This window comes from Sceloporus occidentalis, unplaced genomic scaffold (genome assembly GCF_023333645.1).
Source record: "Sceloporus occidentalis isolate IW3139 unplaced genomic scaffold, rSceOcc1.0.p SCAF_5, whole genome shotgun sequence".
Lineage (NCBI taxonomy): Eukaryota > Metazoa > Chordata > Lepidosauria > Squamata > Phrynosomatidae > Sceloporus > Sceloporus occidentalis.
The window spans coordinates 129,561,356-129,622,303 of NW_028316985.1; the positions used below are offsets into that span (position 1 = coordinate 129,561,356).

Consider the following 60,948-nt stretch of genomic DNA (forward strand, 5'->3'; position numbering starts at 1 on the left):
GATTGGGCTGTAACACATATCCAGAATGCTAGTTACTGGCAAAAAACATTGCTTCATGAGATATAAAATATAAAATATATAGTTGGCCCTTCATATCTGTGGGAGTTCCATTCCAGACCTCTCCCCACACCTCTGCAGATAGCAAAATCCAAAGGACTTCAAGTCCTGTTGTTCCCAATGGCAGTGTGACACGTGCTTGGCCACACTGGTGCATCCACATGCACAAGCCACAATGGGAAGAACAGGGTGAGGCCATCCATGGATGCTGCAGTCCATGGATGCTCCAATTTGTGGAAGAAGAGCCGATTGTACATGTCTGTGGCTGTGTCTTCACAGACCAAATAACATGTCCTCCCCCATCTTCATGGTAATCAGTGCTGCCAACTCCCTTTTTCAAACTTTCCTGGTCTGTATATGCTTAAAGGGATTTTCTGAATTACAGCTGGTTTCAAGTTCAACACAAATGGAAACAGGGAAGGATAAAACAATGGTTTGCAGAGCTGCATATTGATATCACGTAGTATTTTCCCATTTAATAGAAACCGAAAGCAAGACACTCTTTTATGTTACAGTTTAAATTTGTATTCTTGGTCTCTCATCACAGAGGGTAGTTGCTTGGTTTTGATCTCTGAAATTCACACCGTCCTGAAATACCTCCTCTCAGGGTGGAGCTGAACATCACATCTGGGAACCCAGGTTCCAATGTCTAATGACCAGGGTAAATGCAGTGACCAAAAGTACAGATGGTTTGGGGGCAGAATAGCTGTGTGGGAATGCACAGCCCTTCCTCTATGTGCCACTCTGCCCATGTGCGATCTCTCCACTGTTTGTTTTTTCCTAACTAGGCTACACAGCTAAGCAAAATAGTTTGGGGAATAGGTTTCAGCCAAAGGTTTAAGCATCTCTTAAGTTTCTATTGCTTCCTCCTGGAAACACTTTTCTCCTTTCCACCCACCCTATTCCTGATGTTTATCACACTATGCTCTTAAAGAGCTACTATTCCAGTGTGACTCCTCTAGCTGCCTCCTGTTGCATGCTGGGATTGGCAGTTTTAAGGAGCTGAACTTCTCTGCCTGAGAATTCTAAATACCCCTCCTTAAAACTGCCAATCCCAGCATGCAACAGGAGGCAGCTAGAGGAGTCACACTGGAATAGTACCTCTTTAAGAGCATAGTGTGATAAACATCAATGTTTTACAGCAAACAACTGATGAACTGGGTTGCTTCACTTTCTACTTTCAGAAAATAAGATTTAGTCAGAGTTTTATGTTATTGTGAAAATCTCAAATCTCATTGAGCACTGATGTATGTTTTCAGTCAAAAGCAACTTTTCAAAACCCACTTTTAAGAAGGAAGGAAGGTAACATAAAGTAAAATAAGGTAAGTGGAAGCTGCGATGGTTCTTTGAAAGAAACTGCATTCTGCAGATTCTAGGCTGCTGTTCCCACAGCCCAAAACACTTGGCCAGGCTGCTAACAAGCACATTTTATAGAACACTTGTGCCTTTAAAACTGGAAAGTCAACAAAGCAGTCAAAAAGGGTCAATACTTTTTATGGGAACTATGCTAACCCAGACTGCCTTGAGAGGATTTTCTAAAGCACAGGGAATTTTTGGTCATTTTCACACTGTTTTAGAGTTTCAACTAGAGGGCAGTGCCAACAATGCTAGGGATTTGGAGAAGGCACACTGCGAGCAGCTGCAGGTCTACTAATAATAGATTATTAAACACAGTATTACCTATAGGTATGCCTGAAGTCCCCTTCTATTAGGCAGTACATTGCATATAGCTGCTGAGGTGAAATGACAGACAATAACTTTTTATTGCAATGTCAGTAAAACTCTCTGTGTGTGTGTGTGTGTGTGTGTGTGTGTTCAAGTTAGCTGTCAACTTATGGCAACTCCATGAATTTCATAAGGTTTTCCTAGGCAAGGAATTCTCAAAGATGGTTTACCAATTCCCTCCTCTGAAATATAGCCTACAGCACCTGGTATGCATTGACAATCTCCCATCCAAGTACATAGTAATCAAAAAGAAAAGAAAAATGAGTTATTCACAGACTCGGTTCTATGTATCAAAACACGTTGCATATATTTCAGCATGCTTCTAATGGAATGTTGAAGTATAAATACAAATATTTTTTTTGAAAAAAACATAAAAGAGGGAGTACGGTATATATGGACATAGGGTAGTTACATACATTAACAAAAACTGACTATATGTCCAAAAATATTTTTTCTTGAAACTGATATCACCAAGAGAAATGACAAAGAACAACAGCAAGGATCTTCTCATGTCTCTAGCAGGGATACATGAACAGATATGGTTCCACCAAAAAACCAAACCAAAACAAAAGCATGCTTACACCACCAGGATAATATAAGTAATCGAGCCTTGGTTGTGTGTGTGTGTTTGGTTTTTAATTCTCCTCCAATTCCTTAAGTCACTTTAGAGTAGTTGGTTGGCTAAGCATATTGTCTCATGTACTCTATTTTTCAGACCTATATGAAGCTGCTGCTGCATGTGCTTCTGCCCCTCTCTAGATATGAAAACATCTGTGACTAAGAAAGGAATGCACTCTTTAACCTCACAGAAGTACACTTTTGCACAATTGTATTTTCAGACCCTTCAAAACACAAAGTGAATCAAGTTCATCTGACTTCTGCTCTTCTTGTTGGAAGCAAAGAGGCATCAACACTTGTAAAGTGATTAGTGGGAGAGGTAACTCGAGGAAGGATGCCTGCCCTTTTGTTTTACCTCCCTGGTTCCTTCTTTGATCAATGTACTCAAGCCTTTTTCTTCCTTCCTGTCTGCAGAGGTCATTTCTTCCTTCTTTCAAAAATTAGTCTTTTGCCTCTGTCAGCATCCATGAGGTTCCTGCCTCCGGAGGGACATTAGCCAATATCTATACATGACAGCCAGCCATAGGTATCTTCTACTGAGGTTTAAGTAGTCATTAAGAGAGCCATTGTGGTGCAGTGGCTTCAGTGTTGGACTATGCTTCTGAAGACAATAGCAATTTTCTTTTGCTTATCTCTAATGTGATCCTAAGAGTGATAGATGGATTTCCTGAAATAATAAATGTAAGTTGTTGGGGGCTTTGCCTTACAAAAGCATCCTGGTTGTTTTCTTCTGTTTCCTAGCTCTGTTTCCCTCCCTTAGACCCCCCCCCCATTATCCGCTTGCTCCCTTATGCAGAGATTTCACACACTCCTCTCCCCACACATACACTGCAGATCTCTGCATGAGGAAGAGACTGAGGAGGGGAGTCATGGGAAGAATGTGTGTGAAATCTCTGCACAATGATCTGCGAATGATCGGAGGGGGAGACAGTGGAGTCACTGGGGAGTGTAGTGGTGCAGCCCACACTGGGTGACACCCCAGAAGAGAGGTGACACCCAATTGGGGGCCCTCCAGTGCTGTCATGTCATATTCTCTGGGAGGCCATGCATGCTCCCTTCCTCCATGTCACCCCATCCTTCTCCTCTTGAGGAGAAGGACAGGGCAGGTGGCACGGGGGAGGGAACTTGTGCTGCTCCAGGAAGCCCCACCCCCAGAGTCTCCCCCCACTGGGTGACACCTGCTGTGGGGATGTCACTGAGAAAGAGGGAATGCACATGATCCATGTACTGAAATATAAACAAAGATGGAACAATGCTGATCATGTGGGGGAAAGGATCAGAGGGGGGCAGAGTAAAAACAAATATGACACTTGGGTGAGGGGGAGAGGTGGCCTAATCTAGCTTCCCACCACTGATCTCATGGCTGAATATGCACTGAAGTAGAAACACATGTCATTGCACACTGCACCTATCAGACCCATCCACAAATAACTCCTGTCACTGGCTCCACACTGAATCAGACTTGGAGCATTGGCCACACTCTGGAAAATCTGGGTTATACAAAACAGTTAGGAGTAAAAGGTGAGGTTTTTGAAGAATCTTTTTGAAATTATTTGAACTTCACCCCCTGCAAATTCACAGCGACCTCCCTGCAAATCATGAAAAACATTGCGTGCCAAACTTGTGGCCACTGCAAGGTGATGCCAATTTTTTTAGTCAATGTAGACAAATCCCATGACAGGGGGACTCAGAAGGAATGACTGGGGATGTGCTGGATATGAGCAAGTTTCTGCCACCTGAGAGAGTTGTCTTATGCTCAATAAAATGTTACAGCTACTCCTGCACTTTGGGAAAGATCAGGGAGTAATATTGATCTTTTGCAAGTGCTGCCACATATGATTTTTGAGACCTTCAGACCTTGATAACTGTTGTTCAACAACACATAGCTGGCTTTTTCCTCTAGTCATATATTGCTTTCTTCATGTCTGACAATCTAGCAGCTGTTCTTATCGGTGTGCTTATAAATATTATCTTTTTACATGGTATCCTGTTGCTCCTATGGACTGCAGAAAAGGAACTTGCAAATTCTTTATTAGGGAGTACCATGCCAGGCTTTTAAACAGCCCTACTCCACTAGTGAAAAAAAGAGGCATCAGATAACATTTCATTAAATATGTACTGACGGCTTGATCGGCTGGTGAGCAAAAGCAAAGTTAAACAACAACTCACTTCAGTCCTGACCTGAAGTCAATGACAGGTCTGACATTCTACATCTCTGCTGGCAAAGTGCATTCCAAAACAGTGTGGGAAACAATTGGGTACACTGATTTATAATCATAGCCCTGCACAAATGAAAGCCCACCACTTTTACACTTGAGTAAAAATTGGGCCTCAGCCATAGGGAACCAAAAACTCATTTCGATACATGTGGAGTTTTAAAACATGTCCCCTGGATCTTAGAATCGATCTTGTATCTAAGTGGCAACCAGTGCAAAAATCTCTGTGCGGAAAAATAAAATGGCCAGTTATTATGCATGTTTAAAATCACAGTGGTGGAATTATTGTAGATATTATTGTTTCCTGAGGACAGAGCTGAATGTAAGATGTACACAGACAATAACAGTAATCTATCCAGGGTGTTAAAAAACACACACCACAAATTAAAATTTTGATATCTCTGCAAGATGCAAGTCTCAAACTTGCTATATTTCTAAGCTAATAATAATAGTTTTGTTCCCCTCCAATGGACATGACCCCCAAGAAGAGCCCTCCATTAAAGCTTTCCCTTATATTATGCCTCTTGTCCAGGAGTAGAATATAGGATATATCTGAAATATGGAGAAAACACCCACCACCACCACTGAAATAAACAACCTTTCAGGGAGTTAACAGCATAATTAACTATGGAGACTCTGCTTTCCTATGGCTGAGACAATCTTCAGATATCAAGAGCTAGTCTGTGCAACATAAAGGAATATCAGATGTTGTTATTGTTTCTGTAGTGAAATCATTTTAAGTATCATTTCTAATATTTGTGCCAGCTTTCCAGTTGTACTATCTTTATTGCTTCTTGCTTATCTGTTTTGTCCAAAGTGCAAAGTCAAATATATAGCAATTTGAGATTCTAGGAAGCCTGCATTGAAGGCTTTATTGGCTACAGTTTTACACAAAAATGCTGCAGCAACTAAATTACCTAATCAAGTCTAGACAGCAGCATCACTGTGAATGTTCTTCTGGTCTAAATGGTGAAGTCAGAATTCGTAATCTTCCTAAGGTAAATCACACAGACACACAAAATATATGCAGAAACACAAGAGAGAGACACGTACACCGCAGAGAAGGGGAAAATATGATATTTGAGCAAGAAAAACAGACATTAAAATTTCAATGATTTCATGCTAAAAACATAAAGACGGGGACAACCTGAAAAGCAGTTTTATTTGGCCACATGGGAAGTTCTCTTACAATTTAATCAAGGTGCATTAAACAATTTCTGGCATTTTGATTAATCAGCAAAAGAAATCATTCTGGAAAAGGGGTATTTAAACCTCACTGTTACATCAATTCTTTCCATACTTTCCTTTATTTCCTGACAATGTTCCCTAAGCATGAACCCTAAGGAATGCCTACTTTATCACACATGATGCTGTGTGGTAGATATGCTGTTGGTAGGGATGGATGAGAATTTTGCTTGTATTTCCAAAAAATCTACACATTTCTTTATAAATTTAATTAAGACAGCTTGAGATTTTTTTTAAAAACAGCACAACTCTCAAATTCAGCACTCCAGACAGAGGTTTTTGAGTGCTCAGCTCTTAAAGATGTAGTTCTGGGTCCTGTGCTTTCAACCATGTTTATGGTACTGAACCAAACCCCAAAGTAGGAGCCCTGGTGGCACAATGTTTAAATGCTGGTACTGTAGCCACTCACTCACAAACCACAAGGTTGTGAGTTCAATCCCAGCCAGGGGCTCGGAGTCAACTCAGCCTGGCATCCTTCCAAGGTCACTAAAATGAGTACCCAACTTGTTGGGGGCCATTAGCTTACAATTGTAAACTGTTTAGAGACTTCTTAGTGTGGTATGAAGCAGTATATAAATGAACCAGCTATGCTAAGCTGCTAAAATAGGCAGTACCACGTCTTCTTTCTCACTTTGTCTCCCCACACTACCCTATTTTCTAGTACTTCCTTTATGTCTTCCTTCATATTCAACAGGCTACCAAGACAGGGATAGATTGCTCTTGCCAGAGGTCAAAACTGATTGCTTGCAGAAGGCTTTTTAAATGTGCTTTTGAGAAAATCTAGTCCATTGAAATATGCATCAACAATAATCTTGAGCAGGCATAAAATGTGCTTGCTGCTCGCTTAGACAGATGGACAGATAATAGCTTTAGAGATTCTGCATTTATAATATTATTCTTCAACCACATAGATTTACAATGAGCATGTGCTCATTTTTATGGTGGCAAGAGAAGACAACCCCTTCGGAGTTTCTGGAAATCAATTAGGATAGTGAAAGTTTGCACTCTAGAGGAATAGATGAGATGGCTTTTATTCTCTTTTTTCTTCTTCTTAGCAATCCAGGTTTTTAAAACAACCTTGTTTCCATATGGAGGAGAAAGAGAACTCTCAAATGAATCCGTACAGGAGGGATAACCAAGTTCAATCAATATTAAATTCCCAATCAAATAAATCAACAATATATGCCTGTCCAGAAAAAGAGAATAGCTACCACCTCATTATGCATCATTCATTTAGTATAATTTTCTACCCAGATTCTTTTACAGACTTTTAATTTAGAGAAATGTGTTAAGGCATCAATGTCATTCAATAAATATTGATCAAAGTGCAAAGAAGAACAAGCTATAGTGAGTGCTTGTTATTACCACTTACATGCACCATCAGCTATTTTTCAGTACCCAGAAGCATAACCAAAAGCCGTCTTTATCACTTTCACTGCCAATTAGGAACAGCAAACGAAGTTTCACTGCTACAAGCTTAAGGTTGCTTGTGTTCAGATTGTCTATGAAATGGCATGCCCTGAAGATGGGGTGGGAGCCCAGTTTAATGCCACATGTGATAAAGTCCTTAATGTGCAAGAGCAGTTGAGGGGAGGTTCTAGATATAGGTCCATTCTTCCTGGCACAACTGAAGAAGGAGGAGTAGGCTTGAGGCTGCTGCATCCTCTCTGGATAAGCCAGAATGTATCTAGGCACTAGGGTTGCCAGAATGGATATGGGGCAGGGTTCCTGTAACTTTATTCCTTAACAGATAATGGAACAGAATGAGATACTGTAATGCTCTGACACATGGGACTAAGGTATTTGTCCTCCTTTACCTTCTAAACCTGAACTTTCAGCAATTGCTATCTTGTAGCATCAGAAGAACAAATCTGGGTGTCCCTCTGCACTCCTTTCCCTGCTTTCCACTGGAAAAGCTGAAAGTCTGAGTTTGGACGGTAACAGGGGGCAGGTAATGTCATCCCATTTGACAACCTGCTCCATTTATCTGTTAAGGGTTAAAGTAACAGGAGCTTCATCCCATATCTAACCTGGCAACTCTATTGGGCACAGGCCTGCATCTGATCAATGGACAGGAGCCAAGAACCACACATGGAAGCTCTCAGTTACTTTAATACACGGGGGGAAAGTGCGGTCAAAGGAGCAGTCTTCAGTACCTCTGATGATAGTGTAAATACCTTGGTAAATACTTATTCTCCACTAGTAAACTATGTACTTGCAGGATATGAATATCAATATGTGTGCAGCTCTAAGAAATCTTTGAAAAGTTGGTTTTACAACATTTTATAGCCAACTGTACAGAATATCCTGTTGTGCACAACTGAAAAGAAAAGCCAGAAGCCTCAGCAATTGCGCAGCCTTTAAAATATATTATGCACAGGTGGCTTTAAATCTTTCTATTTCCAAAAGAGCTAATCAATAAACCCCAGAAACCTGAAAATGTGCCACCTCACCTAAATGTAATTATTTTTGCAGATACACCAGGAACACCAAGGAACTGAGTTTGTTTGACAGTTTCAGTAGGGGTTCAATTTATCAACATAATATAGTAGTAATGGAAACAATTTGACAAACTGTTCATTCCACACCAATACAGGATTGAGTTGGATGGAAATTCAATATTATAAAGTTCCAAAAAATAACTTCTAAACATAAACTCCATCAATTGTCTTGGAATTAGAAGATGCACATTTTAAAAACATAAACAGTTAAGCAACTATGACATTCATAAAAACAGAAAAGTGGCAACTGGAGTGTGAGCATAATCATTGTGCAAGACTGATTTAAAATACACACACACACAACAGAATAAAATATTACATTTATTGTACCCTAAGAGTTTTACATGGTACATAATATTAGAAAGACCTATGCACAGTAAATCAGTACCTAACACTGCAATATATTAAAGCATACCCACACACAGGCAAAATACAAGTAGAAAGTGACATTGTATTGACTACTGCCCCAATAAAATTATGTGAATTAAATGGGGCAATCATGGGATTACAGAATTGTCTCGAAGCTTTTTCTCATATAACAGAGGGCCGTTATAGTGCAATTATCCCACTTTAACTGCCGTGATCAGGTACTTGGGCCTCAGGGTGATCCTTATATGGACCAGTGGTTTTTTTGTTTTGTGGGTTCACAATGGGAAGCATGATCAGACTCTCTATCAAAACTTAATAGGAACAGCCAGACACTGTTGTAAAAAAGAATAAGCAAGCAGAAGTTTATTAATATACAATGAGATCATACATTAACCCCTGAACTATTTAATTGTTCACAGCTCCCCAAAACCCTATTCATTTCTTTCCCCTGGAAAATTGTCCTATTTATTACAGCTTTCCCTATCCCTAGGCCATCTTCCCCATATCTGCCTTCTGTCAGGGGCAAGCCTCAGTTTTCCACCCTTTCTCCCCATTTTCTCCCCATAAGGCAATTTTCACAGCATTGCCTGAGTTGTGATTTACTGGCACCAACAAGGCTTGCCCAATTCTTCTCTTCACAGTGCCATACCAGCTATTCCACCAATTTCTATGATTGCAACTTACTGTATAAACTCAAAAAATTGACCCCAAAAACCTGATTTGACTTATCCACAGGTCAATGTAAGTACTGTACCTTAATTAATTTTAAAAAGGAGCCACCCCCTGGTAAAAGGCAAGCACTGAGTTCCTTCTACTCTATCATCCACCCAGCCTTTAGGAAGAGCACAAAGAGTCATGCCTGCTGGAATTTTGTAAGTTCTTTGACATAGGCCCGGGACAGACCTCTGAGAAACGGTGGCCTTCTGGAGCCCATTTTTCTCTGCAGGGACGGCAGAGCCCCTAAACGGCACGTCACTGCAGAGCAAAAACAACCCAGTATTTCTGGGTTCTTTCTGCTGTGCTGCAGTGATGTCGCAAGTGCACCATTAGCGCACTTGTGATGAAAGTGACACAGAGCCATGTGGACGCTGCACAGCACTTATGTCACAATGACGGTGCCTGTGTACACAGGGCACCACCATTGTAACGCCGCCACTACGTACTAGGGTTAGGGACCGTGCGATTGTGCCATTTGGCATTGTTGCCACCATGGCGGGTCACTTTGCTCTGAGCTCAGAACAAGGTGCCCAGCCATGTGATCAAGGCTGGTGCCACTAGGTACAGTGGAACCCATGTCCAAACTGCCACCTGGCATCAGAATAGAGGGCTCTGGATCTTCCAGAAGCAAGTGATTCACTGCCAGTACTTCAGCGAATGGCATAGCAGGATATGCATGCAAACAGACATTTTCTTTTTGCATGAGGAACCAGTAGGGGAAGGTATCACCTGTGGAAATTTGACCAATAGCATTAATCTGGCGTTCTCCAGCCAATTTCTTGTGGATTCATCCAACTGACTTCAGAGAATCTATAATAAAGAACCTATAATAATAAAATATATTTTTGTCTGTCTGTCTGTCCATGATAGCAATAACTGACTGAGACAGTGTATAAGATGCCCCAACATAACAGTTTTTGGTTATCATTCAAATTGTAGGGTGGAATTACAAACAGAGCCTCCGTGGACTATGTTAAACTGGATCAGTTTGAGTTGGTGAGTACCGAGGATGTGGACAAGATCCTCGGAAGTGTTCGGAAGACAACTTGCTCTCTTGATCCCTGTCCCTCATGGTTAGCGGCCCAGGGGGGACCGGCGGTAACATCATTGTTGCACCGGATAATTAATTCATCTTTGAGGGACGGGCAATTTCCATCGGATCTCAAATTGGCCATTGTAAAACCGATCCTAAAAAAGCCCTCCCTCGACCCCCTGGTACATAATAATTATCGGCCAGTTTCGCTGCTACCATTTTTGGGAAAGGTGATCGAGAGGGCGGTTGCTATCCAGCTTCAGGCGGTCTTGGATGAAACGGATTATCTGGACCCATTTCAAACTGGCTTCCGGGCGGGCTACGGGGTTGAGACGGCCATGGTCGCCTTGGTCGATGATCTCCGTCTGGGCATCGACAGGGGAAGCGTGTCCCTGTTGGTGCTCTTGGACATCTCAGCGGCTTTCGATACCATAGACCATGGTATCCTTCTGGGACGCCTGGTAGAGGTGGGAGTTGGGGGCACTGCGCTCCAGTGGTTCCGCTCCTACCTCACTGGGAGGTCCCAGATGGTGCAGCTGGGAGACGTATGCTCCGATGAGAGGCCCCTCAAAACCGGGGTCCCTCAAGGAGCCATTCTGTCTCCCATGCTATTTAACATTTACATGAAACCGCTGGGAGAGATCATCCGGAGACATGGGGCGCGGGGTTATCAGTACGCTGATGACACCCAAATCATTTTCTCTATGTCTCCGACTGATGCAGTGACTGGGGATGGCGTCTCTCCTCTCGTGGCCTGTCTGGAGTCAGTAATGGGCTGGATGAGGGAAAACCGACTCAAGCTGAATCCAGAGAAAACGGAGGTACTAGTAATAGGTTCTCCTGGTCCAGGAATGACGGTGGTTCCACCTGTCCTGAAAGGGGTCACGCTCCCTGTGAAGGACTCCGTGCGCAGTCTGGGGGTGCTTCTTGATTCGTCGCTTCACCTGACGGCTCAGGTGAATGCAACGGTCAAGAGCACCTGTTATCAGCTTCGGCTGATTCGCCAGCTGCGCCCATACCTGGCCCAGAGGGACCTAGAAACTGTTGTACATGCTCTGGTAACTTCGAGACTGGATTTCTGCAACGCACTCTACATGGGGCAACCCTTATACCAAACTCGGAAGCTTCAAATGGTGCAGAACATGGCGGCCCGGCTGGTCACTGGTGCTCCCAGGACCAGCCACATAACACCGGTTTTAAGAGGTCTCCATTGGCTGCCCATCTGTTTCCGAGCTCAATATAAGGCGTTGGTAATTACCTATAAAGCCCTAAATGGCTTGGGCCCAGGATACCTAAAGGACCGCCTCTCCCCGTACATTCCGCCTCGCACCCTCAGAACGTCTGGGCAGCAGCTACTGAAGGTGCCTGGGGCTAGGTTAGCCTCCACTTCGCGGAGGACGTTTTCCATAGCTGCCCCAGCCCTTTGGAATGCGCTGCCCATAGAGCTCCGCTCGTCTACCACCCTGGCCCAATTTAGGAAGGACCTGAAAACCTTCCTATTCCAACAGGCATTCCCCGAATAAATATCCTGCGGGCCTCCCTCCTCTTTCGTGGCCAAGAGGTTGGGCCATGGGGCTTTTTACTGTTGGGTTTGAGTTTCTGTAATTTTGGATTTTGTGTGTTTTTATTATATTTTTTATTGAATTGTGTCTTGAATTGTCTGTTTTTATGCTGTAAGCCGCCCTGATCGAAGGAAGGGCGGCATATAAATAAAATTTTTATTATTATTATTATTATTAAAAGAGGAAAAAGAGGGAGGGCAGCCATAACTCATCAGGATATTGCTGTAGATATATCAAAATTTGAGATTGGTCTATTTTCCTTATTTCCTTTTCTCTTCTTCTGCATTTTTGCCTTGAAATGTTCCTACAACAATGTGGTATGGAACAGGGCTTCATTTCCAATATTAAACTAGTCAGCCAAACCTAGGGTGGGATCCCGGTTTAAGAAAGATATATTACAATTCATATCTGATAAGTGAAGCAACTCATGTCACACAGAATACTACTATGCTGGTTGGTGCATACCACTCAGCTATCAAAACTGTATATGTTGCATTCAAGTGCTTCTAAATATTTTATCTATAACTGAGCTATAGATAGGCTTTTGAAAACTGCTAGTTATGGTATGTCATCAGTTTTAGTTTTGTGATGCTTCAGGCTTATTTTGATTTAATTGCCACTGAATTTTAAAATGCTTTGGCTGTTGTCTATCTTAGATTCATTCCTAAAACATTGAAGTCAACAAAATGGATGATATTTGCTCCTGTGAGCACAATTTCAAGAGCCATTTTCATTACCAAACTTTTTTTTATTCCTGTTGGCTTACTAAGAATCAATGGGGGGAAATCACCCACAAAGAGATGAACTTCGTCTTCATATTAAAGTGCCTCTGAATGGAGGGGGGAACCCAACACAATGATTCAAGTAAAATAATATGCACCCCTCTATTTCAGTTGTCGGGGGAAACATGAATTTAAAATCTCCAGCTGGAATTCAATCAAACAGAGCCAGGCACCAGATGGTTATCTGTGCAATAGCCCAACAGATGTGTCCCTGGTTACACAGCTGTTCTTTAAATTTGAATGGCAATATTAAAATAGAGTAAATATATAATATTAAACATGTAACTGGAGAGGAGTAGCAGGAGCGGCTGTCCTGTTTAGTCATCCTCAATAATAAATACAAACTCTAATTCGCAGATTCAAAACACTGTTTATTGGATCTAGCTGGAAGGCTGTTTTCTGTGCAAGCATAACCAAGTGTCTGTCATATGCTACAGCTTCCTGTTTCTAGTGGTCCTTTTGGGTAATCATCATGCAGTGTTTTTCTCCATAGAAAAATAAGACAAGCACAGTTTCTATTTTAGAGCTGGAGTGTTCTGAAAATGAGTCATAATGAATAGATTTTGTAGCAGACCAGCAGGAAATGAGGAGCTATTTGGAAAGAAGTGTAGAGGATATCTTCAACAGTTCCAGTAAGATAATAGTAGTTTCTTTCCTTACTCCCCTGGCTGAGTCTCACCCACTGTTACTTTTAACAAACAGTGTTTAATGAGTACCTTTCTTTATCCCAACATCTAAGACATAAAAAGATATTCCTGTAAGGTAAAATCGGTCTTTATTTTCCTTCAGACACAGATAAAATGCACTGTATTCCTACCAACAGATGGTTAGTTGTGTTGTGTGAAGCACCATAACTAGTAAAGGAGTAAATAAGCATATATTTTCTATACTTTTATAAAGGGAACAAACCTTTCTATACATGCTTTAAAAACTATGGAAACTAAAGTACTCAAGGCACACTATTTTGGATGTAGTTACCGTGAAAGAAATTTCACAGAACCCAGTGATAGTAGATAGGAATAATTAGCCATAGGCTTGAACTCCATCATTTGTGTAATGTAGATTAATATAATCTTCAAATAAGATAAGCAAGGATGGTAGGATACACACACACGAGCTTCTCCACCTGTGATTCTTCATCCCTCATGCCCTCAGAGAGGAATCAGTTTCCAAATCAATGCAGCCTCTTTGTTTCATCTCCTTTGTAGAACCATGGGGTTTATCACATGCGGAAAATTGGAAGTTTAAAAGGTGAAGAACCCGTGATTATCCAGTGCATTAGGCGCAATTATGCAATTGGTTTTCAGATGACATTGTGTGCAAACTTTTAAGAATCCAACCAGAAAGAGACACGAACCAGCAATTAGTCATTTTCAGAAAAATATTGTGAATTCATTCCATTTCATTCACGATATCACTTTTTTTGCATAATTGCTCTAGTGTGAAGGTAATTTGCTGTTTATTCTCACAGTTTTTGTACTTGTTGCCAGATTTCCCATAGTTCTTCAGGTTGAGTTTACTTCCAGTGCTGCTTTGTCATGCCTGGTTGCCAAGAGGGAAGCAGCCTTTTATGCTTTTTTAAAAAAATCTTTCCTATCTTTTGGGTAACGTTTTGTTCTTTTTACTTAGGTTGGATACCATTGCTGGCAAAGTAAGGGAAAGTACAGTATATTTTTATAAAGAAATTTTATTTCTTTTTTTTTGTTTGCTGCCATGTGTGCTCTGGTGACTTCTGGTGATGCAACTAATTCTTTTGTGCACATGCACAAAAATGTGATTCCCATCAATGTGTGAAAACCAAATACATGTTCTACCCTCTTTCTTGCTTTAGTAATGAGCCTCTAATGCATTATTATATTCTGCATGTGAAAATCATTCACGCTTTTTCAGGTTGCGAATGTTTTAATCATTATTGGAATGTAGGTACATATGGTTCCCATGTGATAAACTCCTATGCTGGGGTATTACACTCATGATAGTCTCCATTACATTCATGATAGTCTCCTTGAAGCCTCCAATACTGGCTGCTCACCCTTGAATCGGTCAGACATAGACACCTTGAACTATTTAACGTGAAAAAGTCCTCTTTTTGTCTTTTCTTTTGTGGTATTTTTGGCAGTCCATACAGGGTCAGAAAACCACTGCAGTTCTATGTATACACACAGAGAGAGAGACAGAGAGAGAGAGAGAAACCTGGTTTAAAATTAGATTAATTTTGTAACAATTTTACTCCAAAGGCCAAATAAATAAGTCATCACAGTTTGACTGGAAACAAAATATAAGCAGTTATCACAGGCTGCATCACTGGACAAAAATTATTACTGTTGACATTGTTATCTGCTCTATTTGCTTTTTCTTGGTACCATTGCTTTCCTCTGAAGCTGAAAGAGTATAACTTGCCCAAGGTTACCCAGTGGCTTTCACAGAGTCCTAGTCCAATACTCAGACCACTACACCACACAGGCTCCTTAAACAAATCTCTTCCCTTTTTCTCTGTGTTCAAACAGCTCCTCACCATTTTAGAGGCCAGCCACTCCAGATCTTTAGACTTTAGAAATCTTAGCAATTAGTACCTTATTGCAGAGTACGCTTGCCACAATTAACATTAACACACCATTTCCCTAGTAAACCTTTTCGACAGTCGACACATACTAAACTGTCTTGCATAACATTTTAAACACTCTCCTGGTTTTAATTGCTAAGGGCCCAATTAATGAGAGTGCTGCCAGCTATCCCCATCTGCTTGTCAGGAACATTTCCTGAGAAAGGCTCACTAAGTATTCTCTTGGTCTGTTCTTTCTAGATGGTATTGTCTTGTTACATTTTAATATAATTTACCATTCACTGGTCACTTGATTTATGCTAACCTTGATGATATGAAAGAGAAGCTGTCAACCCATACATTTCTGGAATCAAGGATACAGTCGTATTTATGCTTAATTGTAAATCCTTTGAATTTATTAGGAGGGAAATATGCATATGACAGAGCCAGCATGGCATAGTGGTTTGACTGATACAGTGGACCCTTATTATACGCTGGGGTTTGGTTCCAAGATCCCCCGTGTATAACAAAATCCGTGTATGCTCAAGTCCCATAACATATAATGACATAGCAAAATGGTGTCCCTTATAAAAAATGGAAAATCAAGGTAAATGTATACTTTTTTGGAACATTTTCAAACTGTGTATGCTTAAATCCGTGTATAAAAAATCCGTGTATAAGAAGGACCGACTGTACTCTGGATATCAGGGTTTGATTCCCCCACTTGGCCATGAAACCCACTGGGGGACCTTGGGCAAGTCACATGCTCTCAGACTCTGGGAAAGGCAATAGCAAATCTCTCCTTGCCAAGAAAACCCCATGATAGGGTCACCATAAGTCAGAAATGACTTGAAGACACACAACAACATGCATATGACAGGGCCACTCAACTCAGTAAAAACAATAGGATTCTTTACTGGACAATAACAATTGTAGCCATGGGTGTTTTATGTAGCAAAAACATAACCACAACCTCTATACCTCAGCCGGACCTAATTTGTGTCCCTCAAGATATTGTGTAGTTCTGTTCTCATGATCTCCAATTATTGGTCATACTGGCTTGTGCCAATGGGAGTTATAGTTCAAACAATTCAGAGGGAGTTAGCATAGAAAATGGCTAACCTATTTCAAGCACCCTACAGGGACGTAGCCAAGGGGGGGGGGGATCTTGGGGTCCGGACCCCCCCCCCCTTCCATCAGAAAAATGAATGGAGTGTGCTGCTGCACTGCTGTACCCAAGCCCCATTATAATGATGGCACTTAGTCTGGACCCCTCCTCCCTTCCTAAAATCCTGGCTACGTCCCTGCACCCTACCTAGATTGTAAATTCATGTCTTGCTTGTGGGTTTTACATAGGTACCTGGTTGGTCACTGTGTGAACAGAATACTAAATTATATAGGCCTCTGGTCCAATCTAGCTTTACTCATCTTGCTGGAACCTGCTGCCCTCTGCATGCTTGAGCACACACACACACCATTTTATTATTTTATTTGTTTTATTTAAAGTATTTATACCCCACTCTTCAGCCACAAAGCACTTCTTATTATTATTATTATTATTATTATTATTATTATTATTATTATTTAGACGGTTCCCTGCCCTCAGGCATACAATCCAAAAAGACATGACAAAAAAGGAGAAGGGAATGGTGGTGGGGAAGGGGATCAGGTCTAGCAGTTCTTCTCTCCCTCTGAGACATGGACCAAGGAAGATGGATTGGAGGGAGGGCTCTCTTCTTCTTAATCTAGGCCAGGAATGATGGAGCTGGGCCCACACCTCTCCCTCCTTGGCTGGATGGCATCAGATGGACAATACATTCTCATATATATATATATATATATATATATATATATATATGATACTTTTCCAGAGCTCACAAAATGTCTAAAGACTATCGCATCCAAGTATGAGAATATGTCTGAGAATAACAACAGCTGAAATGACTGGGCATTACCTTCTCCCTGTGCACCAAGCTTTGGCAAAGATTTCCTGCTTTGTTAAACAAGTTTTGTATGACATTCTAACCAGGAAACTAGTTTTAAGAGTTGCTGACAATCCTGATTTGCAAACTAAAATCTAATTACCTAACAGCAAAGTTGAATGGTTTAGTTAATAAGCAATAGATTTTTATAGCATGCACTATGCCAAGGGCTCAGTGTAATAGCTTTCCATCCTTCATGCAGTAGTACATGGGATATTTATTTACATACATATAACTGTGCCGATGGCTACCACTCTTATCTAAAGTAGGGTATGTACTCCAACGCATTTCCTGAGAACTCACGTTTAAGTATTGCCTTGTTCATTCCAGAAGACAACAGATCCATTTCTTTAGTTGAAATACAAAAGGAAGTCACTACTAGCTATAAGCACCTTACACAAATTAGATCTTTTTCCACATGTGACGATAGAGAGGTAGATAGTCATTGAACTAAACAACTGAATTCACTGAACAGTGTACAAAGTCTATACTGGCTGGAGGATTCTGGTCATTGTCCAAAAATATAACTTTACAAGCTCTTTAAATTAGGCATTTTTAAAAATTTATTAAGAACAGTTTGAACTATTTTTTTACCCTAATAGAAAATAAGATAGTATGAAACAAGTATAAAATAATCTAAAGCATGTCACATATTCAATATAATTAACAGCAAAGCTGCTTTGTAAGAAAAACAAACCAGAGGGTTGAAAACAACAGCCAGCCCCACCAAAGGCATACAACCTAAAATATACACATTTGCACACATACACAGGTGAAGGACAGAATAATGCAAATGTAAAACAGAATACAATTATAAAACAGATTATCTAGACATAATTCAAAAACACAATATAAATAAAGCAATGTGACAAATACATATAATCAAAATATACATGCTAATAAAGCAATATTAAACAGAAACTCCAAACCAAGAGTAAGGAACAGCAAGTAAAAAAGCATGCAGCTGAGCCAAGGAAGAAACCCTTGTTTGTATGTGGAGCCTAGAGTTCTTAGAATGCAGATCCAGAGCAGGTGAAAAACAAATGAGAGATGAAAGATGTTGGGAGCTCTTGCAGGTTCATATAGGGAGATACAGTAGTTCAGATAGTCTGGACCTAAGCCATGTAGTGCTCCCTAAAAACTCTTGGGAAAATAAATAACTTGGCATCAGATTAATGATAATGTCTAGTAGGTAGCAACACTGAAAAGGCCCTGCTTTGTTCCTACACAGTGAACTCCCTGGTGAAAGAATTTAGAACCCAGAAAAGATATTCCCCTGAATACCTTAAAACATGAGCAGAGAAAGAGGCTCTCCTTTAGGGATTTGGACTGTAATATTTAAAGAGAAGCACCCACGCCTTGTTAGCACACCCTCCACCAACGTACTGTATATGGGGCTTCCATATTTTTATATCTAGGGCCAAGCATGTTCTTAAGATGGTGCAATGACCCTTGGAAGAATAGAAAGCTTCCCATGAGAAAGGCATGTTGACCTGAGGACATGCAGGGGACCTGGGTAATACCAAAATAAAGGGTAAATGGGTCTGCTGATCACTATGTTCTCCCCCATGCTCTATGCATATCCTTTTGCACTAGACACAATGGAGGTCTCACTGAATTATTTCTCCTACCTATCCCCTCCCACATTACCAGCCAACTTTCCTATCCACCCATCCTGGAGTTGTCCTAAATCCAATCACTGTTTCATTAATGTGAAATTAAGACCATTTACCATAATTGTTGTTTTTGTCCAATTCCATGAGAAAGCACTCAAACTCTGTACTTGATGTGGGAATGTTAACCACCCTTGGGTGCACCAAATATCTGACCCACACATAGTCATTCTTTGCATATAGCTGCTAGCTACTGGAGCTTTGTCCAACCATACAGAGACCCCTCTTCCTGTATCACCCTCAAACATCTGAGCCACACCCCACTTTCTGTGGTTTCTTCTTCAGAAACGATAAATACAACATTTTTTGTGGGTTTTCTGGGCTCTAGAAGAGTTTCTTCCTGACGTTTCATCAGCATCTGTCAGGAATAAACTCTTCTAGAACATGGCCACATCGCCCAGAAAACCCACAAAAAACTATGGATGCCGGCCATGAAAGCCTTCAACTTCACATTGGTAAATACAACCTTTCTACAACCCTAAGATTCCACTATTCAATTTCTTCTGTTTTAGTTAGCTCTGAATGATGTGTCTGTTTGAATTGCTATTGTATGTTTGGGTGCACTCTTGTATATTTCCAAAATAAAAACCTTCTTTATTCACCAAACCTGGAATCCTCCTGCAGTTAGTACTGGTACAAACAGGATAAAATGATCCTCAAGTTACCCAGCCTCTTGAAAGCCTCCCTGAGCTAAACAATTCCTCCAACATTTAAGGAGTCGCTGGCACAGTAGGTGGAGACAACTCAAATCCCCCCACTTTGGGGGGTTAATAGCCTTGAACTGGAAAAATTGGCAGTTGCCTTGAATCAGAAAAATTCAAAAAGCAACTGATTGTGCACCATTCAAGAAGTATAGCATTTTGATACAGTTTTGCATACTCTAATGGCTTTCATGGTTGTTTGTTTTTTGCAGCTGTTAAACGTCAAGGCTGGAGTTAGCACTTGTTTATGCTAGCATCTGGTCTATGAGGTTTGGAGTTACCAAAAAAGTGATAGGTCAGACCCAGGTTTACTTACAAGGAAATCTAAAAGACATGCATGCATTTCACATAATAAAGCTAGATCAAGCAACAAAATGCTGCATAGAACACTCAACCTGTCTGAACACCATTAACTGGATAGCAAATACAATTTATAGCACACTTGCTTACAGGCACTAACTAAAGATTACATAATGGGTTAATTGTGTGTGTCATCTGTGAAAAGACATATCTAAACTTTCTCAGGCATGACACTTTCTCAGGTATTTCTGATAGCACAACTCTTTGGCTCCACAACTTTCCTGGCCACATATCAGCCCTTTGGAAACTGAGGTTTCTTAGCACTTATATGTGTATTGGTTCCATGGGAACTGTTTTATTCATGTCTTGGTCATCCTTTGACTGATCTTCTAACTGAAGAAAGAAAACACTTAGCACTACAAGCCCCATTTTGAAGTTTAAAACCACTACAATCCCATTTTAAAGCAGCTATGCATTTTGTCTACCACAGTATACAGCAAATATGTCCGTATTTATATAAAACTTGTGTTGATGGAGTAATCTACCACATAACCAAGCAACAGCAATGTATTTGATTGTCTTCAATTCAGTTACTCAAAGAGTATTAAGTATCAATGTCATGGTAACTTTCAAGGTTGGGGTTAGGAAACAGCAAGTTGTAGCAGCTGTCCAAAAGCTTTATTATTGCAATGGATCACATTTATTAAAGCTTCATAAAGTTACAAACAGTTGTAATAAAAGAACAGTTCCAACAATGTGAAGTGGGCTATTACAGGTTGAGTATGACAACTTTATTATTGGAATGGGCTGTTGCTACAATTATTAAAGGAAAATATATTACACATAACTTGCTCTGAAGCAAAAGGACATAACAGACCAACATATCACTGTGGGAAGATAATCTCTCCTAAGACACAAATAATTACAGCAGACAATTTCATAAATGAGACAGTGAGTCACTATTATGTGATAATATCTAGCAACATGCTTTTCAATTAAACAAAATATTATTGGAGTAAAAGGATGAAAATATCTTTGCAGCAATTTTGATTTTAAACTTTTAGGCTGCAATACTATGCACATTGACATGGGAGTAAATCCCACTGAAAGAACTTATGTCTCTGTGAAAAAGTATTTACTTGCTGTGTTTGGATATAAACCTATGTCCACTTAGGTGGTGCATCTATACTGTAGAAATAATGCAGTTTGACACCACTTTAAGTGCAATAACTTCATCCTATGGAACCCTGGGATTTCTAGCTGTATAAGGGCTTTAGCCTTCTCTGTCAAAAAGTACTGGTGCCTCACAAAACAAAATGCATAACTGTTTTAAAAGTCAACTTCAAAAAGCAGTTACAACTTAAAAATATGAAAATATCTCTCATACCTTTAACATGTATATGTCAAAACAAATCATACTTTTCCACAGTCACTACAGCATATATTGCAGTACTCAAAATATATTTCTATGATACAGGTACATATTTTTCTAACCAGGTAAGAAGCACATATTCATTGTGTGGTGCAATGGTTTGAGCATTGGACTATGACTTTAGAGATCAGGATTTCAATCCCCGTTCAGCCATGTAAACCCATTGGGTGATCTTGAACAAGTCACAGTTGCTTATTATTATTATTATTATTATTATTAACTCATAAAATCAAGACATAACTTGCCAATGGCATACAATCTAAAAAGTCATAAGATAAAAGTAATATACCGTGATTAGACTAATGATCTCATTAAAATACAATAATAACCCTGTAAAAACTATAAAGCAAATAACACATTAACAATCTAGATTAACAAACAGTATCAAATTACAGTTCAAAATGCTTCCTAGAATAAGAAAGTCTTTAGTTCAGATTTGAAACTAGCCAAAGAAGAAATTGTCCATAGATGTTTGGGGAGGCAGTTCCAAGAGTGAAGTGCTGCATGTGAAAAAGGGTGAATTAAATCCAGAGAAGATGAAACCCTTGACTGAACAAGGAACCTCGAGCTCCTGAACAGTAGATCTCGAGCAGGATGATAAGATGAGATAAGAGCAGACAGATAAGGCAGGTTGAGGTTATGTAGAGCTTTGAATGCTAACAGAAGCAATTTATACCAGATCCTAAAAGAAATGGGCAGACAGTGGAGAGATACCAGACATGATCAAAACAGTGAGCCAAAAAGATCATCTTAGCACCAGAATGCTGAATGGAGTTTAAAGGACTAAGGTGGGACAAAGGGAGCCCCATCAAAAGAAGACTGCAGTAGTCAAGGAAAGAGATAACCAGGGAATGAACTAAAGTCTTAGCAGAAGAGATTAATTTTTAAAAAGATCTGATTTTAGCAATATGTTAAAGAAAGAATTGGTATGACTTAGCTACAGTCTGGGTCTAGGGAGCGAACAACAATAAAGAATCAGAGATAAACCCACGGCTACGTGCCTCCTTCACAGGATGGATGGGGACATTATTGACCTCATAGAAAATGTATATTGTGAAGTAAGTTTTGGCGGAAAAATGAGTAACTCTATCCTAGCCATGTTAAGTTAACGCCGAGGACACATCCATGTTGAGATGGCTGAAAGACATTTCTCAGTCTCAGAGGATGGTAATAGCAAAGGCCCTCTGAAGAAACTTGCCAAGAAAACCTTGCGATAGGTTCACCTTAAGGTTGCCATTAAGTAGGAAATGACTTGAAGACAAACAGCACCCTAATATTTAGAGAAAGGGGTCTTCTACCTTACTAGCAAAGTAAGGATATTTATCAGCCAGGAACAGCATCAGCATCAAAAGAAAGAGAGAGTGAGAGAGAGAGAGATGTGAGGCTGTCCAACCAGACAAATCTAACTGATCCCAACCTAACTGTCCAGTCAGATGTGTCTAAATTGTCTCCATTGATTATCAGTTACTTTTTCCCCATCCAATTGGCACTAGGATCTTACCAGCCATCTATACAAGTCCACAAACTATTCAGCCAGTCAAGAGTGTAACCACCTGTAAGAGGCTATTCACAAAGAGTGCAAGTTACCTCCACTATTCTGGCTGTCCGGAATATATATATATATATATATATATATATATATATATATATATATATGACTCAGTACAATTAAGCACCATGATACTAATGCAGTATGCTTTTTCACTTTTCCCATTGTTTTCTTTCACATCTGCACTATTAACTTTATCTTATATTTACACTTATTTTATCTTACCTTATGGGCTAAATGGCTGAATGCCCAGAACCTAGTTGTAAGCATGCATTTTTAATATTTTGTTGTCTGTTATACAGGCATTTTACCTTTTACTCTATAAAGATACCAGTTGTATTTATTTCCTTTGCATCTTCCAATATAGACTTCAGGTCTTTAAAAATTTGCAAAATATTCACAAAATATAGTGTCTAGCCTATGATAAGCAGTAGTAGCCCACAGATGCTGAGCTAGAACAAGCCAGTATCTAATGTAGCACCAGCAGAACAACCACAATGAAACTGTAAGGAGTTGTGAAGGCACCTGTACAAGAGCTTTTGTGCCAGTGGAATCAAAGTAATGCTTTTGCTACTTAGGCAAGAATGAAGATGGGTCTTCTGCAAGTGGAGGGAAAATCACACTGGCAGAATAACACCATCAGAAAACATTCCCTAAATTCCAATGGGATTAGGTGAACTTTGCTGGTAAAGCCATCAAGGGCAATGTTCACTCACTTGCTAAGTTCCTTCTGGTTGTTGAACTTTCCCTCCCCTCTTTATGGAAATTATTTCAGACAAAGATGAGCATAGAACAGGATACTTCAAAGGTTATCTGTAAACTTTGGCATTTCATGAAAGGGGTTTCATGTAGAGAATAGGGACATGAAGCAAAGTTCAGCAAGATAATCTCACCTGCAGTACCACAGATCACACACATACATTTTGCTCTATGGTTATTACTCACCTCCCAGATCAGATGCAGAAATCTGGTAAAATGCACCTTGTTATATGGCAAGACAGATGTTTTCACTTGGAAAAAGATATGTCCCCATGGCAATGTACAATTAAATTTCACCAGCTTGGTGTAGTGGTTTGAGAATTGAACTACAACTCTGGGGGGCAGGGTTCAATTTCTATCTTGGCTATGAACCCACTGGGTGAGTTTCGGCAAGTCACACTCTCTCAGCCTCAGGGGATGGAAATAGCAAATCTCCTCTGAATAAATCTTGCGAAGAAAAACCCATGATAGGTTCATCTTAGGGTCACCATAAATTGGAAATAACTTGAAGGCACACAATAACAATGTAACTGGATTTGGTTGACTACAAGAACAGAGAGATAAGATCAGCATTGGTGAGTTCTTTCCTCAACATGTACCAAGCAGCTGCTGTTTAATCAGAAAAGTGAAAGACATTCCTTCTGTTGAAGACAAAGGTGCCCATAAGGCAATAAGGGAGACTGCCTTTTTTTAGGTAGATTTCATGGGGAAAATGTGCGTGTGTGTATTTTTGAAGTAATCGCAAGTTACTGTTAACAATTTGTTGAATTAATAATGCATTGTTAAATCATTGGGCAAGTATAGAGTGTACCACCAATGTTATGTCATATCATCACAGCAGCTTCTAAAGGGCTGCAACTTGCAAGTGTTTCTGCTTGCATGGCCCTCCTGATGCTGAGCAGAATGGCTACCACATTTTGGCTTCCAGTTTGACAAGTTAGAACTTTCTGAACCTTTGTAGAAGCGCCAGGAATTTGCTGGAAAGATTGTACTGGCATCAGAACTTATGGACAGTGGGTTTAAGAGAATTCTTTCACTGCTGGTAACAAGTGGAGAATTTTGAGAGAGACTTTCAGCTATGTTTGCTCTTCAATTCAACTTTCTTTTGTTTCTAGTCCATTTAGTTTTGTTTCAGGGACATGGCTGTTAGAAAAATCTTTGGCAAAGAGGGAAGCATGGCTGCTAAGAAGGCTAAGCTAGAGCTCCAGTGCTCCACATCATCTGCCAGTGCTATGTCTATTCAAGAAAAAAGAAGCTACATTTGAGACTTGATTCTACTTTTTTTTTTTTTAAGAAAAAGAAATGTCATTTCAGAGTGCTGATGACATTTTTTATTTGGGACAATATATAAACCCAGTGTTCCCAATGTTATGGGCTATCAAAGGAACAGTTGGACTTGGCTGTAGCTGAATTGATAAAATCCAACAGGAAGAAACTCAAATCCGTTCTGAGCGGCATATTTTGTGGCACTCATGACATTTTTCTTCAAGGAAAGTATTCTCATGGAGGAAATTTTGTGGACCTCCTTCACTTCCGAATTCATACTAGAGACCAGATGCTTGAAGAGCACTCAAAGATGCAAGTATGTAAAAGATGCAAGATGCAAAATATATTTTCACAGAACTCAGAATGATTTAATCAATATCTTCAGGGCTATAATTCAAGAAGATACTGTGAAAGAGGCAAATAACTATGAAGCCTTTATTTGCAGATGAAAAGGCTGATATTATTGGCAAAGAACAGCTGTCACTAGTTATACAGTATGTCTTAGCAAATGGGGATGGAGGTTGGAAAATAAAAGAATATCTTGGCTTTGCCAAACTTGATGTGCTCCATATTGAAGGTATTGCAAAAGCTATTTTGCAGTTCACAAATAGCATAGGCCTAGACATGACAAAACTTGTAGGCTTAAAGTTTGATAGCTGTTCAATAATTATCTCTCATTCGTCCTTTTTTTTTCTTACTATCTTCTGTTTCTCAATTGATTATTACAGTAATTTTCTTTATCCTCACATACTAGTCATTGAACATTTGTGTTGATGGTTCTGATTTTATTTGATTTAATGAACAAAAATTATGGTTCTGATTTTATTCTTATGTCCCTTTACTTTTGCTTCTAGTCATTCATTTACTGCTTCAACTGTTCCATCTGTTATCCATTGTTCCTTTTCTTTTTTTGGCCAGTGAAGACTATACTCTTAATGAACAACATTTATTAACAGAGAAAGTCTGTTGTCTTTTGGCATATTTTATCATGAATCCATAATTCTCACTACTTAGGCCTCACACATTATATGTCAACAAAGACAACAACTACTATGAACATTCATGCCACATTCCTGTGGAAACCTATGGACATATTAACCTACCTGCCATGGCTATTTGAGGATAAAATGTGATAATTCACATATACTCCTGAATTTGGTGGAGGAAGGGTTGCTGTGAAATATGACACATAAATAAACTAAATAACACTCAGGCATACAGTATCTGTATTTCCTCTACAGGACAATATGATCTTGTGGTTCCTGCAAACTCTACAGTTCTGTCATGCCATGAACACAAAAGCCTCAACATGTATTGAACATCACAACTTCTTTTGCTACACTGGTTCCTAAGTTCACTGAATACAAACTACTTTGCCTGACCTACCTAATTTCAGACTATTGACTTGCCTATTGTATTTTTATTTCCATTGCAGATCACAGAATTAAAGCAGTTATATGATAGTCCTCTTCAATACAAGCAGTAAGAACAACATAAAACTTTTCTTATTGAACACACCAGGCTATTTAAGTTCAGTGTTTGACTGTGGGTTATGACATCTTGAATTCACCTTAACAAAGAACTGGCAGGTAAAAGATTCTGAAAAGCAGTCTCAAGCTGGTCTACATCACAAACTGAGATAGCCTTTTCCTTGTCCTAGTTAGACTTGTACTACTGAAACTGAAGCTGCACACACCAAAATCAATACTTCCTTAACATGTTTGTCATCTAGAATTTTACAATTACATAATTGCCTGCAGATCTCGCCCCCCCCCCCGTACAACTGAGAATTGTAAAAGCAATTTTGTAATGCAGACTATTTGAAAATCCCTGTTGATTTTGTCTGCTCATGTGATTAACAGGATTTAAGCGTGTTCTTTTTAAACCTTTCTCCTTGATTCAGCAACATGTTTCAGTCTTTCCTGCTGAACCTTAGAAAAAATAGACAGACAGACAGACAGACAGACGTTGGATGCTGGAAATGAATTAACAACAGTATGTTACCTATATAAGATCTCCATTCCCACTCCAACATTCTTGTAATTTTGTCCGTAGGGTAACTTGGAGTCTAAGGCCACGTCAACAGAGTATTTAAGCTCTTTATTTTTTATGTGTTGTTGCTGACTTATTTCCAAAGGTTATACAGTAAGTCAATGAGTACACTTCTCAATAACATCTTCATATTCCCTCCACTGTTTATGTTGTTTAAACAATAATTTTGGACTCATTCCCACTTACACTTTATACTGATTTCTGATTCGCCTTCGCTCCATGTTGGTAATCGATTCCAAAAGGTCCATTGTTCCCACTATGAAAGCGGATCTTTTCGTAATCATTTCTCTTTTGGCACGAATGTCATCCCCCCCCAGTTAATGCTGTTTCAAAATCCCATGTCAGTCATCTGTGTGTCATCAGTGATGTAAGTGGCAGAGTGACTTGGGAACTTATTTTTTTTGGGGGGAGCAAGATTTCTTCAGAGGAGGTTTGCCCTTCTCTTCCCCTGAGGCTAAGAGAGTGTGACCCGCCCAAGTTCACCCAGTAGGTTTCCATGGCCCAGTTGGGGATTTGGACCCTGGTCTCCCAGAGCCCAAGACTTAAGCCACCCACTCCCGCAAATCACCCCCCTGCGTTGGGGTGCCTCAAAGGCATTTCTGGAGACCTGAGGGGAATTGAGGGGCTAAAGGGAAAGGTCCCTGGAAGATCCCTCTGGCCTCCTCCGCCCCAGAACCCTCTCCCAAGAAGGAGGCAAATCACCCTCCAGTGTAGCGCAAGGGGGAGAAAGAGGAGGAAGAGGAAAGGACAGTGCGGCATGAGGGGGAGGAAAAGGAAGGTTAGGCAGAAGGAGAAAGAGGAAGGGGCAGTGTTGTGCAAGGGGGAGGAAGACGAAGGCAAGGCACGGCACAAGGAGGAGGAAGAGCAAAGTGAGGTGGGAGGAGGAAAAGGAGGAAGAGGACGAGGAAGGGGTGGGGCAGTGCAGTGCGAGGAGGAGGAAGAGGAGGAAAAGGAAGGCAAGGCACGGCAAGTTCAATGGTTTTTTTTAAAAAAAATAAATTGATAGATGAATCGATTCATTGGTTTAGCAACTACTTGCCTTTGCAAGTAGTTGCCTGTGTCATATGTGGGTCATATGCGGGCACAATATGGAAGAAGCAGCGCCATGCACCAGAAAAAGTAATAGCGCACACGCCCATGGTGCATGTGCTGCCGTGCTGCCATGCTCCCACTGGCACAAGCCCCATTTCTTTAAATGGGGCTCAAGCATATGCGGAATTTCCCTTACGCAGGGGGGGTCTGGAGCGGATCCCCCGTGTAAGGGAAGGGACTACTGTAGTCCCATAGGTCGCACCACAAGCAAAAAGGCAGCGCTGAGAGGGGAGGAAATGGTGGATCTACCAAAAACTAAGGAGGGATGATAAACACTCAGTTCAGATCTGTCGTTCCAACTTGTTGAACACTCTTCAGAATCAATTCTTTTCAAAAGGACCACCAAGAAACTAGTGTCTGGAAAAATCGGGCTTTTTGCATTTGCCTCTCTTTATCATGTCAGAAATCAATCAAATTATGACAGGAATCAGTTTCAAGTGGGAACAACGGTCATTTAGACTGATTGGCAATTCGCTTTATTTCATAGTGGGAACACACTCATAGTTTCAGCCCTTTAAAAATAGCTTAGATTTTTCTGAAAATAATCTGTTTTTAACAAACATGGAACATGCATATAGAACGGTGTCAGTCTTCAGTACCTCTTCACTAAAGGAAGCATTTTGTATAATTCAAATATTATTAAAAGCAATACACATTTCCAGTGCTAGTATTCTGAAACCTTCAGCCAGCTGAAAAGTACCATCAGCATCCAATTCATCCTGCTCTTGCTGATTGAACGTTATTGTTCATTTGCGTTTAATCAAAACTCATAACTTTGAGAGATGAATAAGTATTCACTCAATTTAAACATTTGGAAATCTTCTTAAATGCACAATGTAGCAAAAGAATAGACTGTACACTCCTTTCACTTTGTAATATTTATTCAGTATCGTCCTTAGACATCAATATAACTGATCGGGCATGTACCTCTATGTATCCAGTAAATAAATTCATACACAGGAGATTATCAGACAGAGAAGCAAAGCGTACTTATCCCGTGGTATTTGCACAATCAGGGGAAAGATTATCATACCCCCAAGCATGTATCTCACTCTTCTCCCATCCATAAAGAGTAATGGACCCATCATTTGTTGTTAACTTGAGTTTCCGTTAATACCAAATGATGGGTCAATTACTCTTTACGGACAGAAGAACAGGCTAAATGCGGGGGGTGATAATTCCCCCACCCCCCGTTTGTGCGAATAACACAAGTTAAGGACGGGATAATGATGCTTTGCTCCTGTCTGATAATCTCCTCCATGTAGTATATTACCTTGTGCACCTTGTTCTCTCTCATTGAGACTCACATTAAGTAAGCTGTTACTTCTGATATAGGAGTGGGAGACATGTAGCCCTGGACTTCAATTCCCTTTAAACCATACTGTTGGTTATACTGGCAAGGGCTGATGGAAACCTCAGTCTAACAATATTTGCAAGGCTATACATCCCTCACCTCATACTGCTGTGAAAGCTACAGTAGGGCAAAATACACCCTTGCTAGGAAAACCTTAGCGTAGCCAAATCAGGGGAGAGTAGGCTTCCTATTTCTGATATAAGGAAAAAGCAATATAGCAAAGGAACATGAATCCAGATATATACCACCACACACACAACACACATAAAATCATGCAATGAAACATGAGGATTATATGGTAGCCTGTACCTGAAATAGAAGTTACTTGTTACAAATAATGAGCTACTTGTAGTGAATTCCTTTTTTCCAATAATGAGGGTGTGACTACATTTTGTGACTGTAATTTAACAAGTATTATCTTAATACCTTGCTTTGATCTCCCCTTTTGCAAAATAAATACATTTTTATGTAGCCAAAAATGCCTCATCACACCTTTTAGGTGTTTTAGGGGGCCATTTGGTTGTTTTAAGCCAACAGGGGGAAAAACCTTTACTTAACCAGACAGTAAACTGGGATGTGAGAAACAGCATGGTGTAGTGGTCTGAGTGTTGGATTACAACTCTGGAGGCCAAGGTTTGAATCCCAGCTCTGCCATGGAAGCCCACTGAGTGACTATGGGCGAGTCACACTCTCTCAGCCTCAGCCCCTCTGAGACTCTTTGCCTCCCCTTCCTTTCCTGGGAAACCCAAGGAGAGATTGGAGGGTGGCTGTAGTTTTGTGAGCCATTTAGCCTTCGCTGTCAGAGAGAGAGAGAGAGAGAGAGAGAGAGAGAGAGAGAGAGAGCGAGAGCGCTCTGGTACCACAACAAACTACATTTCCCAGCATCCTTAGCGTTGAGCCAGGGCAATTAAAGCAGGGTTCTTTCAGCAGTGTGTTTCGGAGAACTATTCTGACCACTCCTTGTAATCTCTATTGCTATTCTTCCCCTGTCCTTGGCTTGTTCCCCGCCCTCCAACCCGAGAAGGAAGGCAAGGGAAAGAGGCCAAGGACTTGGGACTTAAGACCAGGCCCAGAGGCCTCAGTCAATTTTGAGAGAGAGAGAGAGAGAGAGAGACTGCGCAGACTCCGCCCTCGGCAGCCTACTGCGCATGCGCCCCGATCTCATGGCAGTCATAAGATGATGCGAGGAAGAGCCAGAGAGGGGCTTTGGAGGCAGAGGGAAGCATGGGCAGCAGCGGCCTCTCCTTGCTCCTGAGGGGCCCCTTTGGGCTGCTGCTGCTGCTGCTGCTTCTCCAGGCGGCCGGCTTGGCTGGGGCTTCCCAGCTGCCTCTGGCCATCAACACCTGGGCGTTTAGGAGAGCGGCAGAAGCAGGTGCTGTTTCGACCCTGGATCTTCCTAGGCTGCATCCAGATTGGAGAAATAACCCGGTTTCAGACCGCTTTAACTCTTTGCCATGGAATTCTGGGAGTTGGAGTTTGTTGTGGGCCCAGAGCTCTACTACAAACTCCAACTCCCAGAATTCCATAGCCTTGAGCCAGACAAAGAGTTAATGCGGCATCAAACCGGGTTATTTCTCCAATCTGGATGCAGCCTCAGCCTCTTCTTCTTCTTCTTCATCTTTTGGGCATAGAAATAAGCTCTGTGGCCCAAAACACCCACTGCAGGACTAATCCAGTTCGAGACCGCTTTAACTGCCTTGGTTGAGTGCTAGTGAATCCTGGGAACTGTAGTATATCGTGACACCAGAACTGTCCCACTAAACTACAGTTTCCAGGATTCCCTAGCATTGAGCCAGGGCAGTAAAAGCGGTCTCAAACTGAGTTATCTCTGCAGTGTGTTTTGGACTTATGTCTTATAAGTCCAGCACATGAATGCTGCCCTCTTGATCCCTGATGAGACCTGTTTTACGGCTGCATCTGCACTGCAGAATTAATGCAGTTTGACACTGTTTTAGCTGCCTTGGCTCAGTACTATACAGGATTAAGCCCCTATCTATCTATCTATCTATCTACATTGTATATGGGGCACCAAAATCTTCTAAATACACAGGGCCTTAATCCTGTATAGTACCTGTATATAGGTACTATATATATATATATATATATATATATATAGTGTGTGTGTATATAATATATATATATATATTCAAAATATAAACTATAAGAAACCGTAAATTAAAATTTTACGTTTTGAAATGAATCCAAACCTACAGTAAGACAGAAAATAATGGGGTTTTTAATTTAATTTTAGTTTGTTTTGTGGTGGTTGTCATTGTGTACGTACGGCAACCCTAGCGTGACTCTATCATAGCGGTTTCTTGGCAGGTTTCTTCAGAGGGTGTTTGCCATTGCCATCCTCTGAAGCCGAGAGAGTGTGACTCGCCCCAGGTCACCCAATGAGCTTTTATGCTTAAAGTGGGAATCCTGATCTCCCGAGTCCTAGTCCCACACTCGGACCCCTACATCACACTGCCTTGCTCTCGCTTTTTATTTTATTTTGTGTACACTTCTACCTTATTATAATTGAAATGTTTCCTCTAACGTTTCCTAATTGGCCTTCAAACAGAGGCTGGATGGCCATCTTTACACCAAAAGACCTAGAGATTCCTAGAGAGAACGCTCTACTAGGCATTTGTAGCTCCTCCGGTGCAGTTTTATGGTCAATGTCTGTTGGACGTTGACCACAGAGTTGCACTGGAGGACCTAGAGATTTCTAGAGCGGTGTCCTCTCAGGTAAAAACATAGTGTTTTAGTTATTTGCGGTTTTCCCATATTCACAGGGGTCTTGTGCCCCTAACCCTAGCGAATGTGGAGAGACAAGTGTATCCATCTCGAGATTCCATTGCATGCAGTTAAAGCAGTGTCAAACTACATTAGTTCTGCAGTGTGGCACTAGTACACTGGACAGCACTGGCCCCAGTTTGAGACAGACCTGAACATGCCTTCATGCCAACCAGCCTCTGACTTTTCATGCATCCCTCTATCTTCTTGGCCTGCTTCTCATGGGTACCAGAGGCACTTGGCTGCATTATGCTGGTGCACGCTGGTGGCATTGAAGACACAGGTCCAAAACACTGATCCTTTACATCTGGTAGCAAAATATTTTGTGATGATAATCCCATTCTGGTATCATACTACAAAGAGGGGAATCTGATTTTTCCTGAAGCCAGGTGCAGAGGCAAAACCACATTTATGAATTCAGTACTTTTCAGATCACGAGGATGCCAAAGTTTGTAAATCCTGCCCTGTCTAATCCATTGTGGATCAGTAAGAATTTTCAGTCTACCCAGAATTTGGCTGATTGGGAAGAAAGGGCCACACTTCTCATTATATGTTCTGTCCCTGGGATTTCGTGTCTTGTGCTTCTCTAGCAGGAAAAATTCCCCAGCTTCTCACAACTACTGTTCTAGTCACATTTATTTGCTGTCTGTAGTGGCCTTTCACCGAGACAGTGTGACTTGCCCAAGGTCATTCAGTAGATTTCCATGGCTGAGTGGAGATTTCAGCCATGTTCTTTCACAGTGCTTGTCCGGCATTCAAAGGACTACACTAACCTGGCTCAAGATTATCAGCATCTCTTACATTATTTACTTTACATTAAATGTTAGCATTGATAAATGAGCTGAATGACAGATGAACTGGAGCATTACATCTTTCCATGCTGGCAAGATTTCTGCTGATGGTTACCTTCTGTATCTTGCTCCTGCTTTTTCATTAACTTTTCTCTCACCTGTTTGCTGCTGGCAGTTTTGTGTTTTGATTCAGATGAGCATTGTGCAAGTTACTTGAAAGACTACCTCCCCCCCCCATAGATTTCATAGATTGTTAATGTTTTTAGGTTGTGCGCCACAACCGAAAGATTGTCATGCAGCAGCACTAAAGAAGCAAGACTTATCTGTGTTGTCTTCTTCCCCATTTACACTGCATTACAGTCATGACCTTTCAGCACCTATTAAAAATCTCCTCCTTTTCTCAGGCATTTTCTTCATTAAATGTGAAATTTATAGCCTGGGATTTTAATTGGTTTTTACTGTTTAATTTCTATTTATTGTTTCTATTTGTTTCTTTCTATCAATTTATTTATTTAAAACCTTCTAAAAGCCACAAATGCAGCACAGAAAGGCTTAAAATGTTGATTTTTTTGTAATCTAGCCAGTGTGGTATAGTGATTTGAGTGTTAAACTATGACTCTGGAGACCAGGGTTCCAATCCAAGCTCAGCCTTGCAATCCACTGGTAACCTTGGACAAGTCACATTCTCTCAGCCTCAGAGGATAGCAATAGCAAAACCCCTCTATAGAAACATGCCAAAAAAATATATATCCTATGATTGGTTTGCCTTAGGGTTGCCACAAGTCAGAAATGATGTGAAGGCACACAGCAAGAACAACAGAGCACACATGTGCCATATAACAAAGGTGTCTCTGGTTACTTCTGCCTGTATTGCACAGTTGCACAGGGCTGATGGGAACTAGAGTCCAACAGCTAAAGGGACTCAGATCTCCAGCCTTGTCAAATAGAAAGGGCTACACTATCAACATTTCTCCCTGCCACTTATTTACTTTCAGGACCTCCTGCTGTGCCTTTAACAGCAGCTTGACACAATTAGATACCCAGTGAAGCTTCTCTATGGCAGAAAAAGTTTTACCAGCAAGGTTAGTTTGTCAGGTTCCTGCTGTTAAGAAGAACAGGGGTAATAATATATGTTGGCAGCCCCCCCACACTGCTTACTTTTAAGGTGTAAACATAATTCCCTCATTGGAGGCTCAAACCTGAAAATAAAAATGAGAACAACTATGCTGAGGTCAGACAAATGCCCTATTCTTATTCTGTAGTTTATTTAATAGTGGATGATGCTAAATTCTAGAGAGTAGAAATACAATAAGTAGATAATTACAGTATGACTCTACAGTTGCCTGTTAATTTTTAGTAAACCTATGTTAAGAGCTTTGAAAATAATAGTTAAGCTCCAGTGCTGTGGCCACATTTCTGGGAATGAAACCCATTGAGCTCAATGGGACTTCTTTTGGATAGGCTTAGGAGTGCACTGGTCTTGCAGCTGTATGAGAAAATACATAATTTTTTGCTCTAGATCATGTATTCTTGGGATGGGAATAGTGTATGGTATATGGTATGGTATGAACAGGACTGTATATGTTTTGCCCATACATCTACATTTTAGTACAGTTGGTAAGTGTTCTTGTTGTTGATTTCAGCTTGGAGCACCTTACAGGCAGGAGGTTCGGAAATGGATGCAGTAGAAAAGGGTTGTGGACAGTGTGAGATTGACCAATGTGATGGAAGTGTGGGGTATGGAGGAAGTCCAGATGAACATGGAGAAACAACATTGGATGCCATGATTATGGATGGGTAAGAAATCCTCATAAAGAGTAGGTGTATTTGTTCTCCCTAGCACATCAATTCTTTACAGGCACACACATGTTGACTCTATATGCAGAATCTCTCCTATTCAGATTTGAGAAGATCGTTGTCACTTGCAGTCATTTCCACCTGTACCAGAAGCTCCTGGTACAGGTGCATGGGTGTCCCTGAGAATTAGAAATAAAATTCCAATACAGAAAACATTATATTGTGCCCCCAAATGCCCTGTTCTAAATGCTTTATAAGTATTTTGAAAGATCAGATACCGCCCTGGGATGCTGCAGGGTGTCACTGTAACTATTAGAGAACATGCTATAGAATTTTTTGAAACTGATGCTATATCCTGGCTTGCAATGTTTTAGGAAAGATGACTGCAGCACAAGCTGAATCAATTTTCCTCTCTTTTAGTGTATGTATAGTAGTGAGTAAAGGTAAGTGTTTTAAAGACAGAAAAGTAAAAGGTGTTTCCTCAAAATGGTTACCTCCAGCTGTGATAGACTACAGTTCCCATCATCCCCACTCAGGATCGCCAAGTTTGGAGAGGTTTGCAATAGATTAAAATGGGTGATATCTTTGCAACCCTTGTACATCTTTACACCATTCTAACATTGGAAAGGACAAAAAGCTGACAGTGTTTGCTTCAATTTTGTTTATTTATTTTTTTGTCTAGTAACACTATGCAGGTTGGGGCAGTAGCAGATCTCAGGCGTATTAAAAATGCCATTGGTGTGGCACGAAAAGTGATAGAACATACCAGGCATACCTTGCTGGTTGGAGAATCAGGTAATTTTTTTCCTGTTCTGCTGTTTTGGAACATTAGCTGTACTAAATGGGGCCCTTCCCATTGGCAGGAGTTTGGTTCCAGGGTCCATCGCACAGATGAGAAAAACGCTGGGCACCACATGGACAGAAAAACCACAAAAGCTCAAATCCTATATTATCCAACATGCATGTACTCGCATCAGCACATCCACGTGCATGTTCCATCTTTGGATAATATGGGATGTGGTGATTTGCAGATGTTCAAATCCACAGATTGGAAGCCCACTGATACCGAGGGCCCACTACATCATACAATGGTGAGAGAAATTGGTGATTTAGTCCTTGATACCAGAGAGATGCACTAATTGTTTTAACTGAGACATATAAAGCCCTAAATGGCTTGGGCCCAGGATACCTGAAGGACTGCCTCTCCCCGTACATTCCGCCCCGCACCCTCAGAACATCTGGGCAGCAACTACTTAGGGTTCCCGGGGCGAGATTGGCCTCCACCTCTAGGAGGACTTTTTCCATCGCCGCCCCGGCCCTTTGGAACACGCTGCCCATAGAGCTCCGCTCAGCTACCTCCCTGGCCCAATTCAGGCGGGATCTGAAGACCTACCTGTTTCAGATAGCATTCCCCGAATAAGGCCCATAGGCCCCCCCGCCGCACAGGCAATGGATTGGCTAACCCGGGGGCTTTTTGTTTTTGCTTCTATTTTGTTTATTGTATGATTTATGTAGTTTTTCTGTGGTTTTAATTAATATTGTGTATTTTAAATGTTGTAAACCGCCCTGATCTTATGGAAGGGCGGTATATAAATAAAATTTTTATTATTTATTATTTATACTGCTGCATTGTAGCAGATTTTGGACCACTACTGTACTTTAGATCATTCTAACAGCTTGCTTTCACTCTAATCTTTTGCATGTTCACTTGGAAGCAAGTCTCAGTTCAGTGGAATGTATTCCAAAGTAATGTGGATAGGATTTATAGCCTTCAGTTATGAATTTAGCACTGTCTGAAATCTATTTTAAAATTACTTGTGTTAAGAAATTTAGTTTAAAAAGGATCTATGCTTATTTCTGACAAACAGCTCAGAAAGGATTATATTAAAAAAAAAAAATCAAAGTCTTTATTTCTATATGTGTTCCCCAGAACAGGTCCCTGTATTAAATTTTCCTGAAATCATAAATAAAAAGGAAAAAGCTGGGACATAGGTTTAATATTTTAAAGAAATAAATGAGTAAAACATATTCAATTTATCTTATTCTTGAAGTTTTCTGCCTTTCCATCTGACAGTATGATAGTAATTCACTGTTTGTTATCATGAATTTTTTATTCCAGATTTTCTGTTGCAAACTGGAATATTTTCCCTTAGTTTGCTCATAGTCTTTGGCAGTCTAAGCCAGTGATCTTTGTGCCAGAACCAAAAAAAATAAAACCTAAATAAGCATTGTGGCATTTGTATTGAGGACATAATCATAAACATTTAAACTCACCCTTACATGCACAAAACCTGTGCAGTGAACCCTTCACATCTATGGGCCTGCACCACCGTGACCACGGATTGCAAAACAGTTGTGCCCTGTATTACTTGATGATGGTGACGTGTGAATCTAGGTGCATGTACCACCATTGAATAATATGGGGTATGGTATTCAATGGGTGGTCAAATCTGCAGATTGTATGGGGGGGACACTGTAAAGTAATTTTGGAACTGATTGTTGTACAACGTGCTCTTTCCTTATGCGGGGGATCCATTACGGGCACACACACCGTGCATAAGGCAAATACCACGTACGCTTGAGCCACATTGAAAACAATGGAGCTTGTCCATGTAGTGCGGCATGCATGCCACAGGCACGTGTGCCATTCTTCCATCATGCAGCTTTCAGCATAAGCTGAAAGCCATGTATAGTTCACTCGCATATGACAGGTGCACTGTATTGCAGTATTAGAATGGTTTAAAAGTTTAAGTTGTGGTTTTGTGTTGAAGATCTGTATGGCCTAACATGTAATGATTATGCCCTCATATTAAATGGAAAACATATATGTATAGAAGTTATTTTTATTTTCCTTTTTTCATTAAGCCTCAATGTTTGCAGAAAGTATGGGATTTCCATGTGAAGACTTAACTACGCAAAGCTCTCTTTCAGTATATCTCAAATGGCTTAATCGAAGCTGCCAGCCCAACTTCTGGAAGGTAGAATCCACTTTTGTTGTTTATGTTGGTGGTCATGAAAAATTAATTTCTGATTAGTACATATTTCAGACTTCTAGTACATAATTTCTGTATGGACACATATTTGGCTCACTGTAGTCTGGTTTGCAGAATGTTGCTGTATTTTACTACAGTCTTGCTTTCTAGTACTGTTCAGATGTATTGGATGACAACTCATTCCCCTCATGAGCAAGCCAGTAACACACAGTAAAAGACACCAGGTTGGAGTATAGTAGACCAGTTTTCAAGGAATGGGATGAGAAAGGAAAAAATGATTATATACAATTGTTGAGAAACATCTACATTACAGTTTAGTGGTAGCTTATTACACTTGAAACACACCAACAGCAATTCCGTTGCATTCTGTTAAGCAGTAAGAAAGTAAGGTTCAACTTGGAATGCAGATTAGTGGATCACTTCCAGAAAATATTGGTAACTTAGTGAAGAAGCTTGTGTACTGACATGACATAAGAACATAGACCCCTCTGCCGGATCATAATAAAAACTAGTGCAGCATCCAGGGCTGGTGAGTCAGTACACCAAATCTTTGACTCCAACTCCTCTACCTTTGTGCTTTCTGACTCTTGACTCCTTGATAAATGGCAAATATATATGAATTAGAAATAACAAAATTTATAGTACTAAAATGGTAGCACAAGGGATTTCATCGCCACCACATGAAACATTAGGTTAGATTAGATCGAACTAAAATTTCTGAACAAGAAAATGCTCCTAAATTCCCATGAAAGCAAATATGCAACAGACTACTCATTTAATACAGTATTACACATTTGAGGATTCCAAGAGCAGTAATCCTTCCCCCCTCCAAAAAAACCCTCTACAAGCTCTGTTTACCAGTTTTGATCTCCTAATTAGTACTCCCAAACACCAGTGAGTGAGATTTTAACTCTTTAATTTGCCTCACGCACTATAGAATTTCTGTGTCACGTTGGCATGCATAAGGTTCATAATCTTAATCTCATTTAGATCAGCACCACTCCTTGGACTTGTCCTCAAGGTATCTACTACTTGTCCCCAAAGAGCTTCCAGCAAAAACAAAACAATCATTTGTAGCCCATGGGAATAAATATGGTACTGGTCCCTGGAATGTTGTGTGTGTGTGTGTGTGTGTATGGGGGGGGGGTAGCTGGTCCCCACATGCTCTGGCTTAAGCCTAGTACAAAACACTCTGGATTTCTCTCTCTCTCTCTCTCTCTCTCTCTCTCTCTCTCTCTCTCTGTGTGTGTGTGTGTGTGTGTGTGTGTGTATTCAAGAAAATTTTATTCTCTAGCTTTAACTCTGTTTGATATTCAGTGTCATCCAGTTTGGAACATGAGTATGTGTCATCCTAGTAAATCTTTATGTATCAGGGCAATGCTGAACTAAAACGTATTGTATGGAAATCTAGTTTTTTAAAAATTAGTTTTGACTATGAATTCAAGCTTCTGTTCTTGAGGAAAAACACACTCTGCAGTGTCCTGTAGAAGGAATATTAAAAATAATTCAAAGTCAGAGGAGGAAAGTTGGAGAACAAGCAACTTTAAATCTTGAAAGAGGAAGTTTGTGATCAACACATTTACTTTGAGATGAGCCTCTTGTTGAAAGGAAGGAAAATGGGGTGCTGTAGTTTGCATAGTTTACATGTGGGATGTGTAGAGTGAAAATACAATGGGCTGAATTTTGAGGTTTCAATTTCTCGGAAGCTAGTAGTATGACTCATCACAATTGACAGGGATACTGACAAGACTTCGGAAGAACTGAGCTTAAATTATAACTATAGATGGTAAAAAATAAGATTGTGCTGTGGTTTGTTTTTTGCATCTAGAATGTTGATGTATTTTATTTCTCTTCTGGCTATTCATCTTAGGACACATTTGCAAGTCGTATAACTATGTGAGATCTTAGAGGGAGGTTGTAAGTGGAGTGTTTCAGTACTGAGTTACTTCAAATTGAGATGTATGCTTTTGTTCTTTGTTTAAAGTGTGTGAACTACAGTAATTTGCCTTTGATGAAACTTCTTCATCCTTGGCAAATACAAGATGTTTACATTATTATTTTAGTATGATAATCTATTTTTTAACTCGGTTGGGAGAAAATAGAGGTTTCTTTGAAACAGCTTTTGTTTTTCTTAAAGATTTTAATGTGAATGAAACTTTGATTACAGAATGTTACTCCAGATGCTTCAAAATCATGTGGCCCATACAAACAGACTGCAAAGTTCAACAAGGAAGAGCAGACTGTCTGGGAGAGAAGAATACAAATTTCAAATCATGACACTATTGGTATACCTTCTTGGTAACTCTTCCAGCTGTCATACTTTTTTTTGTAGTACATGCTGTGGCTCACAAAATGAATGCTCATGAAATGTAAGAGAAAGGACACAGCTTACTAAAGATAGTTTGTGGAGGAAGGGCAGGGTACATATTAAGTGATTTAGGAAAATGTTGAACCTGCTTAGAATTGTTTCTTTAATTAGGTTTAGCATCAGGACTTAGCATTCCAGTTTCTGTTTATCTTCACCCCCTCGTAGTATGTATGTTACCTCCATTATGATGTATTGTATAGCCCCAAACAGACACTGAGGTTGGGCAAAATGATATGGATAAGTTAGTGTTAGAATATAATTGTGAATATGAATTGTGAAGCACCACTTGGTTTTTAAGCAGGGGAAATTTAGTTATTTTTTGCCTACTTGTTTGCTGAAAGTATCATGCAAATCATTTCAAAATTAACTCATACATTTTAGTGAATTCACTTTCCCAGTAGATGATCCAAAACTACATAGATCTGGCAAGTTTTTCTTAATAGCCTAGCCTCAACATCACTTTTTACAAAGTTAACTAAAGAGGCAGTGGGGAGGGGCCATGGAAGAAAATTTGTCTCTGTGTTTGGATTCAGTTTCTGCCATCTGCATAGCAATTAAATATGGAATTTACAAAAGCACCTAAGTGACTTGGGGGCACAAGTCTCATTGCCAGACACTTAAGGAGACACTTTGCCTGTGATGATTAAACTTGTCATCATTAAGCAATTAGCATTTTTAAAATGTCAAATGCTAAAGTTCTTACCAATCTAAAGGTGTGTCTTTATGAACCCTTGTATTCTGGAAGTTTGCCCAAGCCAGTGCCACGGCAGTGCTCATAAGACATAACTGCTTTGTAAGAAAAAGAACAGTCATGATGTGAAAGCATGGCATGGATAAGGCTGTAAACAAACTGCCCACTGGACAAATATAGGAACACAAACATTCAACAATTGCTTAACCTTGGTTACTGTGATGGTGTGTTAATGAAATTCCCTGCCACTTGTTAGATAACTATATGGTTGGTTAGGGTGTGTTTCTCAAAATTAAGATTAAATTGTCAGAAATCCATATTTTTAGTAGGGGCTTGAACTGAATTTCTGTATTACTTGCCAGTCTAAAGCCAAGTGGCCCAAAGACATTGTACTGGGTGCACAGTTGGCATTGTGCAAATGCAAGTGCTTACCCCCCGCCAACCTGCATTATCATGTTTAACATGACAAAAGTGATGTAACATCACTTCTAGCTGCCATTTTGGCCAATTTTCAACCAGTTCTTTTGGCGTTTTCTGGGAAGGATGCTAGGGGATGAGAGAGGTAAACTGCCACATTTGCAGCCCATTTTGGATATTTGAGGTGACATTCAGGTGAAAAATTAATTTGCTTTTTTAAAAATAAAATTAAAAAGTGTTTTAAAAGCAACAGAGGATGTGGTTTTAGAGGGCTTCGGCTGGGACTCAGAGGCCACATTTAGGGATCCCAAGGGCTGCATGTGGCCCATGGCTGCACTTTGCTCACCCCTACAGTGGAGGCTCTAGCTCAAAATGGGGGGCAGGGATGTCATTTTCTCCCTTTTCAGTGTCCCTCTTCCAGTTGATTTGAAATGGTTTCCTACCCTGACAAGCATTTCTCACCAGGAGCCACTTGAGGAGTAAAGAAATTGTATCTTCCCTCTTTCTCCTGCAGAAGAGTTCTACAAGTAGAAATTGACCCACAGGCACTCTGGATCTAGCCTGACACTCTTGATTCTTTGGGGTAAATATATTTATAAGGGTGAGAACAGTCTCCATAATCATCTGATTTTTACAGACTGTATTAATTTCCTTGACACACAGGAGTGGGCAACTATCTAGGGGTAGAAAAGCACACTGCTCCCCTCGGAGCCTTGGATGGCGCACCATTACTTCATTGTCCCATACAAAAATTGATTTCCCTCCCTCAAGTTTTTGGTCTTCCCTGGACCATTTTTAGGCTCAGAAGAGGCCTTCTGTAACAGAACGTGACTCAGAAATTGCTTTTGTATTTGGGGGCAAATTTAGGGCCATGGAAGAAGGTGCAAAAATGGCCTTGGGGTACACTTTTTTCTGTCCCTGTTGTAACTGATTGTTCTTGTTGTATATCTACATTTTTTCCCAAATTACGGCAACCCTAAGACAAACATATCATGAAGTTTTCTTGGCAAGATTTGTGCAGAATTTGCTTTTGCCTTTCTCTGAGGCTCAGAGTATAAAATATGCCCAAGGTCAAATATGCCCAAGGCTGAGTGGGAATTTGAACCTTGGTCTCCAGAGTCCTAGTCCAACAGTCAGATCACTATACTATTCTGGTTAAAATGGTAGAGTTCCTAAAGTGGACCTGTTCCAGAAATGAAACGTATTCTTTCTCTGTGAAGTCGAAGGCTTTCATGGCCGGCATCCATAGTTTTTTGTGGCCATGTTGTATAAGAGTTTATTCCTGACGTTTCGCCAGCATCTGTGGCTGGTATTCTTTCTCTCTTCAACAGGCCCAAGGAAGGTAACTCAAGTGAAAGTTGATTCCATCAACCTGTTGATAGCATAGAAACCCCTGCAATTTCTCTACATGCTCTCCTGCTATAACACTCTTTTAAAGAAATGGGCCCTGTCTGTTTTGAAGGATATTTACTGAGATGTTGTGCTTACTGAATTAACTAAAGCATTCCAAAATATTTCCAAGTTTCACTTCTCTTTTAATTTGTAGGCATGATTGTGATTGGCCAGACTGGAAGCATTGCTGCAGGGACATCTACAAATGGTGCAAACCACAAAATCCAGGGGTTTGTATTGTCATGATGCTAATTTTGGCTCTTTATTTTTGTAAAAAAAATTCATTTCACCAACAGTAGCCCGTACTATATATATAAACTACGACTGTAATGGAAATTATATTTGCAAGCTGACAGGAAAGTATTGTAGAACACAAGGTGGTTACTTTTTGTATTTTTTTTTTCTTCCTCTATAGCAATTTATTTCTCAGTGACAGTTTGCTTCAACAGTTTTGGTAGGGTGTGAATAGAGCCAGTAAACCTAATGATTAAAAAAAATGCTTAAATCCCCAATGTAATTTTTAACCTTGCCACTAGTACTGCCTTGGGCATCTGTGTAGCCTGCCTTATGTGAAATGATTTGACCTTTGTAAATGTTATTTTAAAAATTGTTAAGTTTACATTAGAGTCATATTGCTTTCAAAATAATGAAATTGGTGTTAGTAACATGAGATAACAAAATCTGTTATGATATACCAAGACTTACATCTTGAATACTGCATTGTAGTTGCCAGCTACAGCTTGTTTTTATAGATGAGAACTCCAAATTTTTATTGGCAAATCCTGTCTCCAGAAATCCCATGCAGGGACAGGAAGTATAATCTTTCCCTCTCAAGATATGCTTTTTACCAGCAATTACCAACCATTTGGTAGAAATGACTGATAAAACTGTAGCTGTGGAACAAACTTCCCTATGTAGGATCCTAATAAAAACCAGTACCCCAAATGTAAAACAAAGGGTAAAGCAATGAAAAGATGTAATAGCTTGGTAATTCTTTAACATATCAGTTCGAGTAGGGTCTTTGGCCTGTTAAATAACTCAGTCTGTGGCTGGAGATTCAATATTATAAATCATCCTCTTCATGAAAGACTGGAAGGTGTAGTTGTTGTATGCCTTCAAGTCATTTCTGACTTACAGAAACTCTGAGGTGAACTGATCATAGAGTATCTTGGCAAGTTTGTTGAGAGAAGGTTTGTCATTACCTTCCCATGAGGGTGAGAGCATGTGACTTGTCCAAGGCCACATAGTGGGTTTTATGGCTGAGCTGGGAATCAAAGTCTGGTCTCCAGAGTCATAGTCCAACATTCAAGTCACTATGCCACATTCAGGAGGCATAGTCTAGAGAAAATTATCTAAATGTTACTGTGTTACTAACTAATTTACAAATGCACGGGGAATATTAAGAATGGCTTCACTGTTGAACTACCTTAATATCCTATCTTCCTATTTAGACGTGTAGGTGACTCTCCAATAGCTGGAGCTGGAGCATATGCCGATAGTACAGCTGGAGGTGCAGCTGCCACTGGAGATGGGGATATTATGATGCGCTTCTTGCCCAGGTTTTTATATTTTATGAAATTTGGATTGGGGTATTTGTCGCACAAATCATTGTGATATAAACTAGGGGATTTGATTCAGTTTATGCACCCGGTTTACCAAATTAAATTTAAAAATGATAAAACTCAGTTATAGTACTTCTTCTTTGTCACCAATCTAAACTGGCTTTGAAGAAAACTATCACCATAAAGTGTTAGTATTTTTATAATTCAGATAATTTGAGGAAATGCTGAAAGTAAAGATCTGCAGGAAAAAAAATCACATATACCCAAATTCATACAAGGTGTTTCTAAAAAAGACATTATGAGACTAGGGAAATTGTTCTGTGGATACTCCCAGCAGTAAACTATAACAGGCCAGGATCTGATGGTTTACTTGATCTGACTGCTTCCCTGAGAGTCAGCCTTCCCTTCCTTTAGCTTCTTGTATTGAGAGCTAGTAAACTCTGGAGCGGGTTTTTGGCACCATGTAGGGCTTCAGCAAGTGGAGGGGGGGGGGGAATTCTCCCTCTGCTTCCTTTAAGTACCAAAGTATACTGTTTGATATCTGCTATCATAGTTAAGATAACTATGCAAAGCAAATAATATTAAAACAAAAGAATTATCACACTGGATTATTGTGAAAAATCAGAATATTGGCATATGTGAAATGAGGTACCTTATTTAACACCAGCCCCTCAGAATTACATTTGTTGTTTGTTTGTTTTTTGTTAAAGCCAGTAGTCTGATGAAGACAAAAAGGAAACAATGTCACATAGAATTTAAAAGATATTTAAAATAATATTTACAATACCATAAGTTCCTGTGCCAAATAATGACCCAGAAGGTTATTACAGTACTTATTTCAGATGCCAGTGGGGCTCAAAGATGGGTCTCTGAGGAAGACCTCAATTTCTGTCATTTTTTAATTTCATTATCGGTGGAGAAAAGATGTTAAAATGTGTTTAAAATTGACATACTATTGCTTAAGTACTTTGAGATTCTTTCTGCTAGCCTGCATGTTTACTTTCCTTAACCTAGCTATCAAGCAGTGGAGTATATGCGAACAGGGATGGATCCAACAGTGGCATGCCAAAAAGTTATATCTAGGATTCAAAAGTATCACCCCTACTTCTTTGGTGCTGTTATCTGTGCCAACATGAGTGGAAGCTATGGTATGTATTTTTAGCATTTCAGGCAAATCATATATATCAGAATAAGTTAGCAAAGTTTTGCATTGTTTACATTATCTATTTGCTACAGTAGCATAGGTATGAATATGATTTATATGAAAGTGTTTAGATGAAATATTAATATTATTTTGGTGGGAGAATATCAGACTTGAGAAATAGCTTCAAAGCGATCAAAGATCAGTCATGCTGGGTATCTCATTAGTGAACCTTTGGATCGCCAAGATGTATCACTTTGCTAATCGATTTGGCTTATTGGGCTAGACTGTTTATTACTGTTCTTTTATCTTTGGTTTCCTACAGTTCTGTGTTTGAAAGACTAGAGAGGAAGTGCCTCATTATATTCACGGCTGTTAAGATGTAAATTGAAACAAAGTATACTAAACTTTGAATTATATTTTAAGAGTATGAAGTCCACATTGCTGGTTGGAGGTACTTTCCTCTTCAAAAGTTTTTTTAAGACTCCTTAATGAAATCTCAATGCTGGGTTAATTAGTGCTATAAAGAACAATTACACAATTGTAACAGAATTTATAGTGGAGCCCCCAGATGTTAAAAGTACTAGGAGACAAATTAATGTGACTCTCATAGTTTTCTCTCTTATCTCTCCCTCTTCTGCAACAGGTGCTGCCTGCAATAAACTTCCAGGATTCACCCAATTTCATTTTATGGTTTCTAATCCCACTTTGAGGCAACCATCAGAGCAAATAGTAGACTGTATTTAACATTTCACCTCTCCTAGCAACAGCACCTACATTTAGCAAAGTAGGAAGAAGGGAAGACCCACAATGCAATCCTGTACACTTCTATTGAGTTTATTAAGACTTACTCTTAGGTAAGCAGACATAAGATCATGGTCTAAATTAAACTTTGAGGGGAAGTAAATTTATACGATTTGCCCTGTTCTAATTAAACTTTGGTTTCTTGCATTGCCAGTACTTCAAGTGTTGTACAGTTTTAGTTTGCCAACACTTCTGTTAAGTTAAATTAAATGGGGGAAAGCTTCATGAAAGCCTGCTTCTACAATTGCAACAGGCATTTCTTTCCACCCATCTACCCTACCTCCCAGTGTGCTGCCATCCTGTGCCTCCCAAATCTGTAACTGATTTACAAGTTGCCTTCAATCTTCCACAACATTTTTAAGGAACGCAAGGGTGAGAGGATTTGACCCCCCAGCAGTTACCGTTCCAGAGGCATATGAAACTGTTGGATGGAATTTGATTTGCTGAATGATGCCACAGTAAGATTGCCAGGTTATTTTGCGAGTTCTGCTAAAGATGTATGATATTTGTCAAGTCAAGGCACTTTGAACACACATCCACAAAATCATCTTCCTCCTTGGATAGACCAGCTGACTTCTGTTTTGAAAAATCTGTTGGAGCTCTTTTCCTGCCTAATGAAAAATATCCCTGGAAAGTTCCTGAAAGAAGGCATGTTGAATGTCACAGTTTTATTAGGAAAAGCTAGAAATACAATTTTAAGACAATCATTTCACTGGACAATTTCAGGTGCTGATATTAAAACTTGTCATATGGTTGCCGGTTTTATCTTTCCCATATGCTTTTAGGTTGCACAGTTCCTTATTTCATACATAATTACTGACCTGGTATAAGAAACCATTCATCAAATACATGAACAGTAAACCTATATGAATCCTAGCAGTTTTACCTCAGTATGCACATGTGAAGTCTCCCCCCCCCCAATTAAATTCAAGAAGACTATTTTGAAGAAAACAGCAACAATTAAAACGAAATTCAATCTTTCCTTCTAGCATTTGTCAAAATAATGTATTTTTGTGTTGTGTTAAAAATTCTGTGCGCTGGTTATCCCCAAATATGCTTGTACATTTATTATTTGTCGTTAGCTCCCACCACCACCAAGTTTCAGTGCTACAGTGAGGGTAATATGTCAGAACTACTACAGGCCCCTTATATCTGGGATATGACCACCTCAACATTAGGAAGAACTTCCTGACAGTAAGGGCTGTTCGACAGTGGAACACACTCCCTCGGAGTGTAGTGGAGTCTCCTTCCTTGGAGGTCTTTAAACAGAGGCTGGATGGCCATCTGTTGGGGATGCTTTGATTTGGATTTCCTGCATGGCAGGGGGTTGGACTGGATGGCCCTTGCAGTCTCTTCCAACTCTATGATTCTATGATTTCCAAGCACAGAACAGATTCAGTACCCAGTTGAACTGGAAGCTACCAAACGAACACTGGGTGAACTTGTTCCAGCTGCTTTTCTATCACCTAATATGTCCCATAATTCTGATGGAACAAAATAGGGGAGGCTCATTTGTATGGTGGGGAGGATGCGAGTGTAACTGCCAATCAAGATTCCTTCTGAGACTGTTGCTTGTTTTCTTTCTTCCCTTATCCTCCATAGCTCTTCAAAAACTTCTCTTCATTCCATCTGAGTATTCATGCCTTTGGTCCATACTGTTTCCAAACCCAGTATTAAGGAAACCTTAATGAGATACAGTACCAACACACCAGGCTTTGTACCATGATTCTCATTTTACACCTTCATGAGTGGCCACTGAGTATGTAGCCAGTGTCAATCGAATAAAATAGCAAGTTAAATGCTGGAATTTGAGACAAAGGCATAAGATAATACTGTGTCCACCTAAAGCTCTGAGGAAACTTTCTGAGCTTGAACAGCCATTCACAACTAGTGGAAGCTAGTTGATGTGGCTTTCCAGAAATCTATTAAAGGTATTCCAAGATGCCTTGAATGTGACCTTAGCAACTAAAACAAGTGGCAATGTGTGACCCTCTCACCCAGCAGATGCATACTTAAATGTATAGAATTCAGAATTTGTTTTGCCTTTATTATTTGAAAGAAAATGCGTTTTTCACTTGATTCTTGTTCTTTTTGTGAACCAGTGTTAATTAAATTATTTTAAAATCTGTTAACATGTAACTTCTCTTGCTGTATGTTTAGAGTGTTTTTTTGTTTTGTTTTGTTTTACAGAGATCAAGTTAACCTCTACCTCAGAGGTGTAAAAATACTGTTCGTTCAAAATTTGGGGTCATTTTAAAAAAATCTTCATAATGTAATATGTTCATTGTTCTATGAATTCTTCAGTTGCTAAGATGCCTGTTTTGAAGTATCTTTGAACTTTTCATACCTGAATGATTATCTTATCAGATTCTATATGTGTCTTTGAAAGAGAGGAAAAAATGCACAAGAATAAATGCTTTGATATATTTTTAAAGGTGATTGCAGTTAATTTATTTTGGTATACACAAAAGAGGACATTCAGAAAACTTTTGAAAAACTTCTAGTTTTATGTCAAATGTAAACCTGCAACATCGGTTTGTTAATTACCATATATACTCATGCATAAATTGACCTCATGTATAAGTTGAAGACAGGTTTGGGGGCAAAAATTAAAGATGGATAAGTCAAATGTAAAAGCTAGGAGTGTGTTGTAAAGGATGCAACAAAGGAAATGTTATCAAAGAACTTACAAAATTCTGGTAGGCATAACTGTTTGTGTTCACCCTAAAGGCTGGATGGATAAGGAAGGAACTATAGTAAATAGTGGCTGTGCGGTGATTAAATATGGGTGGGGCTAAGAAGATGCACATATCAGAAAGGATGTAAAGGCAACAGTTAAGGCACAGGAATTCTTTAAAAAATGAGCCATCCCCTTCTCTGTGTGGCAAAGGCAAGAGCTTAGTCTGTCCTGGGAGAACCTAAAAGAACTGACCCTCTTTACTTAGCACTCCTTTGAGGGAAAGCATGGAAGAATCACGGCTGCTATTTTCCTGTCCAGGCATTCAAAAAGAAGCAGAGATGCAGCAGAGTGAATGAAGGGGGTTCTCCTGGGATGGACTAAGCTTTCACCTTTCACCATATAGGCCCGTTACAGATGGGCACGAAAGTACACGCAGAGCGCGTACTAGGGTTAGAAAGGGGCGGTGCTTCCGCACCCCCCTAACCCTAGTGCGCGCTGTGCGCGCACAAAATGGCAACGGCCGTTCCGCACGGCCGCCGCCATGAGGATGTCACGTTCGCGCCGCCTTTATACGGGGCAGCGCGGACATGACGTCCTCGCTCTCCGCCAGGGCGCATAATGCACCCTTTCCGCGGAGCAGGAAGGAGCTCCGTTTCGGAGCTCCTGCCTGGTTTGGTCCTCTGGGCGCAGCCTTCAGACAGCTGCGCCCAGCGGACCAAAGGAGAAATGGGCCAAGCGGCCCCTTTCTCCTCCTCCCCACCGCCGTGGGGTGTCCTTGGGGCTTGAAGCCCCAGGGACACCCCTTTTCAGGCTGCGGGGAAGGGGCCTTTTGCCGCTTCCCCGCAGCCCGAAAAGCGGCGGATAGGGGCCTCAGGGGCTGCCGCTCTGGACGCTGAGGCCCCGATACAGCAGGGAAAGGGGTGGGTGCAGCCCGCCCCAAAGAGGCGGTCTGTAACCCGCCTTAGAGAAAAGGATGGTGTTTTTTTTTTATAAAATACAGTAGCTACATTGGCCAGTGGATAAGTCGACCCAAGTTTTTTGGGTCAGCTTTTGACTAAAATTTGTAGACTTATGCATGAATATGTAATAGTCACGTACACACTTTGTAACGTGTAAGCCTTGTCAAGGCAAGAGCTTTAAAATGGGACTTCTCCTTAGACTTGAGTGAGCAAAGTAACCACATGTAGTCTTATGACCATTTTTGCAAGTGCTATTCACCATGCCTTTTCTCTCTTAAAAAAAAAAAGGGGGGGGGGAATAAAATGTCCCGACATGGCCCTAGAAACCTTGGGGGGAACAGCAGTCATTTCCAGAAGGCAATCACGTTTTAGACAGGGTGGTCTCAGAAAAAAAACTTCTGGCTTTGGAAGAAATCTCCCTTTTGGGATCCAAAATGGTTGTTTGCGGGCATTGTTGGCAATTTTTCGTCTATAAAAAGCAGTTTTCTGACGATAAGCCCCCTGAACCCTAGAAGTTTTCCTTTCCTAATGTAGTTAGGTCTACATACATCAAATACATCAAAGAATATACAAAGCATGCTTAGAAATCTCAATGAAGATACAAAGCACATATAGAATTTTACCGTGCCTGAATACCCCTATCATAATATCTTTTAGTACTCTTAAACTGCACTCCTGGATCCACTTACCTTTGTGTTAGACCCATTCAATTTAAATTTAGACATGCATAGGATGGCACTGTAAATAACTTGAAGAGCCACTCATTTCAGTGGTTTTGAATTCCACTTTTATCCTTTATGAGGAGTGTAGAAGATCTTATACATCAAATGGAGTTGCCCTTTATAATATTCTGTCATTTATAATATTCTGATGAATATTATTCAGCACAGATGCTGTGAAGATGAAAAACTAACAAGCTCCATCATTACCCTATTCCTTTTAAGATTTCTCAAATAAGTACTTCTGAAGATCCTGGATTAGGTGGATCTAAACCCCCATCCACCCCCCCGCCATTTGTAGCAACCCAAATCATAATATTTCTTAACAGATGCCGTTCTGCTAATTTTAAAAAGCTACTATCCAATGAAAATAATTTCAGTTTATTATCTTTTAGAAAGTAACAAATTTGCTGTGTGTGTTTTAGGGAGCCAATGAATGGACAATAAGGATAGCAAGTAAAGTTGTAATGCCTGTTGGACTACTGAAAGGGAGGGTCAGAGCTCAGTGACCCAGCACATGCTCCACATGCAAAAAGTGGATTTACGAGCAAAACAGATTGGCAAGAAATGCCGGCATTGAGGTGGAATGGGGGCATGGTGACTACACACCGCACACCCTGACTCTGCCATGATGCTGGCATCACGCTGAATGGCCAATCACATGGTGGGGGTATCACAGCACTCCTTTGGCACAGTGTTTATACATGCTGCGCCAAAGAAACACTGAAAAGCCGCTGCAGCAAGGGTGGCTTTTTGCCAGCTCTAAAAGGAGCAGCGTTTTGCATATCATTTTGTGTGAAGAGGTTGCCACACAATGAAAGTTGCCTTCAAAGTTGTCCTGCAAGTGTTAGTAGTAGACATCAGCATAGGGCAGATGAGGAATATGCAGACCTCCAGATGTTGTTGGGCTACATTCCCAAGCCAACAAAGCCAATAGTGAAGGTGATAGGAGATGCTATCCAATAGCATTTTAGAGGGCCAGACATTCATCAGTAATGGGTAAGGACCTCTATATACCATGGCTTTTCCCGCCACTGAAGGTACAATTTTACGCAATTCCTAAAACCAAAGGATCTGAAACTCTAGGCTTGGATAACTAACTACCAGTCAGTCATTATTCATGCAAAATCAAAGTTACAAGACAAGCTGGAAATTAACCAGTGCATCCTACTTCTGACTGAAGGAAGTGTTAAGTATCTTCATTCTGTATTCATTCTTCAAAATTAACAGCAACTTTTTATTGACAGAGCTTATCCTTCCTCAGACATGTGAAAAAGAAAAAAGAAAAAAAAAAGGGGGGGGGCAGGAATTGCAGGTAGAGATTTCAATCCAAAGAATTTATATTGTCCTTAATAAGATGGAAGATTTTTCACAGGTTGTCAGCTTAGTGTTAAGTCTGTAAAGTATATGACATGCTTATTTTTAACATGCTCTATTATTCATATATATATATATATATATATATATATATATATATATATTACAAATTTCAAACACCTGCTGGATTGTTCTAATCTGTGCTGGTTGTATTCACATTATCAGATGAAGAAAGTAGAGAAAGTCAATTTAATTTACTTAGAAATAGCAAAGCAGGGGTGAGAGAGCCCTCATCAGGTACCCTTGAAAGGAGGGGGGGTATGGGAAAAGTAGCTGCTTAACTAAGCTCTTGCATTTGAAACAGCCATTTTACACACATCAACAGGCACTGTAAAGACCAAAAAAGAAAACTGTCATATTTCATGCCAAGAATGTCTGGTCTCCAGCAGAGATCCCTACTGTTCTGATAGCCATTGTTAAGATTATATATCAGAACCCTGTGGTGATGTCCCATCCCAGGGGGAGCAATCAGAGGTCGGCTGTACCGAAAATAAGGCACTGCTGTCATTAAATAAAGGTAAAATGGTAGTGGGCATCACTTCTGGAATGTTTAAGCTGACACTTCTTGAAGAAAGCACAACTACTATATTACTCCAACTCAGGTTCCTCAGTCACTGGAATTTTAAAAACTCTGGCAATGGAGAGAATATCCATTTACCGTAATGACTGCAGAAGATGTATAAGAATTCAGCCTGGATAACGAGAAAATTGAAATAATCAAAGGAGATTAAAACACCAGCCCCTTTCCCGCTGCAGTCACACAATTAAATTAAAATGGGAACATACCGCTTTCTGTGAAGCTGTGGTGGCATGGTTAAAATTCAGAATTTTACTTATGCCCAGAAGTTACAAATTATAGTGCTGAAATAAGAGCAAAAGATGTTATTCCAGGTCATGTCAAATGTTCTGTTTTGGAATGTAAACAATTTGGAAATGGCTCCTAACTTATAATAAAAATTCCAAATAAAAGGAAGTACTGCATAAACAGTGTGAGGATAGTGAAGCAAAACATATAGATAATGGTTTGATTGATGGGTACCACAAGAGATAGAGATGTATGTTAGGAAATATTTGAACATCCAATTCAAATATTAGGGGTGTAAATGTTTAATTCAGTGTAACCAATGAAATGTGATATGTAGTTTCCTTTGTTCAAACCACTATAAAAACTTGGTTCATTTTAGAATCGTGTTCCAATAATTTGGAATGTGAATTTCTTCTGGGAACACTGCTGCAGCTAAAAATAAACATGTTTCCTTACCAATCGAGCTCCTTGGTCTCCCTGCTGATTTCTGGTTAAAATTCTGGGTTTAAGATAATCAATAATCTATAACAAAGCCACCACTGCACCTCTTCTTTATCACACAACTGGGGCTGCTGCCCCAATTGTGCTCCTTTCCTGCCCTCTCTCATAACCCTCCCTCCCTCCCTTATGCCTTACCCAACATGCTGTTAGGTGAGGTTTGTTGGTTCCCAACCCCCCAACTTTTTTTCACTCAGTTCCAGAGTTCTGCAGCCATGATCTAAGCCTTAAAAAGTTTTTAAAAACTTAAATTGAGGCTGCAGCGCACAATTTAAAAAAAAAAATAGCAGAGAGGAAGGGGAAAGGGGGAGCTCGGGACACTGACACATGACTGGCAATCACACAACTGCCTTGCGAATGACTTTTTGCACCTATGGCATTGTGCAATTGCCAGTTCATTCACAGGTTCCACCCATGAATGAAAAGGGGCAGGTGGGAGGTGGTGTCATCAGCACTGTCAGAACCATTTCCCTCCTAATGAGATTGCAGTTTAAAAGCTGTGTGTGGTAAGCTTCAAAGAGTGTGCATACCTTGGATCAAAAATTAATCAGAACACAGACTACAGTCAAGAAATTAGAAGATGGCTAGGATTGGGAAGCGCAGTCTGATTGCTACTAAACTTTGACCTGTGTTGCAAAGCCTATGTGGCAGCCTAAGACAGTATAGTATGCACTCCACATTCACTCAGGTTAGGGGCAAAGGAGCCTCCATGAAAGTTGGAAAACAGCAAATTAAAAAAAAACAACACTACTTTTTTAACCTGAGAGAACACCTCTCTAGGAATCTCTAATTCTTCCAGCAGAACTCTGTGGTTAACATCTACCAGAATTGACCATAGAAGCATGCTGGAGGACCTAAAATGCCTAGAGAAGTATTTTCTCTAGGAATCTCTAGGTTCTCCAGAGCAACTGTATGGTAAACTTCCAACATAATTTCTCTGGAAGACCTAGCAATTTCGAGAAAGAACATATTAAAATCCTCAAATAATCAAATCTGCAAAAGTCAAAGCTGTGAATGCAGAGGGCTGACCGTATTCAAAAACAGATGTTTACACAGATGATAGATTTTAAAAAAAAATTCATTGGATTAAGAAAGGATGAATAACAGAATGGTAGAACAGTCAAACTCCACCACCATCCAGCAACGATTCCCAAGAAACACGTGTTGACTAAAAAAAATTACATTTACAGTGTTTCAAATATTATCCTGATCGGCCTCAGAACTAGGAAGTCTAAGGGATGTTTTCTTTTTCTTTTTGACAAGGGTCATATGGGCTTTAACACTTTCTTTTAAAAAAAAGTTCAAGGACTGACCTTGGCTCTTATGATCCAACCAATCTTTCCTCTATTTTGCCCTCCCTCCCCACTTCCAGCAAATCCAAACACACTTACCAGGGAGTAGGTCCTGTTGTAGTGAATAGGCTTTCTTGATAAAAGTAATGATAGAAAGACAAAATGAGTGAAGTTAACCCAAATGGTATTACAATCAATGGCTGGCATCTTGTTAATGAGATATGCAGGTATAAGGAAACCTTATGCCTGTGCATGTCTCTTCTTGGTCCATAAGGAGGTTTTCCCTTCTTTCCGTTGATCCAAAAAAAGCCTATCTGGACCTACAATACAGTCACTGCTTTCCACCCTTCCATGCCTGGTCAAAGAGATGTCTGGCTATGTCCTAGCAATTGGATGTTCAATGAGATTTCCAGAAGACCCCGGTGGACCTCTACAAAATTTACAGTATTTTAGATTGCCCAGGCCACAAGCCAAACAGGGCATAACAAAACCTACCACCTTGAATGGTCTCTAGAAATAGGCTAGAAGTCAGTAAATCTATTTATATTAAGAAAAGGCTTTGGGGGTCAGTTGACTATTGTGGCTCTCTTTGTTGTGGACCTGATCATGAGGTTTTCTTGGCAAGATTTTTCAGAGGGGACTTGCCACTGCCTTTCTCTGAGGCTCAGAGAGTAAGATTTGCCCAAGGTCACCCAGTGAGCAGGGATTTGAACCCTGGTCTCCCAGAGTCTTAGTCCATCACTCAAATGACTACACCACAGTGGGTCTCTAGTACCTCTATTCTGGATCAATGAAATGAGTCTTCAAAAGGCACAATGTACTGTGAATCTAATTTTGAAGTCACTAATTTTGAAGGCAGTAATAAATGGCCCACTTGGACACCAATCAGTCTTGATGGAAGGTGTTTCATACCATCAATGCCACTTAGCCATCTAAAGCCAGGGTTGGCTCAAGTGGACTTCATTCCCATCCAAAACAGATCGAACCCAATTCCTAGGTCAGTTAAACCATCTACCATAAGCAACTCCTCCTTGTTTGGACTTGGATTTTTGTTCTCAACCCTGTCTATTCCTGGTTTCAGGTAGCAGCCCCATACCAGAATCAGAGAAGGTATCATCAGTATGTAAATTGTAAACCTGAGGGCAGGGAACCATCTTATTAAAAATAATAATTGTAAGCTGCTCTGATAGCCTTTAGGACTGAAGGGCGGGGTATAAATACCATTATATATATATATATATATATATATATATATATATATATATATATATATGTCCCACTCCTAACCCAGTGCCTACCCATGGTGGTACTTTCATGTGTCTGTTAATCAATATGGGGACAGGGTTTTATCTGTATCCAGTGAGGAATGAGCAACAGAAAGTCTATGTATATTTGTGAGATGGTTCAACCCTCTCTACCCAATCTTTCTGCTTCTAATGAAGAACACATATAGTATAGGCTATAGGGAACTGAAAGGCAAAGTTTCTTATGATCTTTTCCCCCCCTTTCTTTTCACATTAAGAGAAGCTGCTTACATCAAATTCCTCATCAGCAGAAGTCTTTAATCAACCAGGCTCTTCTATAAGTAAATACAGGCTGCCTACAATCACCTAAGTTGTCATTAAAGGACACTTCTCTGTTTGTGGAGACCACTCTATGATAGTTACCAGAACAATTATAATTAACCGAGCAAGTACTACATTGCGCAAAGCAGCAGAATGGTGTTTGATTAATACTGGCCTCATGGACACATTTTGGTTCTTTTTCTTTTCAAAGCATCAAAATTATCATTCCAGTTTTCTATTATTATGAAGAAAGCTTTACCAAGTTCAGCCTGAGAGGTGAGGAAATGAATGTGTTCATAACAGATAATTTAATGGAGAGAGTGGTGTGCATTTTAAAGGCAAGTAATGAATTTTTTTATATTGTAAATATAAATTTAGTACCACATTATAGCCTGCCTCGCCACATAGAAGGAATTCAAAATTCTTCTTGAAAATTATATACCACAGGTATGCAATATGTGCTTTTTTAGGTGTGCTTAAAATGTATTGTGTATTGGCCATCACACTGTGGTATGTCTGCCTAAACAATGATGTAGATAAAGTAAGTACTCTTCTGTCTGAAAATTGGCACTACACTAGTTCTCAGGTGGGAATCGTGTGGTTTTTGATATTATTGGATTGAAACTCCCAGAATTCCTCACCACTGGCTATTTTGGATAGGGCTGTTATCAGCTACTGTCAGCATCTTCTAGAGTATCATAGCTCTGTATAGTTAGTTGTAATTACCCAGAACCTATGGAATACAAGTGGCCATCGACAGGAATAAACTTATCACATGTAGTTTTGAGCATAGTTAGTATCAGAAAATCTTGATTAGATTGGTATGTTAGTATTTTTACACTTCTTTTTTTGTCCATGGGTGTACAAAGCAGTTTTACAAGATTATTATTTTTTAATCATCCAAATATACTCAGTTACCTTTGGGCATGGGCAAGGTTCATCAAAACTGGTATCTTACTTGACAAGAATTAGTGCTGAATGAAGTAAAGGCAATCACCCGTAATCACCTTCGCTCACCCTAAGAAAGTGCTATTTATTGAAGCCATGGTTTATAGGCCCACTTGAGTCACAGGGCTACTTTGACCTGCCTTAATTAATTCTGGAGTAACAACATCTTCTTTTGGTTCTTTACTAATATGGATAAGAAATGCATTCTGTGCAATGTTGATGTTATAACTGTTGCTACTAGGTTGCATGCATATGACAACCATCACTATTGTAACTACTTTTGGGATAATTTATGAACTTGTAGCTTCACACAAGAGCCCGCAGCCTAACCGTTGCTGTCACTGTTTTCACTACCAGTCACTGCCCTGCATCATTCACATTTGGCCAGGTCTCCCATCTTTGGGATACAAGGTGCCATTTCAGATTTCTCTGCATATATGGTTCAGACCTTTCTCAACTTTTCAAATGTACTCATGAACCTAAAAAGATTTGGGACCCCTGTTCTACTTACTCTAAGAGTTAAATTGTTACAGAATCATAATATCCTGCAGTTAGCTGATAGTGCAGACTGATTATGCTACATTATACACAGGATTCAAAATTTTAGTCTTAATGTGTTAAAGAAACAGAGATAAAATTCTTTTGCCTTAACTGCAGGAGGAACCTAGAAGCTGAGCAGAAAGCAGATAAGAGGTACATTATTCTACCGTGTTTCAGCCTTGAGTCAAATGCTATCTATAAATAAGTAGGTAAACCCTCTTTCTTCTCACAATGCAGTTCATTTTCTTAGGTCACGGTACATTTACAACATTTTAAGTATAAAGTCCAAAACAAGAAAATAAATTTTGTTTATTCACAGCTTTCTTCGTTTTACATTGGCTTTACCCCATGCGCAAACAAATTCCAACGTGGAGGCAGATTAAGGATTATCTTGAGACATGTCATTATGTATTGGAAATATATCCTAAGGCACATTATGTTATGTTCAGCTGAAGTAGTCAGACAGCTCAGCATTTAGGTATCATGGTGCTTCAAAGGCCGATCATGATTAAACATTAAGTGTCAAGGCAGTACCTGTTCAACAGTCTTACAATAGGTACATTAGATGTGCATCTTCATACTTATTAATATGTGAAATAATACCAACTATGCTATTTACAGCCTTGTGTTAAAAATACATACAAAAGCCATGTGTGTATATTGGTAATCAATATCATCCTCTTTGGAATCAATTTTTTAAAACCTAAATTGCCCAGCTGAATGTAAAAATGTGTGTCTATGTGCCTGCAAGTCATCTCTTGACTTTCAGTAACCCCAGGAATTTCACAGGGTTTTCTTAGGCAAAGAATATTCCAATGTGATTTTGCTAGTCTCGTCCCCTGAAATACAGCCTGCAGCATCTGGTATTTATTAGTAGTTTCCTACGGCACCTTAAGTAGTTTCTAGTGGATTTAGGCAGATTTGATTGAACCTGCCATAGTCTTGCATTCGTAGAAGAAGGAGCTTCTGCCAAAGTCCTCCCTTCTAACCTACCTCTTAAAGGCCCAGCAATCTTTACTTGCATGAAACTGACTATCTTATGTTACTTGGCTCAAAGTCTGGGAGGATTTGCAATGAAATCTTCCAGTAAATGGGATGAGTCAAGAGGTGTAACAAGACCCGTTAAAAATGCTGCCGGTGCAGTGTTAATTACAACAAAAAGCATTTTAAATATTTTCCTTTATCCAAAGTGTATTTTCTCGCTTTCAAAAGGAACCACAATTGACTGTTGAGATACTGTTGCCATTACATTATCCCTCCCCCCACCACTTCCTGCACTCCCAAAGCACAAACCCAAACAAGATGAATAGCTGTATAATTCAGCTAAAAAGCTTCTGTGGGTTTCAGCCATCAGTATTTCCACCTTCCAGCTGTTAGCATCCTGAAATCTGATGCTTGCAATTGTTGCCTAACTTGCACTTAACTATACTTATGCTTAAATGGATTTCTCATTCCAACACTTGGCGTTCATCATCTGCTTGAAATTGCCTTTCTGTACTTGTCTTCCTTCTTCTAGCTGATGAATGATGTGAGATTTGAATATAACTTGGGCAGAATTGGAGGGCTCAGAGGTACCACACACAAATGAATTACAGGGGAGTGACAGGCTTGTGCCTGTCTGTTGTCAGCACACTTGTCAAAACTGTCTAAAAGAGCAAAAGTGTTGCACGAAAAAGTGTGCAAATCAAAGGTTATCATCTTTGTGTGAACTGATTATGAGCAGAGTGGGAAAGGAAGAACAGAAACTGTTCAATAGATTCTGAACATCAGGTTTATTGGTAGAGATTCCGTTAAAAAACACTGGAGAGCAGTGAAGGCTTATTGCGGGGAGTTTGGAGCCGTGTCAAACAAGGCCTTTAACACAGCTGCCTTATTCACTGAATTTTACAAAATACTTCAGAGTGATGACTTCCTCCACTCAGAATGTTCTGTTTTGGCCAGTTCATCATCCTTTCTTCCTACTGCAATAAGTCTATTAAGAGGGGGGAAATGGAAAAGATGCATAGTACTTTCTAACTGGTGTCATGCGGAACTTTCTCTGGCTGCAGACTTTGCACTAAGAACATATCTCCTTTCTGTAGTGGTCTTGGCATTTGGTTAGCCTGTGGATCTGGTCAGAGATTGGCCTTGCTGGGTGCCTGTCGAGGGCCATACTTCAGCAGGTGTCCATCAGCTGACCAATAGAACATCATGCCTGGCTTCTTCTCTCCCACTTGTCCTGCTGCCTGCTTGCTGCCTTCCCAGGAGATACTGCTTCCTCATTCATTTGCACTTCCTTCCCAGGCAACAGTGAAAACTGGACTTTAGAGAACAGAATAGGGTCCATGTGGAGGGAGGACATTTTGCACAAACCTTCCTTCCTTAGACATTGGAGCTAGCACTAAGGCAATGTAGTCCCTGCTCCCCTGCCCATCTCAGTTTGTTACTCCAAAAAATGGGGGACTGGGGGTCCCCACCAACTATGTCAGCTTCTCTTTTAAATGTTGGGGGAAATTGCTTAGCTCAAAGAGGTTTGCAAGAGGCTGGGTAATGCTGAGGATCATTTCCACCTGTCTATACCATACTAACTGCAGAAGACTCTTAAATCTGGTGAAATAAGATTTTTATTTTGAGATATGCAAGAGTGCAATCAAACACACAACAGTAGTTCAAACAGATACAACATTCAGAGATAACCAAAATATATATTGAAAATGGATAACAGAAGCTTAGGATTGTAGAGGGAGTGATATTTACCTATTCTGAAGAGAAGACCACAGAAAATGGTGTGTGGCTCAGGTGGAGTCTGAAGGCGATACAGTGAATGGAAGAAACTGTCTGTGCAAACTGTGTGCACAGGCTGAAAGCCAACTGTGTGCGAGGAGGCTAGGTTTGGGACTGATATTGAAAACTAAGAATCTAGCCTTGAGGGGTGCTAGGTGCCATCTTGCAGTGTAACAAAGATCTGAGTGGCGAGGAAGGAGTGACCAGCAAACCCATTTAGCTTCTGTCTTGGTATTATCTGGGTCCTTCATATGTCTTTGACTCTATGTGTCCTTTCCATGGGAAAGTCTTCTGGTGTTCCAAAGGTCAAGAAAATGTCTGGCTCCAGATATGAAAATATGTAGCCTCAAATATAACACAGGGTATGTTGGATATGCTAACAAGGTCCAAAGTTATTTTGGAGAATTGCCTTAGTCAGTCTAGAGTGCTTTTGCCTGACAACTACTCTTAATTCTCCAAACAACTACAGGGAGTCTCAACAGTCCTTTCTCATTCTATGCTTTCACTGCAGCCAGTAAAACATACACCTATTTTTGCT

General features: G+C 40.1%; 1 protein-coding gene across 1 annotated transcript; it reads left to right on the forward strand.

The window, feature by feature from the left end:
- The first annotated feature begins 30,725 nt into the window (after positions 1-30,725).
- AGA (aspartylglucosaminidase) lies at positions 30,726-48,676 on the forward strand. The gene is made up of 9 exons (XM_089525434.1): positions 30,726-30,899; positions 34,743-34,896; positions 35,579-35,691; positions 37,762-37,874; positions 40,057-40,174; positions 42,912-42,987; positions 44,209-44,316; positions 45,334-45,467; positions 46,107-48,676. Exons 1-9 carry the CDS (start codon positions 30,752-30,754, stop codon positions 46,205-46,207), a joined length of 1,065 nt encoding a protein of 354 aa, XP_089381560.1. The 5' UTR covers positions 30,726-30,751; the 3' UTR covers positions 46,208-48,676.
- The last annotated feature ends 12,272 nt before the right edge of the window (positions 48,677-60,948 follow it).

Coding starts and splice junctions, on each gene's coding strand:
- AGA (XM_089525434.1), top strand. CDS start 30,752: ATGGGCAGCAGCGGCCTCTCCTTGCTCCTGAGGGGCCCCTTTGGGCTG. Junction 30,900..34,742: donor TAGGAGAGCGGCAGAAGCAG/GTGCTGTTTCGA, acceptor TGTTGATTTCAG/CTTGGAGCACCTTACAGGCA. Junction 35,692..37,761: donor CTTGCTGGTTGGAGAATCAG/GTAATTTTTTTC, acceptor TTTTTCATTAAG/CCTCAATGTTTGCAGAAAGT.